General features: G+C 42.5%; 1 protein-coding gene across 5 annotated transcripts; it reads right to left on the bottom strand.

Annotated features, from left to right (window-relative positions):
* Positions 1-7,999: 7,999 nt before the first annotated feature.
* On the bottom strand, positions 8,000-49,188 carry LOC147436132 (uncharacterized). 5 transcript variants are annotated; one of them, XM_086489041.1, is made up of 9 exons: positions 48,882-49,188; positions 48,759-48,805; positions 48,630-48,672; positions 47,947-48,208; positions 10,850-10,979; positions 9,822-9,977; positions 9,690-9,732; positions 9,568-9,619; positions 8,000-8,425 (listed from the first exon to the last, which is right to left on the bottom strand). In XM_086489041.1, exons 1-9 carry the CDS (start codon positions 49,006-49,008, stop codon positions 8,380-8,382), a joined length of 906 nt encoding a protein of 301 aa, XP_086345167.1. In that variant the 5' UTR covers positions 49,009-49,188; the 3' UTR covers positions 8,000-8,379. The 5 variants fall into 5 exon arrangements, with proteins under 5 accessions (XP_086345167.1, XP_086345165.1, XP_086345164.1 ...); XM_086489039.1 differs by having other exon boundaries at positions 9,568-9,732; positions 48,582-48,672; positions 48,882-49,184; XM_086489038.1 differs by lacking the exon at positions 8,000-8,425 and adding an exon at positions 8,450-8,833 and having other exon boundaries at positions 9,568-9,732; positions 48,582-48,672; positions 48,882-49,184.
* Positions 49,189-72,089: the final 22,901 nt, after the last annotated feature.

The following is a 72,089-nucleotide window of genomic DNA, read 5'->3' on the forward strand; positions in this document are numbered from 1 at the left end:
ACCCGACACAACAGAGAAGCTTTAAAAAACGCTACTGAGTGTATAGAGAGAGAGAGAGAGAGAGAGATTCTATTTAATTTAAAGCAAGGTCAAGTCCAATAATACCAAGTCACATTATGCCTACCAACCAAAAAAAACCAATGCGGTCGATACCCGGTTCGAATCACCTTACGAGCTTTTTGTACCTGGCTCAGGTTGATCCCACACACCCCATTACCAATTCAAAAAAACCTTACAATCAGCTTAAGTCATGCAGCCATCCACTAGGGTATAGTATACAGCCATGATCTTAACGGTGTGCGATACACTACATAGCAACAACACTTTTTTGTGATTACTTATTACTTCCAATTCCGACTCAAAGTCAAAATGTGGGTCTATAAAAGCCAGATGAATAAACACGTCCAAGGTAACAGTAAGGAGTAACTGTACTCAAGTAATTTACATATCCGTATATTTGCTCCTTAGGTGTGTTAATCCAAAAAATGGCCTACAATCGAGAACTGGTTTTTTCCATAGCAACAGCACACCTTTATCAATCAGGTGACTCTACTCATAGAGCTACTTTACTCCGTTATGAACTTCATCTATTCTCGCAGTTAGGAACCTCTGTTTCCCAGACTAAATGGTGGTCATATCAGAATCGAGTGACTCGTGTAACCCTTTGGGGTCGCGAGCATGTTAGGAACAATATCAGATTGGCGATGGTAACTGAGGCTCTGGGCCTAGGGCCACATATTATTACATAGAACATTCATTGAAGCCAAGTTTTTACATAGAACATTCATTGAAGCCAAGTTTTTCTGAGCGGTTATACCTGCTAGCCCAATTCCTTCCACCTCATAAGATCTTTTGTATCGTAGTTATGGTCATCTATTAAGAGGATATTTTAACAGTACTCCACGCACCCAAGAGTATGGGTTAGTTTTGGCGACTCGTATCTTGCCTTTAGCAGAGCGTCCAAACACCTGCTTTTACTGCGATAACTGTTTGTGTGATCATGTAATGTGCGGTTTAATAGAGATGTAGATGAGGGGCTCCCAAAATACTTATCATCCCTGCTTCTTTTTGTCCCATTTAATAGAAGAGTCAGATGAAAGACCTCATGTTATTTTGTGTGTGTGTGTGTGTGTGTGTGTGTGTGTGTGTGTGTGTGTGTGTGTGTGTGTGTGTGTGTGTGTGTGTGTGTGTGTGTGTGTGTGTGTGTGTGTGTGTGTGAGAGAGAGAGAGAGAGAGAGAGAGAGAGAGAGAGAGAGAGAGAGAGAAGTAGCCATAGGTGGAATAGAAGAGAGAGAGAAGCATGCGACGTTGAGGAATTGTTAAGTAAAACATGATCAACATTTGAAAGAAAAGGACACATGGAGTAACACAAAAGAACTTCTTCTATTTCATTTTATGAGAATTGAGCTTCATAATCTTTGCTATGCAAATGAGTGGCGAGGAAGTCACATCCTTCTCTCCCAATAGTAGCATGTGCATGCCATTGGATTCGAGCATTAAGATGTTGTGCTCATAGCTACGCTTAAGCAATGGTCCTAGAATATGTAACCACTCTTGACCTAGTACCACATCTGTCTCCTCCATGTTCATAACCTCGAAGTTCAAGGACGTGTGATACCCTTGAATTTCTAGTGGCACATATTTCACTTGAGTGTCCCACATTGGCATCATGGGCGTTCATCATTGCGCTACGTTGTAACGTTGGGAACTCGGAGTCTAAGGCAACTTGAGCCATTTCACTAACTTATAGTTAATGAAATTGTGCAAAGCACCATCTTCCACCAAGATCCGCACCGTGTGCCCTTGGATGAACCCATGCATATGCACTAGCTCATGTGGACCGAAGGTCCTCGGCTGCCACATGGAAGCCATGATACAACATTCATGCACCACCTTGGTGTGTGTTACCTCCACACGGGAGAAACAAGAGGAAGACACAAGAGGCAACACCTACACCCTGTGCACGCCTCTCTGTTTTCCTTGGGTAGCAATTTTTCCCTTGGGACAATCCTTTTTTTCGTGCCCACTCTCTAAACATGTGAAAAAGAGTTGTTATGTTTAAGCTTTCTCAAAATCTTCAGTGGTGAAGAGAGGACCCCTTGGGCTTTTTAGAGGCCTCCGATGCAGCTACTATAAACTTTCTTTTATTGTGCTCATGTTGTGTGTGTGTATTTGCATGTATAGTGATAGACACGTGATTATTATGCAGTGGTCTCTCATTGGGATCGTCGTGAATATAAGCTTGCACTATAGTCTCCTCAAGCATCTTGCGATCCTGATTGTTGACATGCTTCTTAAGCTCTGGTGTCAGACCGCGGATAAACCCACACACCTGTGAAAGGTATCCAACCCCTCCATATTGAGAATGAAATCACAATAGTGCACAACGTTATTATGTTCCACTGTGGATATCTCGAAAGTGGTGGCTGATTCATGGGTCGTATGGTCCCTCTTTGACATAATTGCAATTGTAGTAGCACTCATTAGTTTCATAATTTTTCCACTTTTATTTGATCACCCACCATTTAGGTTGTTATGGCATATTTGGTGCTATAGGTTTTGGCACACTTGTCTAAAGACCTTATTTGTCCTTCTCACTAGCTCAGCCATGATTTTCCCCACATTGGCTACTTAAGTGTTAGTCTTCTTGGTTATAGTTTCATTCATTGTGGAACTTGTTTCATTGGTTAAGGCATCAGCTTCTTCAGCTATCTCGCCATAAGCTTCACAGTTTTCCACAAGATACAAGGCTTCTTTTGTCTCTCCCGCCAAAGAAGAAAATCCCTTCAAATGAAAAGAAATTTTGAGTTTTTTGTTCTTAAGACCCTTAATGAACATCACTATTAATCTATCTTGTTGCGGTACGTCTCTAGGTGGGCATCTCTCAAGATATTGCTTAAATCTTAGGAAAGATTCCTTTACCTTTTCGTTGTTTTTCTATTTAAAAGCATAGAATTACAAAACGGTATCATGGAAAAAGCTTCTCAATTCAGTGATTGGAACCATGTCAAAGTCGTTCCTTCCAAAGTCAATCCAAATCCTTTGTACTGGGTATGAAAATTGTGCACTTCCTCTACTCTTAAGACTTGCTTAAATAGCAATACATGTGCATGAGGATCTCTAGATCCACCATATTTTTTTCTCACACATTTGGCGACTTGTGATGGTCTCATCCTTCATGGTTCAACCATATACCTAATCATTCCTAGATCTCTCACAAAGGATTCTCTGCCTACCTTGTTTGCGCATGGAGGAAATCTTGGTGGAACTCTTTTAGTCACTCTTTCTAGGTCTCCATTTCCAAATTGTAATCCTCTTGACCTCATTATAGTGGTATGTCCCCATGTTTGGCTCATTGGATTGAGGTTTTGGCTCCCATGTATAGCAATTCTAGATGTTTGTGATCCCATTGACCCCATAGGGTGAGTCCTTGAAATGTATGTATGTTCTCTAGATTCTTTGAATCTTGTTCTCCTTACATCTGAATCTCATAGCCCTGTGGATTAATCTCAAATCTCCTTGGTGGGCTTGCACTCTGATTGTATGTAATATATAGAGATTGGATTTCCCATATAGGTGTACTTGTTCAGTTCAAACGGATCAACAATTATGTACTCTTAGCCATACGTGTCCACCAATAGGACTTGCACTTCCTTAAGCAGTTGTATGTGTAAATACGTAAAGGTTTTTATGATTAGTCACCTTTTTAACATTGGGTTCTACACACTTATAGAAGTTATATTGATCCCCATTTACAAACCTATAAAGTCCCATAGAGGCGTAATATGTAGGAACTCTTGTGGCTTGATTGGTCATAATGAACCTAGCACTCAATTTTTTTATTATAGGGGGTTTATCCTCTGGCTCCTCGTCTACCTTGTCTTTGTTACCAATACTTCATTTGTCATCTATGTATGGGTCAAATACAAACCGATACTCAACTCCATTATCATCAAAATATCTATCCCCATTGTGATCCAAATGATGCAACTCTTTTGTCGGGTTGCTGCCAACCATGGATTGCAATCCATATTCCTAAGCATTTGCCCCTAATCTCTAGGTAGCTGCTTACTCTTTATGTCTACAAGCTAAGCCCACAATTTTTCTCCAATTTGGATCTCGTTTGATGGGTCAAACCCAAGTTCCTTGGTCTACAATGTGGTTTTTGGCCTCCTTTTTCATTTTGGCACTTTTTCTTGACATTTTGATTGATGATCGAGCCCCCTATCTAAGCTTTTCTATGCTAGCTTTGTGCAAAGGTTACCTCTCTAGTTAGATTTGACTTTAGGGTACATGGACTCGATCGCAGGATCTGCCTTCCATATTTTTACCTCTTGTAGAGGAGGCCAAGGGCTGCAACTCCTAATGTATTTTTAGATTTGGATGTCAAGATTTAGTTTCCCCTTGTGATTTGTTTAGGTCTGGCAAATTTCAAACTATCTTCCCAAATTTACCAGTTTCACCTAACTTCTCTTTGAGCTACATACATCACCATCCATGTTCCCTCTTAGCTTGCATTCAAACTTTCCAGATTTTCTCTACAAGTATGTGAAAGCTATTCCCTTGTTTTTAGTCGATTGACCAAGCTAGCATTGGCTTTATTGTCTTCCATAGTGAGTTTGTAAATTGTCGTTTTAGACTTACCTTGGACTTTTTGGCTCTAGCCCCGAATTTCTTCTCTATGTTTCTCCAAACATCATGAGTACTAATGCACTCATCAATAAAATGCATGTAATTGTCATACATGTAAATTATGATAATTCGTAGGGCTTCCTTATCTTTAGCTAGATTTTGTGCACTCATGGAACAAGTTTGTATACCTCCACTAGTAAACAAGTCACTAATGGTTTTCTTTACAATCCCTCAAAGTCCCTTCTTGATTAGGCATCTCTTAAGACTAGTTTTCCACGTGTGGAAACCATCGTTGTTGATTCTCTCCATCCCTTTTTTCCACCATTGTGCTATTAGGTCTCCCCAATCTTGGAAAAATAAAAATCCTTTCAAAACATCTTAAGTGTGTGAGTAAAGGGTGAGTTTAGAAAATGAAAAAGATCCATGAAGGTGGAAAGTCAAAAAAAAAAAAATTGTGCCCGTATAAAGAGGTGGTTCACTTCACATTGGTACATTTTTGTTTTTTCTCCTCTTTATTTTCCCTTGAGTGTTTTCTTCTCTTTAAGTGCTAATGAAGGGGTCTTAGTGATTATTTCAAGGAGACTCTCAAAGAAGAATGCACCACCATCTAGATACAACAAGTTTGGTTGTGCTAAATACAAGAAGTTTCCAAATATAGCTCAATTTGATGTGAGAAAATGGAAAAATGACTCTTTGAATGCAAAAAAAATAGAGAGAAAATTTTTATGAGAAAACTTTGCCTTTGCCTCTGCCTCTGCCTCTGACTTGCTATTGGAAATACCGCTTGGATGTGTGTAGCTCTAGTTCTAGCACTGTGGAAACTACTTCTTGTTTGGAGATGGTACTATGTTACTGGTGAGAAAATTTATTGCTTAGGAGAATAGAACGATAACCACTATGTGAAGGCTCCCTTGCTAAGTGTGGCAGTTTGGCACCAATGGACAAAAATAGTGCAAGAATCAATCCTTGAGTACCTGACCTTTGATTCTAAGTCACATTTGATGGCTTGTGGAGTAAGCCCAACTCCCAAAAATAGGGTATGTGAGAACCGGTGGGAGTGATCCCTATCAGACCTGGATCTTGTGGTACTATAGTAAATCGACCTCTTGAAGTCTACCTAAAGATAGGGTCGAACCCATGACCAAGTCCACAAGGGTTTTACCCTTAGCAAGGTGCCCCGTGGGCCTTGAGATGCTATAGGAGCCCAAAAAGTTATATTTATACTTTATTTAGGCAAAATTCCTACACCCCCACACACACCTAAATTTGGTAAAAAGGTTTAAGGGAGCTAATGCCACTCTAAAGTTGTGATTAGGGACTCAACAAAAACCTAAAATTGGGAGCTTCAGCACACACATGCAACCATTAATCAAGATTCAAGAGATATTTATTTTTGACGATGGCAAATAGGGGAATAGTGACACTAGATGCAATGCATAATTCCATTAGCAGTGATTCCAATCATAGTATTCAGCCATCAACTATACCATTTGAAGGAATTTAGTCAAGGATAACTCAAATACACCAAAAAGTGAGTGTGAGAGGTGCCTAGGAGAGAGACTTATTGGAATGGCTATTTAGGGAATGGATGATGGGAAAACCTATGTACAAATGCTAATCAAGCATGTAGAGTAGAAGGACTTGTTGGAATGGCTTATAGAATGGATTATTCCTTGGTTGCTCACACATCAATTTGGCAATTGATATGTAGAAAAATGACTAACTAGGGAATTAAGAGGTTATTAACCCCTTCAAGCTCTAATACCACTCGTAGAATTAGGGAGGATAAAGCAAAGAAGGATTTCCATGTTGTAGAGTACACCATTAGACAAGAGATTGAACCAAAAGATGAACTAAACTTGATTAATGAACAAGAAAAATGAGTACAAGGTTGCACCCGATATAAGGCAGCAAGCGTGTAGAACATGAGCATGAGTCCAAAGTCATCCTCAATCATCTTACCTTTATGGTTCAACCCCTATTTGTACAAGCATATATGGCTCTTCCTCTATCTTATAGGATCAAGCACATCACTCACATTATTAGTTGCCAATTTGGACTCCATGTAGACCAACAAAGATTCACACCAAGCAACATAACCAAAGGCCAAAGTCCACAAAGCCCAACAATCTAGCCATTGAATGTGAGGGCATATTGGTTCTAAGTTTTTGCAGTTTAGCTAAACAAAAATCTAGATGAGGACCCAACACCAACAAAACAAATTTCCACATCTAGGAAGTATAACTCTTTGAAAACAACAACAAATTGGACGAATGCTTAGAAACTCTTTGTGTAGTGGGAACAGCACACTAAGGACTTCCAAAGTCCCCTATCCTAGTATGGTTTTTCAAAACTTTCAAGTAAAGTATCAACAATGACCATGTCAAATCTTCCATTGCGTGTTTCATTGCAAGGCATGCAGAATGCACTTTGGAAGACCACAATTTGAATTTATACACACAAACAAAAGGTAACCATCCCATTCACATACTTCTACGAATTGTACTTTCGAGGTGCACAATTAAGCCCCTTTGGAGGATGAACCCATTAAGGGCTTATTTCCAAGGAATGAGTCTTGAAGTTCCCTTTTTTGTATCAACTGTAATAGATTGCATGCCTTCATAATGTGGCTATTGACAACCTTCAATCTAATCAATATTCTCTCATGCTCTACTAACCCTTCACTTTTCTTCCTTTATGTGTTACATTCCATTGATTCAAGAGCAAAGGAGACTAAGAGACAATCTTTTACGGCAGTACATGTTGCAATGATAGTAAACTCGTATTAATTAGGTACCTAGACGACATCCTTTCTTTGCCAAAGGATGTCTAGGTGCTTACATGTCGATACTTAGCTCAACACCATACTCACTGATATCAATGCGGTATCAAGTTTTGCTTTAATGATTGCCCAAGATTTCAAAACAAGAGCCTGTTTTCATGCTTGCCCTTTAACCTCACATGCATGAAATAGCCATAGCATGATTGAAGCAACACTTTGTGGTCTTGCCCATATGACATACAGTCAGTGCCTTTGATCTAAAAAAAATGTGCAGTAGTTTGGATACTCCAAGATGTTGGTCCCCACCTCGTTTATGACCAAGAGGTTAAAGACCCAACTTTCATGTTGCGTGGCCGACCATGGCACATCTGCACTTTTCAATAATTAAATGGTTCAATAAGATATCTGGCATTACCACAAATCGATTTGGAAAACGAGCATACGGACATCTCCACAGGTTTCCAATAATACAAATCATCTTGAGAGAGAGAGAGAGAGAGAGAGAGAGAGAGAGAGAGAGAGAGAGAGAGAGAGAGAGGTATGCACATACATTGCACACTTGCATGCATGTGCAAGAAAATGCAGTGCAAAGAAAACATATTCCATTACAATTGCTCAAAGAAGCAGTTATAGCTCCATGTACATTGAAGCTCAGGAGACCAAAGTTAGGATGCTGGAAAGGATCAACATAAAAGACATTACGTAGTCAATATTGAATGCTTGCACTAAAAGAGTGATGCAGTTTTACTCAATGCAAGCTCAATATTGGCGATACAACCATCACTTGTGGGAAGCCTTGTTAAACCTGGCATTCAAGATGCACTGTATGGCATTTGCTTTTTGAAGGCTGTCGTCACATGACAACATTCCCCTCTTGAGGCTTTCTTTGCCGATCCATTCATGAATTACAAGTTGAATGGACTGCAACATCCCATCAAACCGTCCAATTTCTCTGCCATTCTATATCATCGTGCAACGAAGACAATGCCAACCTCTCTGTCCCTCACTCTCCTATAAGAAAAAGAGAAGAAAAACAAGCAAAACAGATCACATCCTTTGTAGCTTGACATAATTTCAACCAGCCCATTGGGCTAATACTACAAAATTAGTTATTGGGGATCTGGAACTAATTCTAACACATATGTGCGTCAAGGTCAATTGATGGGGATTTTTAGGCAAATTTTTGACTATTTTTGGCATTTCTCTGCATTCCCAGGGTATTTTTAAGTTTCTGGCGCAACTTTGGGCCCAAAATAACAATACAAATTGTATGAAAAACACACACATGCACACACCCCCTTCATGCTTTCTCTCACGTGCATTCTCGAACCCATAACACACAACACCCATACACCACTTCTCAACACCGGCCCGAGCATTCACTGCCTTGCTCTTCCCTGCACTCACATGTAGGGTCCTCTGCACACAAAAAAGCAAAACAGAAAACCACCACACACCATAAGATGCACAGTCAAGCTTCTTTGGCTTCCACAACTCGGGGACTGAATACAACATCCCAGGAGAGAAGACTTCCAATAGCAGACATGACGTACATACCAATTGTGCCTTTTGACGATTCAATGATACAAAAAACCAATTGTGCCTTTTGACGATTCAATGATACAAAAAACCAATCGTGCCTTTTGACGATTCAATGATACAAAAAGGCACACATGCTAAATTACACACCTTAAAAAGAAAAACCCTTGTGCCAATTTTGGATGGATCGCCCCAATTTTTGTATGGTTTACTCCTTTGGACACTAAAGATCTATCTTCAAGTGTCTTAAGCAAAATTTATCACCGATAAGATCACAGATAGAGGCAGTTGTGTCTACAAATAATGAACCATTTCATCTAGAGAGACCACAAAATGATCTACAATTCTAGTTCTATCATCTTCTATTGAGAGAGAACCAATCTTCCTACGAAGAGATACACAAAGACTTGTCTTTAGAGATGTTTGGGAGATTGACAAAGGGGTAATTTGGGGATTTTGGACAAAAAATAAGGACATTTGGGAACTTTTGGTACTGTATGCAGGTCATTTTGGATATATAAGGGGTATTTTGGGGGGAATTTTGGCAATTTTCCCTTGATCTTCTTAACTGCTAACTTCTTATGCTGCTTGCTGGTATTAAAATCTGTACTTACTTTCTAAATTCCAAATTAGTGTCTTGATGGTTTTTTGGCAGGGACAAGTGGCCTAACGGACAATCTGTTCTTGGTGTTCATCAAGCTTCCAGAAAGAACTGCCACGCCACAAATAGGAGAACTTTGTACTCCTGCAAAGGGAATGACTTCTACAATCACCACCATCTGCTTTCAACAAAAGTGGTTCTTGAGTGCAAGCTTAAACAAATGCAGATGATGATTGCTGCATAGAAAACTGCTGGAAAGAATCGAACCTGAGGTGTTAGAAGGTCAACAACTGTGTGAGGGGCTGCATTCGCCATGGCTGCTGTCACCAGGTGAATACAGCTCATTCTATCGAGCCGTTCATCATTTGTTGATTTATCAACTTCTTTAGCCTCAAAGCCATGTCTGTTGAAACTAACCGCGTACTGCAAAATCTCCATAAACACAATCACCATTAATGAGCTATCTGAAAATTCAACATCTCTCACTCAATTATGGATGGATATAATCCAACATCTCTGACTCAAGACCTGCATAGCATTCATACTTTAGAGATACCGAGTAACTTTCTGAGAACTTGAAGAAGACAAGTGATGCTTTGCAGTGAAAGCAATCAAATCATCAATTTTAATACTTGAATATGGTGTGCACAAGAAATTACAGGCTCCATTGATAAGGCTAAGAACGCTTTGATGTTTTCTTCATCTACTTTAATTAATCCATTTGCTTTGACATTTTCTTCATCTATTTTAATTAATCCATTTACATTGGCCAACCTATTCAGATTATCATACAAGCAAGCTTATCAACTAATTATTTCAAATTTATGCACCCAATTCAGTCAGAATTGCTCTTATACAACCAGAATTCAATACATCAGACTATAAGTATGACCATAACAAGGAGGGTAGTCACAGACAATCAACAGAAGCAAACGCATTTGATCGAAAGAATTGCACCATTGAGCCTTTGAGGAAATGATCTTCCATAAAACTAACCACTCAACAAATTACTGTAGCCTCTATTTGAGACATTAAAGTTCAAACCTTGGGCTTTCTTAAAATCGAATTCAGATGCATGAAGCTCGCGAGTACCAGCCAGAGTTTAGAAAAGAGGGGCTTAACTAATCCGTATTGCTTTGCTTTATCAAACACTTTTCCACCATTGTAAACTTAAACGTGCTCAAAGATCTTACTGCGAGATACAGAATCTGCTGCCCCATGGTTTTGGTCTTGCGCTCAAAGTAGTGTGTGAAAACGCAAACTCAGATAAGCTAGATCAAAAGAAGAGACTAAACCTTTAGTGGCTGCTTCTCTGTCGGAAGAGAGTTTCCAAGGTACTCCATGACAAGTTTAGTCACCAGTGCACTCAAGTTCTCCCTTGAATAGACACAACTAGCTTGGACAGGTATCATCCGCTCACACCATCTGCAAGCAGCAATCAGATTCCAACCCATCTTCTAGGGGAACAAATCCGGCAAACAAACAAAACACCCACTGTCATCTATGCTATATAGAAAACTATACCTCTGATTGATAGCGCCTGTAAATGAGAGAAAGATGCAAATGAATGCAACAGCGAAACAATTACTTCAAGTGACACAGTACGATCGCATACAGGGCACATCATATCAAGCTGGGAGATGCCATCAGGCCTTCATCAGCCTTTGGAATCAGGTCTCTTCTAGAAATACCAGCCACTTATCAGGCCCTCCCCCCCCCCCCTTCTTGGTTTTATTTTGAAAGAGTCTCCCTTGATCATCCACTTCCGTATCATTATTATTATACGTTACAAAACCACAAAACTTTTGGTTTTGCAGAGAGAGAGAGAGAGAGAGGTAGCGCAATTAAAGGGCTACCCCATAGAGGGCCTTCCAATTGGGCTTACCTGATTCACTGGCCCAATCAATAGTAATGGCCATTTCCAAGTCTCCATTCCCCGTTTCCCTTCCAACTATCCATACCAAATCCCCGTTCCGTGTTTCGGACGTGAGTACCTGTAACAAGGAATGGCATTACATGCCCGTTGCCGTTCCATGTTCCGATTTCCCGTTCTGGATGACTATAATGGGTGCCCCTTACTCCACCAGCAGCCGGTTAACAATCTCAAGTTTTCAACAGTCAGCCCCCTATCTATCTATCTATCTATCTATCTATCTATCTATCTATCTATATATATATATATATATATATATATATATATATATATATATATATATATATATATATGAAAAGAGGCTGATTCTATTACTTGAAAATCCCCCAAAACTCCCAAATGGTGCCTATTCTGAGGGTAAGTACATCATTGTTTACAAAGCAAGCCCATGGGCATCAAACGGGAAACTGAAAAACGAGATACAACTAGGCACATGGCCAAACAATAAAGACGGGAGGCCAGGGTTAAAAACCTCTCCTAAAGAGAGTAAAAAGTGCCCTGGAAAGCTAAGTGGAGAGAGGATGACAGTAGCCTCTCGAAGATAGGCACTTCGACCAAAAGTCTTTTCACAACCGTAGATCAAGAACCGAAGCCACCCAAAGCCACCAGCGGTGAAGATGATAATGAGCAACTTACTAGAAGCTCCGCGTCCGGCAAAAGCCTGTAGCGGAAGGGCACCACGTGCCAGTACAATTGGAGGTTTTGTAAAGCGTTTCTCTCAGTAACCTCCTACAGGTTTGTACCACTGACAGAGCAGATTGAGAAGTATTGTTGTGGGCTGCCTAAAGGGCTTCGAGATTACTGTACAAAGAACAGAGTGGCTACCCTCACTCAGCTTATGGAAGTTGCCAACATTGGCCTTGCCTTGTTGAAGGGAGAGGACAATGGGTTTCCGGGTAACGTGAAAGGGGGGCAGCAAAAGAAAAATTCAACAAAGAAGCCCTTTGTGAAAACGGCTCTTGAAGCGTCAGACGGGTCAGAAAAGGTCACCAAGGATAATGACTCACCCGGAACTTTTGGAGCGCAGGCAAAGAAACAGAAAAGGAAGCCTTTTGTGCGTAAGTTGCTCGAGGAAAAGAAGGCCTTGATGGCTGAGAATAAATTCTTTATATGCGAGCAGCCTGGTCACTTTGCTGCAGATTGTTCACAAAGGAAAAGACCAGCTGACTCAGATGATAAAGAGGACAAGAAAGGAAAGAAGCCCAAACCCACGGCAAGTTTAGTGCCAGACATGGTGGGTGACAAGCCAAGCACGGATGCCAGCGAGTTATGCTGAGCATGGGGTAAAGTCAGAGACCAGACGGCACTTATTTTCTTCAATCCCAGGTGCCAAAGCGAACTTTATCTCACTAGAATTAGCTACGAAGTTGGGCATCAAAGCTGAAGAGATGGGGTACACGACAGAGGCAGGGTTGGCATGTCCTGGCCACTAAGAGTGTGTTACTCCCATCATTGGAAAGTTGTGTCTGCATATTCAATTGTATGTGGACACATAAGAGTTTTATATCATGCCATTGGAAGGGTGTGATGTGCTACTGGGAATCCCGTGGATGTTTAGGATACATGGCGAGCTCGATGTCTTCAGCGAAACGATCATCCTTCAGCATTGGGGCAAAACTTATGTTTTGGATGTAAAGCTCAAAGGAGAGTCTGTCACTATTGTATCTGCTTCGGCTATCACTTCTGTAATTAAACATCATCTTTCTGCGTACTTGGTTTTTGCACGTGATGTTTCAGATAGTTGTCAGTCAAATTTATATGTGTTAGATAAAGAAAGGTCAGCATGTTCGCGAGAGTTTAATGACTGTTTTTCTGATTCATTACCGTCACAATTGCCACTGGAGAGACCTGAGGACCATGCAGTAGATTTGGTGCCAGGGTGTAGACTACCAAACAGACCTCCCTACAGGGTTAGTACGGCTCAACACAAAGAGATTATGGGCCAAGTTGAGGAGCTTTTAGAGAAGGGGCTGATTCAGCCTAGTTCTTCACCTTTTTGCTCCCCAGTGCTCCTAGTGCAGAAGAAGGCTAGCTCTTGGCGCATGTGTATTGACTACCATGCGTTCAATAAGAATACCATCAAGAACAGGTTTCCTATCCCAAGGATGGTTGATATTCTTGACCGTTTAGAGGGTGCTGCAATTTTCAGCAGGATAGACCTTAAGAGTGGGTACCATCAGATCCGCACAAGACTGCGTTTAGGACGACGCTTGGTCTCTATGAGTTTTTAGAGATGCCATTTGGTCTTACAAATGCTCTTGCTGTTACGAGGACGTGGCAATTGTTAGCTATGTCACGAGGACGTGGCAACTGCTAACCTTAGTTGTTGGTTTCTTTCCAATGAGTTTTGTTTTATTTTTGAGACCCTCTTTTTGAAGTTGCAAATGGTCGAACATTGTATGGCCAATGTGAACGGTAGTTTCACCCGCAGACGGGAAGTTGGTTGGCACTGGAATTCGTATAGTAAGAGGATGTCTAGGCTCAGTGCAAGATCATGTAGGTCCCCCCGTATCACTTAGCAAGTTGGTGGATACTAGGAAGTGAACTCAATAAAGGTATAAAGTCAAGGTGGGATCACCAACGGAAAGTATCCGACAGTTGGGCCACATTGCACTTTTGGATGCGGTCCCAATGAGGATAGATGGTCAGATGACCAATGGGAGCCCAACGGAAGCATCTCCTAAAAATTAGGGAACTGCTATTTTGGGCCGTGAAATGTGTTTGCGTCATTACCTTCGGTATGACAAGGGGAACATTTTACAACTCTGCTCGGAAGTCAACTGGGCAACAAGTCGGGAGATTTTTAGGCGGCAACCCCGAAACGGGAAAATGCTTGTAATTGCGCCAAGTGGCACATTCCTGTGCGCTTTCCTCTTGCATCAAGAAGTGGCGCTGATTTTTAAGCTGGGAGAGGCCTCATTTTGCATTTGTCACAGGTTACGAGCTATGGAGTGCTTTCTTTCACTCAATGTAGAGTGTGGTGCTAGGAGTGATGCCCTGCACACTACACGCTGCTCTCTCTCTCCCCTATGTGCAGTTTATGTGATGCCCCATAAGAGGGCTCTTCATTTAATTGATGTACAGTTGTGTGGTTTGATGTTTTTGTGCTGAAGCAAGAGCCTCCTTGAGCAAGAACAGGGGTAGCTAATTGCTACCCCAAAGCAGGCATCGCTGAGGGTCATAACCTCACCGTACAAGTGCGTTTTCAGCACCCGAGCCGTGTGTGTGCTTAAGTGTTGATTCCCGTCGTAGGTTTCCTTTGTACGTTCTCTCTGTGTGTGTCTAAAGTAAAGAATTTCGGGTGAAAGCCAAAGCCTACCGCCCCACGGGCCGGTTTCAAGGTTCCGTTGCCGGGACATCAATCACTTTTCCTCAAAGAGTGAGCCTCGGTTGTTTTGGGTAAAGACACAGAGTACAGGAATGTGGGATTACATTATGGCCAACAAAGGGAAGGGCATTATGGAAGAGGGTTCCTCTTCAAAGGACAGACAGGAAACTGCTATGGTGTTGGAGATTGGCAAGAGCTCACGGCCACGTCAGTTTGTAGCTCCTGTTGATGTGAATGTTCCTCCAATAGTACAGGGCTTTATGACGGGGCAACTTAAGGATGATGCCTTCAGGACTCAGTTAGTTGCCGCAGTGAATGTCTTTTCGCAACTGGTGCAGAACCCAAGGTTTATGGAGTTCTTGCAAGCGCCACCAGTGCAACAACAAAATAGGCAACCTACACCGCATACAGAGCTTGTTGAGGCTCAAGTCCAAGTACTTCATGCGACTCAGCAGGATAGGGAACACTCGCATGTTGCGGAGTCAAGGGCTCCAAAACAGGTTCCTCCCGTGCTTGAGCAGGTGGTTAGGACGCCTATTCCACAGGTTATGCCAGTTCAGTCCGCCACCTTCAGAGCCTGCATGCTGTCTTGAATGGACAGGGAACTAGTTACCAGGCAATGCACCCAGTTTTTCCACCACCCACGGTACATCCTGGGTATTTCGGGGGTGGATCAGTGTTCCAAAGTATGGCTGATTATGCGCCTGGAAGTCAGCCGTACATGCCAGGAACAGTGTTGGGGGGTATGCAAGGCATGATGCCAAACCCCATGTATGGTAGCATTGGCATGCAACAGGGTTTTCAGTGCAACCAAGGCCAGTTTGGGGTGCCACAGGGTCATTTTGGCATGGCTGGTTTTTTTGGACAGCAGCCAGATATCGCACCCACGACACAAAATGTTAATGGCCAAGATGTGTCGATCATGCCTACTACAGTGCCCATGTTGCAGACTATTCCTTATGACAATTTGGGGGCACTGGAGAAGCCGAAAGCTTACAAAGAAGGTGGTGCAGCTGTAAAGTTCAACACTTTCAATGGCTTCGAGGATAAAGCAAAGGCTCTTACTTTCCTCCAACAATTTGATACAGCTTATGCAGGAGGGAATTTTACAGAGGCCTCTAAGGTCAGGAAAGTTGCCCCTTTCTTAAAGGACAATGCGCTTACATGGTGGATGACACTGTTAATGCAAGGACAGGCACCCGCCACTGGGGTTTACTTCAAGCAAATGTTTGCATCTGCTCGGCCGTCAAATGAATTTGAAGCCGACGTCATGACAGATTGGCACCAGCTTACTTCGACTACATGCAATAGCTTGCTGGAGTACAGTCGGAGGTTTTGTGAAGCGTTACTCTCAGTGACCTCCTACAGATTTGTGCCATTGACAAAGCAGATAGAGAAGTACTGTCGTGGGCTGCCTAAAGGGCTTCGCGATTACTGTACCGAGAACAAAGTGGCTACCCTCACTCAGCTTATGGAAGTTGCTAACACTGTTCTTGCCTTGTTGAAAGGAGAGGACAGTGGGTTTCCAAGCAACAGGAAAGGAGGGAAGCAAAAGAAAAATTCAGCGAAGAAGCCCTTTGTGAAAACGGCTCCTAAAGCGTCACAGGGGTCAGAAAAGGCCACCAAAGACAAGGATTCAGCCGGGACTTCTAGAGCGCAAGCAAAGAAACAGAAAAGGAAGCCTTTTGTGCGCAAGTCGTTGTCACGTGCGCATCTAACCCTATGTGTACGTGGACAAGCTACTTCATGACATGGGTTCAGTTCAGTTAGATTAGGAAGTGTTCTGGCACTTTTGTGAGTCTGTTCGCAGACCGTGCATGTCCAGACACTTAGAGTAGATGCATATCCTCTAGTTGCACACATCATGATCATCAGATTTCCATAAGAACCCATCAAGAGCATTTTTACAGTGCATAGATCTATTTTCCCTATTTTTGACATTTTTCACTTATTATTTTTAAGTGACTTTTGGGTAGGGCAAATTCAGTAAGGAAATATATAAGAAACCTAGCGCTAGCATTCCACAGCAGAAGAGGCAACGAGAACCAAGGGTTCAACAGGCACCTTCTCAGCAAGACCACCCCCGGTAGCAATGCAAATCAGCCACAAGAAACCGGCATTTTTCAGCAATGCAAATCAGCCAGCGTTTTGCAATTGCAGATCTCCTGGCGACAGCAAGCCAAGCAGAAGCCATGGCGTTTTTGTAGCAGATTTCCACAGCAACAACAGATCAGCCCTAGCGTAAGCAGATTTTCCACAGACCCCGGATCCAGCCTAGCGTTTTTGCATGAAGACAACCTGGCGGTTGCAGATCAGCCCCGTGGCAGTGCAACAGCGGCAGAACAATAGAATGCCTAGCGTTTTTGCATCAAGGACCCAGATCAGCCCCTAGCATTTTTGGATCAGCAGTCAACATAGCGTTTTTGCAGATTCTCCGTGACAAGATCATCCCTTGCACTAGCGTTTTCAAATTTCAGCAGTCAGATCCTACAGAACAAGTCCCAAACCTCGCAGATCTCACCTTCCCACAGCAAATCCTCGCCGCGCTGTCAGATCAACGAGCGTTTGCAGATTCAGCCCGAAAAACGCAGATTTCAGCATCTGCGTTTTCAGCGCGTCGTCGTCACATCATCGTCATCGGCATCGTCACAAACAGAGTCAGAATTCAGCAGATAAAGATTTGCAGATTTCAGCCATTAGCGTTTTCAGATTTCAGCCCGTCTCGTCATCGTCCTCATTGTCGTCGACATCGTCGGCAAGTCCAAAGCATTGTAGAGATTTGTGCAATCAATAGTAGACCGCTCTCGCCATAGACAGTGGGGCCTTCGGAGGAGGTTTGAGAACATTCTGGTGTTCGTATTCTTCTCTCTCTATCTCTCCGTCTTAGTACTTTCATTCACAGTGTTCACCACTTTGTTTGTGTGCATTGCACTCTCTCACTAAAGGAACAGAAAGTTCTCCCTTCCGTAAGTAAAAGAAACCTTGAGCCCAGTTCGGAGCACTCATCTTGAGCAAAGTTCAACATTCACTTCCGCTGCACCTTACAGTCGCTCGAGCAAAAGAAGGTCCTAATGGTTGAAAACAAATGCTTTATATGCGAGCAGCTTGGTCACTTTGCTACCAATTGTCCACAAAGGAAAAGACCAGCTGACTCACATGATAAAGAGGACCAGAAAGGCAAGAAGCCTAAACCCACGGCAGGTTTGGTGCCAAATATGGTGGGTGATAGGCCCAGTACAGATGCCAGTGAGTTATGCAGGGCATGGGATAAAGTTAGGGATCAGACGACACTCATCTTCTTTGATCCTGGTGCCAAAGCCAACTTTATCTCACCAGAGTTAGCTATGAAGCTGGGCATCATAGCTGAAGAGATGGGGTACACAGCACAAGCAAGGTTGGCATGTCCTAGCCACTCAGAGTGTGTTACTCCCATTATTGGAAAGCTACGTCTGCATATTCAGTCGTATGTGAACACAGAAGAGTTCTATATCATGCCATTGGAAGGGTACGATGCGCTACTTGGAATTCCGTGGATGTTCAGAGTGCATGGCGTGCTGGAAGCCTTTGACAAGACGATCACCCTTCAGCATAGGGGCAAAACTCATGTTTTGGATGTAAAGCTCAAAGGGGAGTCTATCCCTATTTTATTTGCTTCTGCTATCACTTCTGTAATAAAGAATCATCTTTCTATTTACTTGATTTTTGCATGTGATGTCTCAGATAATTGTCAGTCAAATTTATCTTTGTTAGATAAAGAAAGGTCAACATTTTTGGGAGAGTTTAGTGATTGTTTCTCTGATTCATTACCTTCGCAATTGCCGCCAGAAAGACCTGAGGACCATCGGATAGATTTGGTGCCAGGGTGTAGCCCACCAAATAGACCTCCCTACAGGGTTAGCACGGCGCAACAGAAAGAGATTATGGGCGAGGTTGAGGAGTTATTAGAGAAGGGGCTGATTCAGCCTAGTTCTTCACCCTTTTGCTCCCCAGTGCTCCTAGTGCAGAAGAAGGATGGCTCATGGCGCATGTGTATTGATTACCGTGCGTTGAATAAGAATACCATCAAGAATAGGTTTCCTATTCCTAGAATTGATGATATTCTCGATCGTTTAGAGGGTGCTGCAATTTTCAGCAGGATAGACCTTAAGAGTGGGTACCATCAGATTCGTGTAAGGCCAAAGGATATGCACAAGACTGCGTTCAGAACGACATTTGGTCTTTATAAGTTTCTAGTGATGCAGTTTGGGCTAACAAATGCTCCTGCCACATTCAACAGAATGGTGGACCGGATTTTCCACTCGCATCAACAGTTTGTTGGGACGTTCTTTGATGACATGATAGTCTATTTGAAGAATGAAGAGGAGCATAGGCGTCACTTGACCATTGGGTTCGGAGAGCTACGCAGTCATAGGTTACTTGTCAATCCTAAGAAAAGTGAATTCTTCCTCGAAGAGATGCACTTTCTCGGCCACATAGTCTCAAAGGATGGTGTCAGAATGGATCCTGCAAAGGTTGAAGCTATTAAGACATGGGCAGACTTGAAGATTGTGCACGATGTCAGAAGCTTCTTGGGATTGTGTTCCTACTATAGAACGTTTATCAGGAATTTTGCAGAGATAGCATCACCTCTTCACACATTGCAAAAGAAAGAGGTCACTTTCAGATGGACCCAAAAAGAGATTTCAGCTTTTAGTCTCTTAAAGGAAAAGTTGACTTCAAATCCAGTAATTGTTTTGCCAGATCTCAGGAAGTCATTTGTGGTCGAGTGTGACGCGTGAGGCAGTAGCATCGGAGCAGTGCTAATGCAAGATGGACGGGTAGTAGCTTATGAAAGCCGAATTTTGCAAGGGCCAGAGAATATGCAAGTCTATGAGAAAGAGCTCTTGGTCGTGATTCATGCGCTTTCTAGCTGGAAGCACTACCTCTTAGGTGCTGATTTTGTTTGTCCAAACAGACCATCAGACCTTGCGATACTTCTTGACACAGTCAAAGTTATCCGAAAAGCATATGCGATGGGCAAACATTCTATCTATGTTCCACTTCCAGATTATGCATGTGGAAGGCAAGAAGAATGTTGTTGGCTGATGCGTTATCAAGGAAGCCACAAATTTCAGCTGTGTCAATTCCTTATCATCATGAGTTGGATGACATGAAGGAACAGTATGCTACTGATGAAGATTTTTGCAAGGATCTTTGAACAATTGCAAGAGGGGCAACATCATGAGCACTACCTCCTCAGAGATGGTTTTATGATGATGCATGGCAGACTTTGTGTCACTAGGCCAGTGCGACATAAGGTCATGAAAGAGAGTCATGTCCCACCGTATGCAGGGCATCGTGGTATTGATGCGACAGTTAAAGCGATAGAGACATTCTTCTATTGGCCTACCTTGAGGAGAGATGTGGATGCCTTTGTGCGAGCATGCATGATTTGCCAAAAGGTCAAGTTTGACAGGCAAAAGGCACCAGGGCTGTTACAACCACTGCCGCTTCCGGATAAGCCATGGGAAAGCATTGCTATGGACTTTATCTTTGATCTTCCAAGAACGCCAACACAAAATGATGGTATAGACCATTATCTGCAGGTTGAGTAAGCAACCCATTTTATCCTTGTCAGGAAGAAGACAAAATCTCATCAGATGGCACGCTTGTTTATGTTCAATGTGTGTAAGTATCATGGTATGTCACAATCCATTGTCAGTGATCGTGATCCTCGCATGACCAGTTTGTTCTGGAGAGGATTTTTTGAGAACATGGGCACTACGCTCAAGTTCTCGTCTTCGTTTCATCCACAAATTGATGGACAATAAGAAGAGGCTAATTCTATTGTCTTAGATTTGCTGAAATGCTATGCAAGGTGGTACCAAACGTAATGTACGTTGTTCCGTACAGGAAAAAATTTTATGTACGCAAAAATACGTACTCTTGTAAAAAAACCGCAAAGTACTAGATTTTCTAGGACATTTCCAATAAAAAACCAGAGAGAAGTCAACAACTTATAGACATTCAAAGACACGTTTTACAAGACAACCATATATTGTATAACTACTGCAAGAGACTTAGATTTTTTTTTTAAATCAGCACCGTACGGCTCCACACCCCCCTCCCTCCCAAACAAAAACAAAAAAAAAAACCGGCGTACAGATTGTTCCGTACGGTACGGATCCGTACAGAACATCCGTACGGTACGGAAACGATCCGTACGTACGCGTTGATCCAACCTTGATGCTATGTGTCAGATAATAAGGGCAAGTGGGAACAGTGTTTGCCTATGGTTGAGTACACGTACAATAATACGGTGCATTCCTCAACTGGCAAAGCACCTTTCAAGATTGTTGAAGGCGGCAAAAAAGTTCCTCCCATTTTGCATACAAAGGACAAAATCTTTGAGGCAGCTCGATATGTTGAGAACATGGATGAAATGTATAAGAAAAATAAAGTTGCCTTGGAGAAGACTCAAGCAAAGCAGAAAAAGGCTGATGATCATCACCGTCGTGAATTGTTGTTATCACCTGGTACTGTTAAGGTTCGAAAAGGCAAGGTTAAAGAAGATGAAGGGCAAGGCAAGGAACGGTTGTTTCCTAAGCTCAGTATGCGTTAATTTGGGCCTTTTTAAGTGCTTGACAAGATCAACGATGTGGGTTACAAGTTGAAATTGCATGATGCATGGAAGATTTATAATGCGTTTCAAGTGAGTCTTCTAAGACCCTTCGTGGGTGATGTGCCAGAAGATATGCCAGATAAGGATCAGCCAGAAGTTGAGGAACTTGATGAGATCCTGGTACTTGAGCAAGTTTTGGCACATAAGGCTAGAAAAGTTACAGGATAGGTTGCAAGACGCTATTTGGTGAAGTTCAAGAACTATCCGCCTATGGATGCAAAGTGGATGGAAGAGCATGAACTGTCAGAGTCACCAAATGTATTGCAACTTTACCTTGAAGCCTTTGGGTTACAGACTAGCTATGCCCCAACCCAACGTGTGCAAAGGAGGGGTAATGATAGAGCTAGTAGATCAAATGTACATATGAATTCAGTGTAATGGATGGAAATGACAAAAGTATGAAGGTCTCATTAAGTCATTTGTATTTATGTATAACAACCTTTCTTGCGAATACATGCGATGATAAAAGAGTGCTAACAACACAAGATCGTCAGTGGCGTGTATTTATGGTATGCAATCGAGGACGTTTGCGATTTCAAGAGGGGGGTATGTCACGAGGACGTAGCAATTGTTAACTATGTCACGAGGACGTGGCAATTGCTAACCTTAGTTGGTGGTTTCTTTCCAATGATTTTTGTTTTATTTCTGAGACCCTCTTTTTGAGGTTGCAAATGGTCGAACATTGTATGGCCAATGTGAATGGTAGTTTCACCCGCAGACCGGAAGTTGGTCGGCACTGAAATTCATATAGTAAGAGGATGTCTAGGTTAAGTGCAAGATCATGTAGGTCCCCCCGTCGTACTTAGCAAGTTGGTGGATACTAGGAAGTGAACTCAATAAAGGCATAAAGTCAAGGTGGGATCGCCAACGGAAAGTATCCGACAGTTGGGCCACATTGCACTTTTGGATGCGGTCCCAATGAGGATAGATAGTGTCACCAGCGTGTGACTACTATCTATCCTTTTTGTTGATTTCTTTCTTATTATTTATTCATTTTCACTTTTTGGAAACACCCCTCGGGAAATCTAACTGCCTTGCATTGCATAGCTAGTGTGGAACTGTTCAGAGGGAGTCCAGGCTTGAGGGCAAGAGAGCACTAAGGTTGGACAAGGTCTATGGTTAGCCAAAGTGGAGTCATTGACTAGCCAAAGTGGAATCCTTTGCTACAAAAGCTACATTTCAGTTCTGGGTGTGGCTGCACTGTACAAAGAGGGTCAGATGACTTAGAAAGATACAATGGCAGCATCTCCTAAAATTTAGGGAACTACTATTTTGGGACCTGAAAATGTATTCACGTCATTACCTCCGGAATGACAAGGGGAACATTTTATTACTCATCCGTGAAATCATCTGGGCAACCGGTCAGGATATTTTTAAGCGGCGAACCCGAAACGGGAAAATGCTTGTAAATGCGCCAAGTGGCACATTTCTGTGCACTTGCCTCTTCAAGAAGAAAGGGCGCTGAATTTTAAGTTGGGAGAGGCCTTCACTTGCATTCTATCACACAGGTTGAGAGCTATTGAGTGCTTCCTTTCCCTCTTATGTACAGTGCGGTGCCAGGAGTGATGGCCCTCTCTCTCCCCTATGGCAGTATGTTATGTCCCTCTAGTGGGCTTTTCATTTGACCAATGTACAGTTGTGTAGGTTCATGCACGATTGCCGAGGCAAGAGCCCCTTGCACAGGTACTGGATTAGCTAGCCGCTAATCCCCCACAGGTACAGGTGATTCGGAGAGGTTTCACGTGCGAAATCTCGTCCGATTCAAAGGGCAAGTAGCCCTACAAGTGCAGGAGCTCGAGGACTTGCTACGGATGCGACCGGCACGCAAAACGGAGCCCGAAACATTGAATTACAGCCTGCTGTGTATTCTTGCAGATTTAGGGTTTTGGCCCTAAACGAACCCTAATACCCCCAGGACGTTCGGGGACGCGAGGGGACCGTTGTACAAGTGATCTGGCGCATTTTCGGGGCAGAAAACAGAGAATTCAGCGTGCTGCAGATTCTCGCCAGGTTTTACAAAGTGTCCGCATGCGTCGGGAAAGCCATCCAATGCGTGGAATACTGACTGTGAAGGGTCCTAGTACAGTTATGTTGCCGAAATCAGGCCAGAACAGTTGAAATTCAGCCAAGATTGTGTCGGGCAGCTTGTAGGGAACCACAACTTTTATTCCCTCTGTTAAAGAATAAAGAAATACCGAAAGGGGCGCCTAATTTAGGGGCCAGTCTAGTGTCAGTCTTCTCATACAGGTGCAATCTAGCAGCCTGTATCCCTTTCCCCTTTGTTGTGTCTTGAAAGTACAGGTAACGTGGGCGACAAATTAAATGGGTGAAAGCAAATAAGGTTTAAGTCTAAGGTCTACCGCCCTTTTAAGGTTTAAGTCTAAGTCCAAGGTTTCCTCCCGACGCATTGGCCTACCCAAAGGGTTGAGAAAGTACTGCACGAAGACCAAAGTCACTACTTTGACGCAGCTCATCGAGGTAGCAAACACTGGTAATGGTTTGCTCAAGGGAGAAGATTGTGAATTTAATACTGGCGTCAAGGAAGGATCGGCCAAGAAAAATTCAGCGAAGAAGTACGTTCCCAATGAGGTTCCTAAAGGGACTTAGGAGCCAGCTAACGCAGGGAAAGGCAAAGCTACGGCTGAATCAGAAAAGGGACCAGCAAAGAAATGGAAAATACGTTTTCCTCGCAAGTCGGAAGAGCAAAAGAAGGTCCTGAGGTCAGAGAACAAATGCTTTATCTGTGAGCAGCCTGGCCACATTGCTTACAATTGTCCTCAAAAGAAAAGGCCAGCTGATTCGGAAGACAAGGAGGACAGGAAAGAAAAGAGGCCCATGGCTGGTCTAGTGCCAGATATGGTGGGCGACAAGCCAAATTCAGATGCAAGTGAGCTTTGCAGAGCATGGGGAAAGGTTAGGGATCAAACAGTGCTTATCTTCTTTGATCCAGGTGCCAAAGCCAACTTCATTTCCCCAGAATTGGCTTCAAAGTTGGGAATCAGACCTGAAGAGATGGGGTATACAACAGAGGCAGGTTTGGCATGTCCTGGCCATACAGAGGCTGTGACACCTATCATCGGAAAGTTGCGCCTACATATCGAGTCCTATGTAGATGCTGAAGAATTTTACATCATGCCACTGGACGGATGTGATGTGTTGCTAGGTATTCCTTGGTTGTTTCGTGTACAGGGAATCATGGATGCCTACAACAAAAAGATCACTGTACAAAGCAAGGGAAAGACTCACATTCTGGATGTAAAGCTTAAAGGGGAGTCTATTCCCACTGTATCAGCTTCTGCTATTACTTCGGTAATGAAAAAGCATCTTTCTGCGTACTTGGTTTTTGCACGTGAAGTGTCAGATTGAGATGAATCAAATTTATCTGTGTTAGATAAAGAAAGGTCAATGTTTTTACAACAGTATAGTGACTATTTTTTCGATTCATTACCGTCTCAATTACCGCCAGAGAGACTCGAGGACCATGCGATAGATTTGGTGCCAGGCAGTAGCCCACCAAATAAGCCTCCGTACAGGGTTAGTGCAGCTCAGCAGAAAGAGATAATGAGCCAAGTACGGGAGCTGTTAGAAAAGGGGCTGATTCAGCCCAATTCATCTCCATTCTGTTCTCCAGTGTTGTTGGTGCAGAAAAAGGATGGCTCATGGCGTATGTGCATCGACTACCGTGCACTCAACAAGAATACCATCAAGAATAGGTTCCCTATACCTAGAATTGATGATATTCTGGGCAAATTAGAAGGAGCAACTATGTTTAGCAGGATAGATCTAAAGAGTGGGTACCATCAGATCCGCATTAGATCAGAGGATGTGCACAAGACTGCTTTTAGAACAACGTTTGGCCTTTACGAATTTTTAGTGATGCTCTTTGGTCTCACAAATGCTCCTGCTACGTTAAATAGGATGATGGACGGAATTTTCCATCCACACCAGCAGTTTGTTGGTACATTCTTTGATGACATGATAGTCTACTCAAAGAATGAAGAGGAGCATAGGCATCACTTGGCCATTGTGTTCAAAGAGCTACGCAGCCATAGGTTGCTCATCAATGCAAAGAAAAGTGAATTTTTTCTGGAAGAGATTCACTTTCTGGGACACATTGTCTCAAAGGATGGTGTCAGAATGGATCCTGCAAAAGTTAAAGCGATCAAGTCATGGCCAGATTTGAAGACGATGCACGATGTCCGAAGCTTCTTGGGACTATGCTCCTATTACAGAAGGTTTATCCGAAATTTCGCTGAGATTGCTTCACCTTTACATGCTCTTCAAAAGAAGGCAGTCACCTTTAGATGGACACAGAAAGAGATTTCAGCTTTTAATCTCTTAAAGAAAAGATGACTTCAGATCCAGTCATAGTGTTGCCAGATCTTAGGAAGTCATTTGTGGTCCAGTGTGACGCCTGTGGTAGTAGCATTGGTGCAGTGTTAATGCAAGATGGTAGGGTAGTAGCCTATGAGAGTAGAATCTTGCAAGGGCCAGAAAAGACTAAGCAAGTCTATGAAAAAGAACTGCAGGCCGTCATTCATGCGCTCTTAAGTTGGAAACACTACTTGCTAGGTGCAGATTTCGTTGTCCAGACGGATCATCAGACCTTGCGATACTTCTTGACACAGGCAAAGTTATCTGAGAAGCATATGCGATGGACAAATATCTTGTCCATGTTCCATTTTCAGATTGTGCATGTGGAAGGCAAGAAGCACGTTGTGGCTGATGCCTTGTCAAGGAAGCCACAAATTTCAGCTGTGTCAATTCCTTATCATCATGAACTTGATGATATGAGGGAACAATATGCAAATGATGAAGATTTTGCAAGGGTCCTCGAGCAGCTAATGGATGGACAACGTCATGAACACTATCTTCTCAAAGATGGGTTCATGATGATGCATGGCAGATTGTGTGTCACAAAGCCATTACGACGCAAAGTTATGGAAGAGAGTCATGTCCCACCGTAAGCAGGGCATCGTGGTATCGATGCTACAGTTAAAGCGGTTGAGACATTCTTCTACTGGCCTACATTGAGAAGAGATGTGGATGCCTTTGTGCGAGAATGCCTAATATGCTAGAAGGTCAAGTTTGACAGGCAAAAGGCACCAAGGTTATTGCAACCACTACCTATTCCAGATAAACCATGGGAAAGTATTGCTATGGATTTATCCTTGATCTTCCGAGAACGCAGACAGGAAACGATGGTATTTGGACCATCATTTGCAGATTCAACAAGCAGGCTCATTTTATTCCTGTCAGGAAGAAGATAAAACCAGATCAGATGGCACGCTTGTTTATGAGCAATATTTTCAAGTATCATGGCATGCCACAGTCGATTGTTAGCGACCGTGATCCACGCATGACAAGTTGTTCTGGAGAGGCTTGTTTGAGAATATGGGCACAACACTCAAATTCTCTTTGTCATTTCATCCTCAAACAGATGGGCAGTCAGAAGAGGCAGATTCTACTCTCCTAGATCTGCTGAAGTGCTACGTGTCAGAGCATAAAGGAAAGTGGGAGCAGTATTTGCCATTGGTGGAGTATGCATACAATAATACAGTGCATTCATCAACTGGCAAGGCACCTTTTGAGATAGTTGAAGGTGGCAAGAAAGTTCCTCCCATAATGCATACAAAGGACAAGATATTTGAAGCAGACAAGTATGTTCAGGACATGGATGAAATGTACAAGAAGGTCAAAGTGGCCTTAGAAAAGAGTCGGGCAAAGCAAAAGAAAGCAGCTGATCGTCACCGTCGTGAAGTGGTGTTTTCACTTGGTGATTGGGTCCTTCTACGCTTTGAAAAGGCAAGGTTAAAGAAGATGACGGGCAAGGAAAGACTGTTTCCAAAGCTCAGCATGCGTTACTATGGGCCTTTTTAAGTATGCGACATAATCAATGATGTTGCATATATGCTGAAATTGCCTAAGAGTTGGAAGATTCACAATGCGTTTCATGTGAGTCTTCTCAGACCCTATGTGGGTGATGTGCCAGAGGATATGCCAGCTGAAGATCAGCCGGAAGTCGAGGAACTTGACGAGATCTTGGTCCCGGAACAGATTTTGGCACATAAAGAAAGAAAAGTGAAAGGCAAGGTTGCTAGGCGTTACTTGGTGAAGTTCAGAAACTATCCACCAATGGATGCTAAGTGGATGGAAGAATGTGAACTTGCAGAGTCACCAACTGTGTTATTACTTTACCTTGAAGCCTTCGATTTGCAACCTACCTTGACCCCTTGAGTTTCAAAGCTACATGGATTGTCAGTGTGACAATGGCTTCTGAAAGAAATGATGTACATGGTATTTAAAGTGAGCTCAAATCAAGCACATGTTACATGAATGTTAGAGCTGTACAAATTGTCAGTTTCGCAATTGCTCTTATGGAAAGTCCAAAAGTTTGGTTAGTGCTATAGAAGTGAGTATTTCTTGTCAGTTTGTCAAGGATACACTAATTGCTTCTATTAAAGGGTACATGTGTAACTGCATTCTTAAACTGTCGGTTTGGGTATGCTCGAAAGTGTTACTGGATCCAACGTGTACTAAAAGACAGTGGCAAAATGCGTAGCTACCATTTTGTCATTGGAAAGTTAATGACTCAAAGCAATGGCAGAGTGCGAAGCTACCACTATGTCATTGAGACAGGGTTCACACGCAGGCAATACATGTGTCGACGAGGTGTTCTATACACGAGGGTTGACAATGAGCATGTATGTGTCGTACATGTGTCGACAGGTGTTGAATACACCAGTGTTGACTGTGAGCATGTACGACATAGATGCAAACGAGGACGTTTGAGATTTCAAGAGGGGGGTATGTCACCAGCGTGTGACTACTATCTATCCTTTTTGTTGATTTCTTTCTTATTATTTATTCATTTTCACTTTTTGGAAACACCCTTCGGGAAATCTAACTGCCCTGCATTGCATAGCTAGTGTGAAACTGTCCAAAGGGAGTCCAAGCCTGAGGGCAAGAGAGCACTAAGGTTGGACAAGGACTATGGTTAGCCAAAGTGGGGTCATTGACTAGCCAAAGTGGGATCCTTTGCTACAGAAGCTACATTTCAGTTCTGGGTGTGGCTGCAGTGTACAAAGAGGGTCAGATGACCTAGAAAGATACGATGGTAGCATCTCCTAAAATTTAGGGAACTGCTATTTTGGGACCTGAAAATGTATTCGCGTCATTACCTCCGGAATGACAAGGGGAACACTTTATTACTCTGCCGTGAAGTCAACTGGGCAACCGGTCTGGATATTTTTAAGGGGCGAACCCGAAACGGGAAAATGCTTGTAAATGCGCCAAGTGGCACATTTCTGTGCACTTGCCTCTTAAAGAAGAAAGGGCGCTGAATTTTAAGCTAGGAGAGGCCTTCACTTGCATTCTGTCACAGGTTGAGAGCTATGGAGTGCTTCCTTTCCCTCTTATGTACAGTGCGGTGCCAAGAGTGATGCCCTGCACGCTACACACTGCCCTCTCTCTCCCCTATGGCAGTATGTTATGCCCCTCTAGTGGGCTTTTCATTTGACCAATGTACAATTGTGTGGTTTCATGCGCGATCGCTGAGGCAAGAGCCTCTTGCATAGGTATTGGATTAGCTAGCGGCTAATCCCCCGCAGGTACAGGTGATTCGGAGAGGTTTCACGTGCGAAATCTCGTTCGATTCAAAGGGCAAGTAGCCCTACAGGTGCGGGAGCTTGAGGACTTGCTACGGATGCGACCGGCACGCAAAACGGAGCCCGAAACAGTGAATTACAGCCTGCTGTGTATTCTTGCAGGTTTAGGGTTTTGGCCCTAAACGAACCCTAATACCCCCAAGAAGTTTGGGGACGCGAAGGGACCGCTGTACAGGTGATCTGGCGCATTTTCGGGGCAGAAAACAGAGAATTCAGCGTGCTACAGATTCTCGCCACGTTTTACAAAGTGTCCGCATGCGTCGAGAAAGTCATCCAATGCGTGGGAATACTAATAGTGAAGGGTCCAAATACAGTTATGCTGCCGAAATCAGGCCAGAACATTTACAATTCAGCCAAGATTGTGCGGGGCAGCTTGTAGGGAACCACAACTTTTATTCCCTCTATTAAAGAATAAAGAAATACCGAAAGGGGTGCCTAATTTAGGGACCAGTCTGGTGTCGGTCTTCTCATACATGTGCAATCTAGCAACCTGTATCCCTTTCCTCTTTGTTGTGTCTTGAAAGTACAAGTAACGTGGGCCACAAATTAAATGGGTAAAAGCAAATAAGGTTTAAGTCTAAGGTCTACCGCCCTTTTTGGATTAAACAAGCCGGTTTCAAATGGTCAGATGACCAGTGGAAGCCCAACGGAAGCATCTCCTAAAAATTAGGGAACTGCTATTTTGGGCCGTGAAATGTGTTTGCGTCATTACCTTCGGTATGACAAGGGGAACATTTTACAACTCTGCAGCGAAGTCAACTGGGCAACCAATCGGGAGATTTTTAGGCGGCAACCCCGAAACGGGAGAATGCTTGTAAATGCGCCAAGTGGCACATTCCTGTGCACTTTCCTCTTGCATCAAGAAGTGGCGCTGATTTTTAAGCTGGGAGAGGCCTCATTTTGCATCTGTCACAAGTTAAGAGCTGTGGAGTGCTTTCTTTTCACTCAATGCACATTGTGGTGCTAGGAGTGATGCCCTGCACACTACACACTGCTCTCTCTCCCCCCTACATGCAGTTATGTGATGCCCCACAAGAGGGCTCTTCATTTGACTGATGTACAACTGTGTGGTTTCATGTTTTTGTGCTGAGGCAAGAGCCTCCTTGAGCAGGAACAGGGGTAGCTAATTGCTACCCCAAAGCAGGCACTGGTGAGGGTCATAACCTCACCGTACATGTGCGTTTTCAGCGTTGTGTATGCGTTGTAAATTGACCCCAAACTCGGGCGGCCGGCGGACCAAGAGCAACCTATACTATGGGTGGCCAGCCCGGAGACATACTAGTTGTACAAGTATGCCCTACACCTGTGAAGAACCAGAGTGGTGTAAGTTTAACAGTCGACCGTTTCACACTGGCTACGCAATGTCCAACCATTTGTGACTTCAAATAGAGGATCCCAAAAATTAAATAAAAATCATCGGAAAGAAACCAACAACTAAGGTTAGCACTTGCCACGTCCTCATGACACTAATTGCTAATCCCCCACAGGTACGCACAGTTCCATCGCGGAGGATTACGAAAACGGAGAGTTTTCTCGAGTGAAAACTCACCCGTTTCAAAGGGGAACTCTTCCATTGCATGCGGGAGCATCTGAGACACGCGTAGACGTGTTCGCTCCGCTCGAAACGGTTAAAAAACAGAGAATTACAGCCTGCTGTGTTTTTCTGCAGGTTTAGGGTTTCGCACCTAAACTGCAGGGAATCGCCAAGGGAGCCTCGGAAAGGCCTTGGGATGCATGTACAAGGCTCTAGCACCTGACAGTGGGAACACAAAAAATTACAGCACGCTGAAATTGACCTGCAGTTCACCGTAAGGCTTCTAGAATGTGGGGAAAAGCGTCTAGCCGTGTACTTTTGACCTACAAGGATTTTGCGCCATTATGCCGGCAAAATTGGGTCAAAAACCTGCGATTACAACCATGGACAGGTCCGGACAGCTTGGTGGGAGGTGAAAGTGATCGGATCGTTTCTTTGCATTAAGAATACAGAAATACCGAAAGGGGCGCCAGTCTTTGGGGCCAGCAAGTGTCGGCGTCCGCTTGGTAGCGCTCTAGCTTCCAAGCCGTGTGTGTTTAAAGTGTCAATTCCCGTTACAGGTTTTTATTTGCGAAGTTTCTCTATGTCCTAAAGTCTAAAGTAAAGTTTCGGGTGAAAGCCTACGTCTACCGCCCTACGGGCCGGTTTCAAGGACCCATTTCAGATCCTCCTCCATCTCCATCTACGCCACGGATTACACCAAATTCTATGAAGGCTTTGGTAAAGTCTATGATGGAGATGATGCTATAACAAGAGGCTCAGCAGGCCGCCGTGGAAAGGGAACGTGAAGAACGGAGGGTAGCTATGAAGCTAGAGCGTGCACAGGCACGCGAAGCTCAATGCATAGCATGTTGAAGAGAAGCGGAGCTAGAGCGTGAGCAAGCACGCGAAGCTCAATGCATAGCGGCTGAAGAAAAGAGAGCAGCTATGGAGCTAGAGCGTGAGGCATAGCGAGACCAACACATGAAAGAGTTGGTCCTACAAATGCTCTCCTCGAAGAGCGAGCCACTCGAGGAGGGCGGCAAGTCATCCCATAGCCTAGGTAAAGACAACGACTCCCACAACCCAGTCACTGAGAAGTTGACTTTCAGTAAGTAAAATGGTAAGATGGATGCTTCTGTGATTCGTTCTTGGTTGCATCAATTTAATGCTTACTTTGTGAGTAGCAAGAAAAACAATAACAGTAAAGTTTTGACTGCTACCATGTATTTGTCGCATGATGCGATTAATTGGTATCAGGCCTGGCAAGAGGCACATATGGCCGAGCACCTTGACGTGCCGGGATGGCGAGCCATTGTCTTTCAATTGGGTCGACTTCCAAGACAAGCTCAAGGCTCGTTTTATGCCACCGCAATAACTGCATCTGCATGAAACGCGTTTTTATGTCACACTGGTAGCGTGCAGGGCATCACTCCCACGTTGGGTTGGGGCATAGGTAGGTTGTAACCCAAAGGCTTCAAGGTAAAGCTGCAATACATTTGGTGACTCTGACATTTCATGCTCTTCCATCCACTTTGCATCCATAGGCGGATAGTTCTTGAACTTCACCAAATAACGTCTTGCAACCTGTCCTTTAACTTTTCTGTCCTTATGTGCCAATACTTGCTCAGGTACCAGGATCTCATCAAGTTCCTCAACTTCTATTGGCTGATCCTCATCTGGCATATCTTCTGGCACATCACCCACGAAGGGTCTTAGAAGACTCACGTGAAACACATTATGAATCTTCCACGCATCAAGCAACTTCTGGCTGATCCTCATCTGGCATAACTTCTGGCACATCACCCACGAAGGGTCTTAGAAGACTCACGTGAAACGCATTATGAATCTTCCACGTATCAGGCAATTTCAGCCTGTAAGCCACATCGTTGATCTTGTCAAGCACTTGAAAAGGCCCATAGTAACGCATACTGAGCTTAGGAAACAGCCGTTCCTTGCCCTTCATCTTCTTTAACCTTGCCTTTTCGAACCTTAACAGAACCCAATCACCAGGTGATAACAGCAAGCCTTTTTCTCTTTTGCCCAAGTCTTCTCCAAGGCAACTTTAATTTTCTTGTACATTTCATCCATGTTCTCAACATATCGATCTGCCTCAAAGATCTTGTCCTTTGTATGCAAAATGGAAGGAACCTTCTTGCTGCCTTCAACGATCTCAAAAGGTGCTTTGCCAGTAGACGAATGCACCGTATTATTGTACGCATATTCAAGCATAGGCAAATACTGTTCCCACTTGCCTTTCTTATCTGACACATAGCATTTTAGCAGATCTAAGACAGTAGAATTAGCCTCTTCTAACTGTCCAATCAGTTTGTGGATGAAACGAAGACGAGAACTTGAGCGTAGTCCCCATGTTCTCAAACAATCCTCTCCATAACAAGCTGGTCATGCGAGGATCACGATCACTGAGAATCGATTGTGGCATACCATGGTACTTAAACACATTGCACATGAACAAGCGAGCCATCTGATCAGATTTTGTCTTCTTCCTGACAGGGATAAAATGGGCCTGCTTGTTGAACCTATAGATAATGGTCCATATACCATCATTCCCTATTGGCGTTCTTGGAAGATCAAAGATAAAGTCCATAGCAAGGCTTTCCCATGGCTTATCTGGAATCGGCAGTGGTTGTAACAACCCTGGTGCCTTTTGCCTGTCAAACTTGACCTTTTGGCAAATTATGCATGCTCGCACAAAGTCATCCACATCTCTCCTCAAGGTAGCCCAATAGAAGAATGTCTCTACCGCTTTAACTGTCGCATCAATACCACGATGCCGTGCATACGGTGGGACATGACTCTCTTTCATGACCTTATGTCGCAGTGGCCTAGTTAGTAGTGACACAAAGTCTGCCATGCATCATCATAAAACCATCTCTGAGGAGGTAGTGCTCGTGATGTTGCCCCTCTTGTAACTATTCAAAGATCCTTGCAAAATCTTCATCAGCAGTATATTGTTACTTCATGTCATCTAGCTCATGATGATAAGGAATTGACACACTTGAAATTTGTGGCTTTCTTGATAATGCATCAGTCACAACATTCTTCTTGCCCTCCACATGCATAATCTGAAAGTGGAACATGGAAAGAATGTTTGCCCAGCGCATATGCTTTTCGGATAACTTTGACTATGTCAAGAAGTATCGTAAGGTCTGATGGTCTGTTTGGACAACAAAATCAGCACCTAAGAGGTAGTGCTTCTAGCTAGAAAGTGCATGAATCACGGCCAAGAGCTCTTTCTCATAGACTTGCATAGTCCTCTCTGGCCCTTGAAAAATTTGTCTTTCATAAGCTACTACCCATCCATCTTGCATTAGCACTACTACGATGCTACTGCCACACGCGTCACACTCGACCACAAATGACTTCCTGAGATGTGGCAAAACAATTACTGGATTTGAAGTCAACTTTTCCTTTAAGAGACTAAAAGCTGAAATGTCTTTTTGGGTCCATCTGAAAGTGACCTCTTTCTTTTGCAAAGCGTGAAGAGGCGATGTTATCTCTGCAAAATTTCTAATAAACCTTCTATAGTAGGAACACAATCCCAAGAAGCTTCTGACATCATGCACAGTCTTCAAGTCTGGCCATGTCTTGATAGCTTCGACCTTTGCGGGATCAATTCTAACACCATCCTTTGAGACTATGTGGCCAAGAAAGTGGATCTCTTCCAAGAAGAATCCACTTTTCTTAGGATTGACAAGTAGGCTGTGACTGCAGAGCTCTTCAAACACAATGGTCAAGTGACGCCTATGCTCCTCTTCATTCTTCAAATAGACTATCATGTCATCAAAGAACGTCCCAACAAACTGTTGATGCGAGCAGAAAATCCGGTCTATCATTCTGTTGAACGTGGCGAGAGCATTAGTTAGCCCAAACGGCATCACTAGAAACTCATAAAGACCAAATGTCGTTCTAAACGCAGTCTTGTGCACATCCTCTGGCCTTATACAAATATGATGGTACCCACTCTTAAGGTCTATCCTACTGAAAATTGCAACACCCTCTAAACAATCGAGAATATCATCAATTCGAGGAATAGGAAACCTATTCTTGATGGTATTCTTATTCAATGCACGGTAATCAATACACATGCGCCATGAGCCATCCTTCTTCTGCACTAGGAGCACTGGGGAGGGTGAAGAACTAGGCTGATTCAGCTCCTTCTCTAATAACTCCTCAACCTGGCCCATATCTCTTCCTGCTGCGCCGCGCTAACCCTGTAGGGAGGTCTATTTGGTGGGCTAGGCGGCAATTGTGACGGTAATGAATCAAAAAAAACAGTCACTAAACTTTTGCGAAAATGCTGACCTTTCTTTATCTAACACAGATAAATTTGATTGATCACTATCTGAGACATCACATGCAAAAATCAAGTACACAGAAAGATGATTCTTTATTACAGAAGTGATAGTAGAAGCAGATACAATAGGGACTGACTCTCCTTTAAGCTTTACATCCAAGATGTGAGTTTTGTCCCTATGCTGTAAAGTGATCTTTTTGTTGTAGGCATCCAAGACTCCATGCACTCGGAACATCCACGGGATCCCCAACAAGGCATCACATCCTTCCAACGACATGATGTAGAACTCTTCTGTGTCCACATACGACTGAATATGCAAACGCAGCTTTCCAATGATGGGAGTAACACACTCTGAGCAGCGAGGACATGCAAACCTTGCATGTGTTGTGTACCCCATCTCTTCAGCTCTGATGCCCAGCTTCATAGCTAACTCTGGTGAGATAAAGTTGGCTTTGGCACCTGGATCAAAGAAGATGAGTGCCGTCTGATCCCTAACTTTACCCCATGTCCTGTATAACTCACTGGCATCTGTGCTGGGCCTATCACCCACCATGTCTGGCACCAAACCTGCCGTGGGTTTAGGCTTCTTGCCTTTCTGGTCTTCTTTATCATAAGTCAGCTGGTCTTTTCCTTTGTGGACAATTGGTAGCAAAGTGACCAGGCCTACTCGCATATAAAGCATTTATTTTCAGCCATTAGGACATTCTTTTCCTTGAGCGACTTGCGCACAAAAGGCTTCCTTTTCTGTTTCTTTGCCTGCGCTCCAGAAGTCACGGCTGAATCCTTGTCCTTGGTGGCCTTTTCTGACCCCTGTGACGCATCAAGAGCCGTTTTCACAAAGGGCTTCTTCGCTGAATTTTTCTTTCGCTGCCCTCCTTTGTCGTTGCTCGGAAACCCACTATCCTCTCCTTTCAACAAGGCAAGACCAGTGTTAGCAACTTCCATTAGCTGAGTGAGCGCAACCACTCTATTCTTGGTACACTAATCGCCAAGCCCTTTAGGCAGCCCACAACAATACTTCTCTATCTGCTCTGTCAATGGCACAAATCTGTAGGAGGTCACTGAGAGTAACGCTTTACAAAACCTCCTATTGTACTCCAGCAAGCTCTTGCATGAAGCTGAAGTATGTTGGTGCCAATCTGTCATGACGTCAGCTTCAAATTCATTTGACAGCCAAGCAAATGTTTGCATTTGCTTGAAGTAGCCCCAAGTGGCGGGTGCCTGTCCTTGCATTAACAATGTCGTCCACCATGTGAGCACATTTTCCTTTAAGAAAGTGGCAGCTTTCCTGACTTTCGAGACCTCTGTAAAATTCCCTCCTACATAAGCTGTATCAAACTGCTGGAGGAAAGTGAGAGCCTTTGCTTTATCCTCAAAACCACTAAAAGAACTTTACAGCTGCACCACCTTCTTTGTAAGCTTTCGGCTTCTCCAGTGCCCCCAGGTTGTCATAAGGAATAGTTTGCAACATGGGCACTGTAGTAGGCATGATCAGCACATTTTGGCCATTCACATTTTGCGTCAGAGGTGCAATATCTGGCTGCTGTCCAGAAAAACCAGCCATGCCAAAATGACCCTGTGGCACCCCAAACTGACCCTGGTTGCACTGAAAACCTTGTTGCATGCCGATACTACCATACATGCGGTTTGGCATAATGCCTTGCATACCCCCAAACATTGTTCCTGGCATGTACGGCTGACTTCCAGGCGCATAACCAGCCATACTTTGGAACACAGATCCACCCCCGAAATACCCAGGATGTACTGTGGGTGGTGGAAAAACTGGGTGTATAGCCTGGTATCCAGTTCCCTGTCCATTCAAGACAGCATGCTGGCTCTGAAAGGTGGCGGGCTGAATTGGCATAACCTGTGGAACAGCCACCTGTTCAAGCATGGGAGGAACCTGTTGCTAAATTGGCTTTATCTGACATAAAAATAATTCTAAATGAATTATTGGATTTATACGTGAGAGGGTTTTCTCGCTTGGAACACAAGGAAAAATAGTTCTAAATGAATTATTGGAAGTTTAAGTGAGAGGGTTTTCTCGCTGGACACATCTGAGTACAGAGTATCCCTAGTGCGTCATTCGAAGTAATGACAGGAGCACTGTGAAAGGGAATATCTGTAAGGCCACCAGGAACGGGTACTTCTGATGCGTCACAACGGATGGGTGACAGGGAGCATCAGTAAAGAAGTATCCGACCATCCGGGAACGGACATCTCTGATGCGTCATAGGATGGGTGACATAGAGCGTCGTGAAGGAGATTGTACCGTAAGTTCGGTAGGAAAGGACTAGGTGATGGGTATTCCTGATGCGTCACAAGGTGGGTGACGGGTGCATCGGAAAGGGGATATCCATAGTCGAGAGGAAATCCGAACTGGAAAAGAGGAATACGCGTAAAAACGCAAGCACAAGAATAAAGATGGGTTCTGAGAAGCTTTTCTTAAAAAGCGGAATATTTTAACGAGTTTTCCGGAAAGAGCAAACGCTTTCCCGCGAGGAATCTATGTATGCATTGCATTTGTGCATATGGTTGCATCCAAGGACGCCTGGGAAGTGTTGTGAAAAGCATTGTTTTAAACTTATGAGGTTTTATTGAGTTTGTGGGCAGGTTCAGACCAATTTTAAAATATGTCGGCCGTCCACTTAATAAGTGGGCAGCCACTTAGAAAATAAACCAACAAAACCAGCCAGCGAATTCTCTCTCCCTATTTCGGGTACGACAAAAAAAAAAAAAAAAACGGCCGCAATCTCTACGTGAGCAGCTATTCGTGCCGTGGTCAAGGAACTATAAAAGCATCAGATGCCCTCACTGAAAAGGAGGTTACCAACGTCAGCAAGGGAAGACTCTACCGCCAGAAAACGCAAGAGATCGCGAGATTACGAAGCACAGAAATTGCTTTTCCCGTGCAAGAGCGACAGGTATCTATTGAGGATTCGCCATACGAATTGTTGTCGCGTGTTTGCGTGTGTGTTTGCAGGTACTTCATCGCGAAGGAGAAGCGAGAAGGCTTCGGCCTACGCTTGGGAATTCCGGGAACTGAATTCGGAAATTGTCTGTGGAGTCTCGACTCTGAGTACAAACGGAAAAAGGATTGAGAGCTCGTCTCTCGGATTTCCCTTACGGGAAGGAACGACCATCAAGTCATAGAATTAGAACGGAGGGGTTTTCTCCGGTTCTTGTGCTTGTAAAAAGATTCTCCCTAATAAAGGATTCTCTTTAAGGGGGGGGACCAACCCATCTTCTGGTCCCAGTACTGTGTCGATCTTCTCACTCTCTCTCTCTCTCTCTATTTATTTCTCTCTATGTCCTTTGGCTTCAATATTAAGTGATAAATTCTATTTATCCAAGTATATTTTATATTGTTATGCGCTCCCGTTTGTGACAGTGGTATCAGAGCATGGTATCCTCTCTTTCTCTGTAAAGGAGGACGACTCTGGGAAGATACGGGAAGAAGCCATGACAAGCCAAGAGAGAAGTAAGCAGGCGGAAACCTAAGTCCTGCAGGAAAAAGCTCGCAGAGTTGGAATTTTTTTCTCTCTGCAAGAAGTCGACACAAGACTTGGGATTCTCTGAGAAGGCAACAAGAGCATGATGCTCAAGAACCTAGAGAATCCAAGGAGCGGAATGCTCGAGATCCTTTAGAATCCAGAAAATATCCATGAACATCAATCCATAACCATAGCCAAGAAATCCCGTCATTCCGGGAAGGATATGAAGAAGGTCTTTAGACCTCAGAACCCTCCGGTCAAGTTTGATACTTTTAACGGAAGGGAAGATGTCCCGAAAGCTACCGCTTTCATTCGGGTAGCTTTCATTCGGTAGCTTTCATTCGACAGTATGAAGTTGCCTTTGCAAACGGCAATTTCTGAGAAGCATCGAAGATGAGGCATGTGACCAAACACCTCAAAGGGAATTGCAAGTACTTGGTGGTATACCAAAGCTCTGCAAGGAACTTACAACAAGACTTGGATTCAATTCAAGGCTAAATTTTTCAACAAGTTTTTTCCTCTACGCTTTGAGGAAGGCATCCAAGAAGATTGGAATCGGTTTGCTCAATAGGAACACGAGCAAGTCAAAGCAAGTAGTGGTTCACTCTTGCCAAGGTAGCTCCATTCTTTCTGAGGAAGGAAAGATAAACAAATTTAACTAAGGACTTTTGCCCGAATTTTGTAAACCCATCTGCAAGATACTTTGCAGCAGATGGTGGAGTCAGCAATAAAAGCTGAAAGTGTACACTTTGATGTACATAGAATACAATCCCCGCAGTCGGACGAGAACCATTGAACACAAAAACAACGAATTTTTGTTACCTCTCCTCGAAGGATACATTGCTATCCGGAGAAAGTTTGGAGTAAGGGAATTCAATCTAACTCCTGAGTTTTTGACCCTTAAACTTTTAAGTGAGAGGGATCAAAGTTAAATCTTTGAGGAACTCATAAAATGCATTTTGCTTTTATGCACAAGATATGCATGTGTCTAACCAGGACAATCACTCTCGAGTGTTTATGACAGTAAGGTTGAGTCAGAACATTGTTTTATACGATGAACTGCTTTGCTTAACCATCAGGAAGGTCCATGATTGATCTGGTATCCAGTAATTCTCGAATAGATTACCTGCTACTGTGGATAGGAAAATTATGAAGGAACCATTCTGAGCTTTTCAGCAGAGAAAAGCTTTCATTAAGCTTGAATACTCTTTAAGCCCACACCCTCTACCCGGTAAGGGAAGATATGGCAGTGCTTTTCGCACAAGTAAATGAACACTCTCTTTACGAGGGAAGGAACAAGCGATGACTACTGCCTATGCTCGAGGAATCCAAGGATTGAAATCCTAGATTATTTGATGAGCGGGTTTTGCTCTAAGTTCGAGCCAAGGGATCGTCAAATTGAGCATCTTCGCTCTAAGGATCTTACGAAGGGAAGGTAATTTCCCAGGTTCACCAAAACTTTCAGCTTAAGAATTATGTATACTTTTGAGTACATGGATAACACACGAAGATGCAGACCTATGCCAAGGAACTGGATGAGAGTGTGTTATACTCTCTTGAGCGCCTTTTTGCGCGCAAGGATATTCCGACACAAGAATCTCTATTTGAGATGTGTTCGATAGAAGGAATTTGAGTTTCTCTACGGAGAAGAGGTTTTCTTATGGTCGTTGATCATTGAGTACACTATGTGCCTTTACCATTACAGTAGCAACTTTTGGTTGCGGTATATGTTTCTCCATGAGCAGGTCAAGTAGCATTTACACGCTGCTGGAATAAATTCGAACTAATGTTCGTAAGAATATAGTTCGCCAACCGTTTCAAAATGCTAAGAATTACATATGGGAGAACATCCCTGAGAATCAAAGAGGGTTCGCCCTATTGTGAACCGGGTTTGAACGTACGTTCAGAAAATGCTATGGCTAGAATCCTATCTGCCTGAGATTTTGCAAGGCGTCATTGATGCTCGCAAGGTGAATCATTTTTTTTATGATTCTGTAAGAAAGAGACTCTAATGGGCGTCAGGAAGACACTACTGGTGGTAATAACTCGTAGGAGGAAAAGATTGGAAGGAAGTGCCGCCGTGCACAAGGAATCTTCGGATTGGAACCGTCCGCCTACGTTGAGCGACGGCCCGGAACAAGAACCTTCTTTAAGGTGATCGCAAATTGTGAAAGAAAGACATCGAGCTTAATCCTCTATGACTTGGGCATTCCCTATGTGGGAGGACACAAGAGGTTTAATACTCTCTGGACTAACAGCGCAGGATTATGCGCAAGGACAGATACCTAGATTGATTTCTAGGAAGATTATTCTTCTCGAATTTGAGAAGACAGAATCAAGTTAACAGAGTCTCGAATAAGGAAACTTTGGATCATAACAATTGGCCTACCCAAAGCAAAGGCTCTAGAATAAGAACTTACTTTGGTAAGATGGCAAACTTTGTCTGCCACAGGAAGATTCACATGAGCTTAATACTCTCGACATGCCCTATGCGAGAGGACACAAGAGGTTTAATATCCTCAGGACTAATAGCGCAAGGTTATGCGCAAGGACATAGACCTAAATTGATTTTTAGGAGGATGATTCTTCTCCGGATTGAGAAGGTGGAATTGAGTTAACAGATTCTCGGAAAGACGTGAATGACGAGTTCTTACATGGCTCATAAGTTTAATGAATGGTGAAGGATATCCTCAAGGTACTAGAGGAAGGACATGAACCAGTAAGGTAAGTATTGAATTATTGATTTTTTGAATTTCTATTTAATTTAATCTTAAAGTTCTCTTTTGAGAAAGGACCAGCTCAACTCACCATTGAGCAAGATTTGGAATCTTTCCGATTTCTCCTTGGCAGCTCAGTTGGACCTCTACAGTTGAGCACAGCTGTTTATAGGTGAGAGGGATGTTGCTCAATTGGCTTTATCTGACATAAAAATAATTCTAAATGAATTATTAGATTTATACGTGAGAGGGTTTTCTCGCTTGGAACACCAGGAAAAATAGTTCTAAATGAATTATTGGAAGTTTAAGTGAGAGGGTTTTCTCGTTGGAGACATCCGAGTACAGAGTATCCCTAGTGCGTAATTCAAAGTAATGACAGGAGCACTGTGAAAGGGAATATCTGTAAGGCCACCAGGAACGGGTACTTCTGATGCGTCACAACGGATGGGTGACAGGGAGCATCAGTAAAGAAGTATCCGACCATCCGGGAACGGACATCTCTGATGCGTCATAGGATGGGTGACATAGAGCATCGTGAAGGAGATTGTACCGTAAGTTCGGTAGGAAAGGACTAGGTGATGGGTATTCCTGATGCGTCACAAGGTGGGTGACGAGTGCATCGGAAAGGGGATATCCATAGTCGAGAGGAAATCCGAACTGGAAAAGAGGAATACGCGTAAAGACGCAAGCACAAGAATAAAGATGGGTTTTGAGAAGCTTTTCTTTAAAAGCGGAATATTTTAACGAGTTTTCCGGAAAGAGCAAACGCTTTCCCGTGAGGAATCTATGTATGCATTGCATTTGTACATATGGTTGCATCCAGGGACGCCTGGGAAGTGTTGTGAAAAGCATTGTTTTAAACTTATGAGGTTTTATTGAGTTTGTGGGCAGGTTCAGACCAATTTTAAAATATGTCGGCCGTCCACTTAATAAGTGGGCAGCCACTTAGAAAATAAACCAACAAAACCAGCCAGCGAATTCTCTCTCCCTATTTCGGGTACGACAAAAAAAAAAAAAACGGCCGCAATCTCTACGTGAGCAGCTATTCGTGCCGTGGTCAAGGAACTATAAAAGCATCAGATGCCCTCACTGAAAAGGAGGTTACCAACGTCAGCAAGAGAAGACTCTACCGCCAGAAAATGCAAGAGATCGCGAGATTACGAAGCACGGAAATTGCTTTTCCCGTGCAAGAGCGACAGGTATCTATTGAGGATTCGCCATACGAATTGTTGTCGCGTGTTTGCGTGTGTGTTTGCAGGTACTTCATCGCGAAGGAGAAGCGAGAAGGCTTCGGCCTACGCTTGGGAATTCCGGGAACTGAATTCGGAAATTGTCTGTGGAGTCTCGACTCTGAGTACAAACGGAAAAAGGATTGAGAGCTCGTCTCTCGGATTTCCCTTACGGGAAGGAATGACCATCAAGTCATAGAATTAGAACGAAGGGGTTTTCTCCGGTTCTTGTGCTTGTAAAAAGATTCTCCCTAATAAAGGATTCTCTTTAAAGGGGGGGACCAGCCCATCTTCTGATCCCCACTACTGTGTCGATCTTCTCTCTCTCTCTCTCTCTCTCTCTCTCTCTCTCTCTCTCTCTATGTCCTTTGGCTTCAATATTAAGTGATAAATTCTATTTATCCGAGTATATTTTATATTGTTATGCGCTCCCGTTTGTGACAGAACCTGTTTTGGAGCCCCTAACTCCGCAACATGCGAGTGTTCCCTTTCCTGATGAGTCACATGAAGTACTTGGGCTTGAGCCTCAACAAGCTATGTACGCGATGTAGGTTGCCTTTTTTTGTTGTTGCACTGGTGGCGCTTGCAAGAACTACATAAACCTTGGATTCTGCACGAGTTGCGAAAAGACATTCACCGCGGCAACTAACTGAGTCCTGAACGCATCATCCTCAAGTTGCCCAGTCATAAAGCCCTGTACTACTAGAGGGACATTCACATTAACAGGAGGTACAGACTGACTTGGCCGTGAGCTCTCGCTAGTCTCGAAAACCATAGGGATTTCTTGTCTGTCCTTTGAAGAGGAACCCTCTTCCATAATGCCCTTCCCTTTGTCGGCCATAGTGTAATCCCGCGTTCCTGCACTCTGTCTTTACCCAAAACAACCGAAACTCACTCTTTGAGGAAAAAGTGATTGATATCCCGGCAATGGAACCTTGAAACCGGCCCATGGGGTGGTAGGCGTTGGCTTTCAAAATTCACCCAAAATTCTTTACTCTAGACACACACACAAAGCACTTTGCAAAAAGAACCTGCGACGGGAATTAACACTTGAATACACACACGGCTCGGAAGCTAGAATGCCCCGAGCATACGCCGACAACCTGTAGGCCCCAAAATTGGCGCCCCTTTCGGTATTTCTTTATTCTTTGAGAGGGTAAATTACAAAGTAGAATCCTGGGAATCCTTTACCTGTATCCCTCTAGATACTACATGATTTGGCCAAATTTCGGCAGCATAACAACCCCAAAACTTGCGCGAAACCAATTCCCTTGCTAGAACTCACTTTCACTGGCGTATACCCTCTGATTCCAGCTCAAAAACAGTAAATTCAGCTCGCTGTATTTACTGGTTTTTGCCCTGTTTTCAGCCCCAAACAGTCCCCTAGCTGTCCTCTGCCAGTGGGGCACGATTCCCAAGAGTTTTGGCGTCCGTATGGCTGAAAAACAGTCAATTTTCTGTGCATACACAGCGCTGAATTTGCACCTGTACGGTGAGGTTATGACCCTCACCGGTGCCTGCTTTTGAGTAGCAGCTAGCTACCCCTGTTCCTGCTCAAGGAGGCTCTTGCCTCAACACAAAAGCATGAACCCACACAGTTGTACATCAGTCAAATGAAGATCCCTCTTGTGGGGCATCACATAACTGCACGTAGGGGAGAGAGAGAGCAGTGTGTAGCGTGCAGGGCATCACTCCTAGCACTACACTGTACATTGGAGGGAAAGAAAGCACTCCATAGCTCTTAACCTGTCAGAAAAACCAAATGAAGCCTCCTCCCAGCTTAAAATTCAGCGCCCAATTTTCTGCATGAGGCAAGTGCATGAAAATTTGCCACTTGGCGCATTTACAAGCATTTTCCCGTTTCGGGTGTGCCGACTAAAAATCTCTTGACTGGTTGCTCAGTTGACTTCGCGGCAGAGTTGTAAAATGTTCCCCTAGTTATACTGGAGGTAATGACGCAAACACATTTCACGGCCCAAAATAGCAGTTCCCTAAATTTTAGGAAATGATTCCGTTGGGCTCCCACTGGTCATCTGACCATCTATCCTCATTGGGACCGCATCCAAAAGTGCAATGTGGCCCAATTGTCGGATACTTTCTGTTGGTAGTCCCACCTTGACTTTGTGCCTTTATTGAGTTCACTTCCTAGTATCCACCAACTTGCTAAGTGCGACGAGGGGACCTACATGATCTTGCTCTGAGCCTAGATATCCTCTTACTATACGAATTCCAGTGCCGACCACTTTCCATCTGTGGGTGAAACTACCGTTCACATTGGCCATACAATGTCCGACCGTTTGCTACTTCAAAAAGAGGGTCTCAAAAATAAAACAAAAATCATTGGAAAGAAACCAACAACTAAAGTCAGCAGTTGCCACGTCCTCGTGACATAGTTAACAACTGCCACGTCCCCGTGACAGTAGAAGTTGAAGTTCCCACCAACTTATGGGACCCCGTCTGATGGGTCCCAAGTGACATAGACATTAAAATAAAGAAAGCCCACACACACACATGCAGAGAAGATGACGTGACAGCTGTACGGATTCTCGGAATTCACGCTGACAGCCTGTACGGATTTTCGGATTTTACGCTGACATCTTGACGTGGCAGAGTTGTATGGATTTCCGTGTTTATGCTAACTACTGACTTGGCAGAGCTGTACGGAATTCTACTTTTGCCATGGCAGCTTGTGGGCATCTACTTTTGAGCTAGTTGCTTTTAAGTTTGAAGGCTTTTCATGTAAACTGCTTTTCATAGGCCAAGGGCCTTTAAATAAGTGCAGAGGGTCTGGCACGCTTCAGTGAGAAGGTGCAGAGCGCGAGTACCGGCATTGTACTAAGTTCAAGTAATATGAAGAAATACCGAAAGGGGCACCAGGACTTGGGGCCAATACTCTCTAGGGTGGAATTCCGCCAGTTCGTGTCGCGTTTGCTCTCTCTCTTTCAGATCAGTTGTTATTGAAGTGCTAAAAGTTTGTTCAATCTGTTCTTTTCTGTTCGCACGTGGTGCCCGTCTTGTGACAGGCTACGAAATATAAGCCGCGTTAGCCACCGATCAGACCGAGAAGGTGGTACCTCTCATTGGTGCTCTTCCTGTGACCATCCAAGAATTATCACGGAAAAGTCAATTTTCACATTATGAAGTTGGGCAATTGTGACATTCTCTTGGGCATGCTGCACATGACAAGCATGACGCGACACTCCAAATCCGGAACCGTACAATTACCGTGATGCAAAAGAAAGTACTGTTTGAAATTTGTTTGAAATGGATAGTATCTATTTTAAACCTGTCTTGGTGCCCATTTGAATTGTTTGACTTTGGCTTTAATACTGGTTTCAACGATTAGTGATTTTACTCCCGGGTGTAGTAGTGATAAATGATGTTTGAGAATGCTTGCTCATACTCATGGCCCAGACCCTTGTAGTTATTTGTGGGGGGAGTATTGAATGTTTGTGTTATTTGACTCATGACACGGACCCTTGTGGTTATTTATGGGGGGAGTATTGTTGTTGTTACTCATGGCCCGGACCTAGATGGTTATTTACGGGGGGGTATTAAGAAGTCTGAGCAATGGTTACTCTCAGCACCTCCAAACAGCACAGGCTACGGTCTGGGGGGCGTTTGGTTGTAAAAGGCCTCTGTATCTCGATTCTCATGGTCCGGACCCTTTTAGCTTATTTGCGGGAGGAGTGATGAGGGAGTCGTTGAACAGCTCATGGCCCGGACCAAGATGGTTATTTGCGGAGGGAGTGCTCATCGGCAACTTTATGTTTCTATGTTTTGTAGCATGCATATGTGAGCATTTGTGTTACATTGTGATGTGCCAACCACTGAATATTCCTTATTAGATGAGATTTTTTTGGGAAACCAACGACCCAGGATATCAAGAGCTCCAATATGGAATGAGAATCCTTATTGGATGAGATTCTTCTAGGAAGCCAACGACCCACGAAATCAAGAGCTCCGATTTGGAATGAGAAAACTAATTATCCCTTGGAATGACCCTTGAAAAGTTTTGAACTAACTTGAACTGTTTTGCAAATATACGATAATCACGGACAATTATTTTCTTTCAAGAAGGGGAGATGTCACAAACTGCTGACGCGTCAAGCCACTGAAGAATGGAGCCAACCTGCACATCTTGACCGAGAGGCCTATACCCTAAGAAGAAGAAACAGAAGAAGGTCACATCAACTTGCAAAGTCTCCTCGAGAGGCCTATTTTTAAAGAGTTCCCACCGACTTCGGGACCCCGTCCGATGGTGCCCAAGTGCCCAAAAGAGATTAAATAAAGTGGGACCTCCACACACACACACACACACACACACACACACACACACAAAATGTGGAGAATGATGACGTGGCAGCAATTGTACGGATTTCCAGATTTCGCGCTGACAAAATACCTGGCAACAGTACGGATTTCCGTATTTGACACTCACTGTGTTGACATGGCAACTGTACGGATTTCCTAAAGTTGCACTGGCTGATTTTCAGCCCCAGCTTCGTGGACCAGAAGCTTTTGTGTTTGAAGCGTTTCATGTAACTGCTTTTCATAGGCCAAAGGCCTTTAAATATGTGCAGAGGGCTCATTCTCTGGCACTCCTCCGGGTGAAGGTACAAAGCGCAAGTACCGGCATTGTACTGAGTTCAAGCAATATAAGGAAATACCGAAAGGGGCGCCAAGGTTTGGGGCCAATGCTCTCTTGGGGTACTCCGCCACTCCCAATCTCATGTGCCATGCGGCGTGCAATCTCTCTCTCTTTCAGTTCAGTGTTATTGAAGTGCTAAAAGTGTTCAGTCTGTTCTTTTTCCGTTGGCACGTGCCCGTCCTGTTACACCCTCCACATGGTCCAAAGCGTGATGCTGCATATCGTGGTGAAAACTCTCTCGCTGGCAGAAATCCAACTCGTGACCTGCATCTGGGATCACCTATAGAGTGCCCCGTCTATAACCCAAGGGAGTAAGCAAGAAGACCGGATCTATCGGCAAGCCCTGAAAAAAGGGGTGTGACCCTGGAAATTGCAAAAGCCATGCAACTGCCCCCCACGCCACGAACCTGTCATGGATGCCCACTCTAATCAACAAACAACAAACTACCATCCACAGTAGCTGCGCATAAGGACAAACCCAGAAACAGTGCCTCAGTTGGCATCGCTATCTTGAAGGGATTTTATGCTTGCACTCTCTGTTGATGTACGGCTTTAACTTCTTACCTCATGGTTGCATCTACTGGGAGAGTCTATATCAGTCATGTGCAGTGGTTGTGGGCCTTTAATCATATTGGCTAGCTCTGCTTCAACTTTTGCGGGCAGTGTTGGCACTGCAAATAATGAAGCTTTGCTTTTCCCCTTTCTGTTTCAAAGATACCTTTCATAGACATGCACAGATTCTTTCTTTTTGAATATGTGTATTTACGTACACAACATGATAGCACGAGGTATACAAAATTACAAGATATAGTTACTTTTACCCTAGTATATTAGACATGAACACAACTGTCAAAAGATTGGTCTAGATGGCATAAACTCACCGTAAAGATGACCTTGAGCCCTTATCTGCAAAGATGTTTGACAGCACGGTAACAGGATCATGGGTTTTGCTGCTGTCCCAAAAAATTGAGACAATGCCTTTCCGAGCCAATTTTGAAATATAAACACCCTTGTCATCATCAGCCTCAGGGATTTCAAATTCTGCGCGACTCCTCTTCAAGTTCAATGCATCTTTGTTTGAACCATTCTCGGCACTCTTGTTTGATTGTAAGGTAGATGAATCACTACCTGTGCTCTCATCTCCTGCATTTTTACATACAGTGTCAGGGCTATTACTGCTTTTTTGTTCACTCTTGTCATCCTAATGATTTAACAGTGCATCAAAATCTAGAACGCCCAATTAAATTGATGGCCAATGCTCCCAGACTATATGGAAGCAAAAGTGCAAGCAACTCGTTTTGTTCTCTACATATATTATAGCAATTCCAAGTTATCTGCATCACTCCAGAGGGAAAAAAACGGTTGACAGCTCAAATCTTTCGCTCTCAAATGTGCAATGGGTGAGGCTATATAAACTTTCAAGTGCAACACAGGACAGCATATTCTTGTCTGTCAGAGATATCGACCATTGTGTTCAGGCTACAATGTTCCAGAATGCAAGGAAAAAAAGAGATACCAACAACAGGATCAAAGGCCTGCTTTACAAAGTTATTGGCACCCCCACCTGAAGCTCCAAGGGACTTGAGCAGATTTGGGCTCTTCAATTGCTATCAAAGAAGAAAGAGCAGGCGCGTGTAAGCAACGGGAGCTTGTGAACGAAGAGGAGCAGCTAAAACAGGGAGGAGACCATTACCTTCGTGATGAGTGGCATGGCTTCCATGGTAGCGCTCTTCTCTCGGTCTGCTTGCAGTAAAATAAGAATGTAAATCGTCGGACATGCACGCCTACACACCAGGAGAACTGAGAGTAGATATACCGAGTGGACAGGTGATGAGAAAGCCCTTTAGAGAGTCAGTTGAAGAGGGCGCCTTGTAGTTGAACCGAGGGAGTCCAGATGCAGAGGCATGATGCTCCCATGGTGTCTTCTCCCTGAGGTAGCTCATTTCAACCTCAGATGAGCTAATGCTGCAGAATTTATGGAGTATTTATACCCAAATTTTTGAATAAATTTATGAGGATCCTTTGGAATTCCCTCCTTGCTTAACCATTACAAGGGTCATCAAGCTACTCCACAAATAGGAGCCCAAGGAGGACCTCGGCAATTGGCGACCTCTGACCATGCTCAAACATCGTATACAAAGTACTTGCTCGGACAGTAGGCAACAAATTTGATGAAATGGATCTCAACAAAACAAAAAGAATTTTGTAGGCTTGTCAAGGTAGTCATTTCAATCAAAGAAGGCTTGCCTAGAATGGTCTTTATTTATTGACAATTGGGGGAAAAAATGGCTTCTGGCCCTGAACTAAGGATTTATGTATTAACTCTTTTTGGCAAAGCTCGAGCAAGAATTGCCATCAAAATCCTCTTATTAGAGCGATTTACACTTCAGAGGTAAGTAAGGCAACGTTGCCCCTTTGCCCTCCTTCTCTTTGCGATAGCACTGGATGGTCTCAATTGTTTGATAAAGGCGAAGGAACCATAAAAGGCGTCACTCTTCCTAGCTTGGATAAGTCTCATTGTCTCTCCCAATTTGTAGATGATACTAATGCTCTGTTAACCACTTATAAGGCCTCATTAAGGGTGTTTTGGTAAGCATTAGACATTGTGCTTCGGGGTCGAAGATCAACCATCCCCAATGTCTACTCAAGCAACAACAACATTCTGAGAAGGCTCTACAAAGCTAGATGCCCTTTGATCAAAGAAGGATGAGTCTTCACACTATTTGGCACACCAACGGGGTTTGGAATCTCCTTAAAGCGGAGATCGCATTGGGTGTACACTAATTTTAAAACTAAACTCAATAGACGGATTCGCTTTCAAGGATCGGTTGTAGGGAGACTTATGGTGATTAACAACTTTTAGTGGCCTACGTGGTGTGTTTCCTTGCATGTTGGAGACCCCCCCGATTCCCACTTAGAACAAGTCACTAAGGTTTGTCGGAATTTTCTTTAGGCAGTTGACACCTTCGCTCACAAGTCACCAAAAGTTATATGGCCCATATGTTGTCTTCCCAAGGAAAAAGGCAGTCGAAGGATCATAGATGTTAAGATCTTGGTAAACACAATGGCCATCAAAACCATTGTTTCTCCTTTTCTTGGCCCGCCAGCTGAATGGGTTGTCCTACTGATGAGAAGCACAATGAGAAGGACAAAGGTGGTCGAAGGATCATATATGTTAAGATCTTGGTAGACACAATGGCCATCAAAACCATTGTTGCTTCTTTTCTTGGCCCGCCAGCTAAATGGGTTGTTCAGGAAGTATAGTGTCTAGACCTCAAGTTATGATATGCTAAGATCCCTCTGGCAAGCATGGAACAAACAAAAAGACAAATTTGAGATTAATTGGGCTACCTACGAGAGCATGATTGTCCCCATAAAAGCCTTTCCCTGGTATCCAGCTACGGACATCCTAGAGGTTGGGGAGGTCTCTGAGAGGTCTTCCCTTGAGTTGTTTAACAAAGGGCTTAAAATGTCAAGCCTAAGGTAGGACTGGGCAGAATGGCCAGGAGATGCACATGCGGTACAAGGGGTAATATTTAGCAAGCCAAGGGCCTATATATGGCATGGTTGGGTGGAGATGTGCATGACTTAGTCCCCAATCTCTTACAATGGTATTAGAGCTAAAAAGGAGGAGAGGCAGGAAGCAGGGAGCTCCAAGGCGAAGGATGCTTGGTCTCTTTCCTTCTCCCTTCCATGATCTCTCTTTCTCAATCTCTTCCTCTCGCACGCAAGGCTATGGCCATGATGGATAGGAAGGTCGTAGAGTTTTTGAGATGCATGAACATGCAGGAATCCTCTCTCACGTGAGCTGGCTACAACGGAAGTGATAGGGGCAAGGGCCGTGGGAAAGCCCCCTTTTACACATAAGGGTGGGTCCAACGACCTGCAAAGGATCGGCAAGGTGTTGGGCTTGTTGCAAGTGCAAGGGGCATGAGGTCCATCTTTGTTTCTGTAATGACTTGATTCGAGGGTTGCATGTGACCCCATCTCTCCTACTCTCTCTTGTAAGTTCTACGCGATGTCGCCATGGCTTGTTATTTCCTCAAAGTTCATTGAACACCCTAATTTGGCACTCTCCCCAATAACCAATGGCCAAAGTTTGGCAAGCTTCGACAACCCACGGTAGGCTTGGCAAGCTCCAGCAACCCAAGGTTCAACACATGTTTGGAGGGGCACGACTTCCAGTACATCATAACCAATTTGGGCTTCAAGTTCGACAAGAGATACATCTATGTTGGACTTGCAATCTAGTGGCCAAAGTTTATAGACAAATAGCTTATCAAGATGCTCCCCTGGAGCCTCGATCCAAGAATCATCGACATTGCACCTCATCCAAGGGATGTGCTCGTGGTTTGCATTGAGCAAGGATTTCAACGATGGGCTCAAATCTTTTTCACAGATTGTGTACGACACAATCTGTTGGGATTCTTTTCACCTACATACAAGGTATCTCTCGGGGGTTTTTTGTTGTATTAGGAGGTATATTGCTGCATTCGACAAGATCCGATGTACTCACTTTTAAAGTTTCAATTTCAATTTTGAATTGGTTATGCAATCACTTGCATTTCATAAATCTGAATTCAAACATGCGCAATGATTATCGCCCAAGGAGTATATATGAGTGTAACAAACCTGGTTTGATTGTTGTTATAACAAGGCTATTATCTGACTCTTCATGGATTTACAAGTATGAATGATCGTTAATTTAAAGGGCACATGCATATGAGTTATGCATTTGCAGTATGCGTTGAAATTTTCAAAACACTTCAGGTTAGCATGGCTTGCGTTGAGTCACCGTAAGGTTGTGAGTACATTGGGACATTCCTAATTTGTTGTTCTCTGCATAAATGCTATGCAATTGTTGAAGTGTCTCGACATAAGGTGATAAATTTGATAGGTTTCATATGTTTTTCTCACCTATTTCAAGCACTGCTTGCATTTGTAAAACAGTAGTAGGGCTGTAAATTGCTTACAAAACATATTTTCTAGATGGAGGAGGAGCCAGATATAGTGTTCGACTTTGAGGGTGCTTGCACGTACTACCCAGTGTCGGACTATGCGATCATGTTAATGTATCATGTGATTTTAAGAGGACGAGTTTTTTCATGCAATTTTTTTGGGAAATTAATAGAGATACATTAACAAAAGGATTTTTATATTCCATATATATATAAAACCTAAAATAAGGGGTCATTTTATTCATTCAAACATGTTAAAGAAGGGGTTTTTGAGTACCCCCTTAATGCACCTTATACAGGGGGGTTCTCAAAAGTGCACCCCCCGAGCATGAAGCACATGTCTCACAAAGGCATCAATAAAGGTAGGACAAACAAGAAACGGTTTGATATGAAATGTAAAGAATCACAAAATTACTTGATGATTCTAAATGTACACAAAGATAAGGAAGACCATCACAGGCATTTTCACGAAGACAAAACACATAGAAGAAGGTGGGAAATCAATTGAAAACTTTTCCAAACTCAACAGATGGCAGAAGAATGTAGTAAATTTTGGAGAAACATAAAGGGCAAGCTCATTGAGATTTTTTGTGACTTTAGTCATATGGACATACATATGCATTTCAAGAATCTATATAAGCAATCAAACTTAGGAAAGATGATGTGTCATGGTGCTCTTTCATGTATACCTACTTCTTTGCCACATAGAAGATATATGCAGATGGATTAAGAAACTTGCCACCCGCAAGGCAAGGCATTTCAAGGTATCAAGCTTGAAATGCTAAAATGGACAAGCAAGGAAACCCATTGTTGGACACATGATCTATTTATTATTGCACTTCAACATGGCATGGTGCATGATCAACCCGCAGGCATTTGGTATGTATGATGATGGGATTGATTTCGATGCTCAAGCAATAGGACATACACTATTGTAGACATTGTCAAGCCAAAGAATGTTGTGGAGCTATTGGATGATCCATCCAATGCTAGATCGCCAAAGTTTTGCGGAAGTGAGAGCAACATGCCTTCACTTTGCAGTTGAATGTCGCCCAAAAAGTTGATGTAATTAGTCATTGTATTGAAGCTTGTAAGTTATTTAGTAAGTATAAAAAACAATTGCCAAAGAGTTTTTTGTGTTTTTTACTACATTTTTCTCATAGTAAGAACCCGGTTTGATCCCAGCTCACCAATTGCACATAATATCCCAATATCTTTGGTGAGCCCGACACAAAGCGAGCCGAGTGGGAAAATTGTGCCTGAGAAGGTGGCTATGCCGCAAGTAGCTTGAAATTTCAAATTCTACGCATCTAGCTATATCAATGGACGATCTAATGAATTACAAGGTCTAGGAATATATGATGATCTGCATGGCTTGGTTGTACCAGAGCATATGTTTGATGAAGCTCCATAAAGAGACGAGTATACCACAAAGAAGGTGAAGGAGAGAAGTCTAGCACTACTGTTAGACAAGCCAGCTATATCTATAGAGAAAAGCATGCACGTATATATAACTACATATGGCTGAGGGTAAGATTAATTTTGATGATTCTGATGCTGATTTGGATTCTAGCTTTGCTCTACAAGAACTATTTGTAGATACGAATGCAGAGTCTTTCCTTTATCAAAGGTTAGATTCTTCACTTGATGTAGATATATTTTGTGATCTTGACTGTCAACCACTAGTAAATTATCATGAAGCCTTAAGGTATGCAAATTAATCAGAGCTTAGTGTTATCAGTTCAGAGGGGGTGCATGAAGCTGTGTAGCCATGCAATGCTCTTGTTGGCCAAATCTATTATACGATGATGCTCTGACCAGGGAGATTAATGCTATCTTTTAGATGCATTCTAGATCTTTGTGCTCATGCAATCAAATGATATATGATGGAGAGTGAAAAGGATGGGGAGTGTTTTACCAAACCAATGATCCCTATGCATGCTATAGGTGATGATACTTGTTTTGATCAGTGTACAGGGAATTCGTAGATTTCTTTGCACCAAGATAAAGGAACTTTATAGGGATCTTTGCCAATTAAGGAAGATTTAGAGCTCGCTGCCCTTTTGGATGATGCTTTAAGTGGGTTTTGTGTTCCATATGAGGAGGGTATCCAAGGTTTGTTTGACTTTCATAGGTAGCTTAAAGCAACGAGAAGACACAGATGATGGAGAGCTTATGTAGATACTAGATGAAGATCGAGAGGATTTCAAGCTTACCAGAGATGACGTGCGTAGGGATTTTTAGGTACTAAACAGTGATGTGGATGCTATAGATAGAGATGGTTTCTTGTTGCATGCTCAAACCTCTTGTGCTAGAGGGGGTGATGTCGATTTAGTAACATTTATGCAAGGGACGAAGATGTCTACCTATTTGCTTTAGTTTTATGATCTCCTATTTGAGCAGTGATGGGTTCCATTTGATGTTTAATCAGGATGGGAATCTTAATGCATGTGACTATAGGGGATGTTGCAAAGATATGTGATCAACATGTTTTTAAAGTACTTGATGCCATTTGATCCAGGAAAATAGGGTTATGTGCATGGTCTGTGGCAGTTGATCTACATGCTGTATGATCCTGGTGGTGTATATGATGCTTATAGGTTTTTGCAAAATATTTACATGCTTTACGATATACTAGCGAGATTATGGATTATTGGATGGTTATACTCTATTGATGGGAAATTTTTGAGTTTTCCCTATGATTGTGAAGGTTTATGTTTACATGAAGTCACTTTTTGGGAGGTTACTGATAGCATTCTTATGGTGGGACAATAGTTTGATAAGGATAAATGTTAAACTTGTAGTCTTTGAAGATGCTTGGCACATGCCGGAGGATGTGCAGGTTTAGAGGGGGCGGGTGGATGTCGTGATGCTTCGCATCCACAAGGAGAAATGCACAAAAATAATAAGATTTTCTTTGAAGGCTTTTGGCAAAAGAATGTTGTTTTTCATGTTGTGTTTTGCAGTGTTTTGGATGATATGTATGCCGAATGTTGTGCTTGGCAGTGCGCAAATTGATATGTAAGCAAAATCTGGTGCTCTCACAAAAGCACACAAAGTTCTTGAGGAGCTTCTTATTTGGGGTCTTGTTTCTTATAGCATTGAAAGCGGTATATGCCCAACATTTGAGCTACCGGATGTGAAGGGAAGGTCTTTCTTCAATGTATTTACCCATCCATGCACCTTGAAGGTTGTGCTTGGTATTGCTTTGGCCGACATGTAAGCCAAATGTGGTGCTCTCACAAAAGCAAAAAAAGTTTTTGGTCATCATTCAAATGTGAAGTGAAGGGCCGTTCCTCTTGCTTTCGCTCTTGACCAGCAGAAAGTCAACATAAGATTTAACCTTGGATGTAATTAGTCATTGTATTTGAACTTTAAGGTTGTTAGCAAGTATAAAAAACAATTTTCAAAGCATCATTTGTGTCTTTTGCTACATTTTTCCCACAGCAAGCAACTTGGGGTGTTGATCCTGGCTCACTGACTGCACATAAATACCCCAACATCTTCATTACAAGCACGTCCAATGTGAATGACTATCTAAGTAAAAATGATTAAAATAGAACAAAGCTAATTTTGAAGCGAAGTCAATGAGTTGGCTAAAAAGACAAAATGAGAAGATGAGCATTGTTTTTTTGGGCAGGAGTCGATGGGGAAGCAATTGAGAAAACAGTGGCTTGACATGCAGTATATAAGTGGGGGATAGCATCGCTAGAGGGGGGACAGTGCTGGTTGGCCTTCATAGAGACGAGCAAATTAAAAAATGGCCGATGAGTAGTGAGCTAAAGAGGATCATGAGACGGTAGGGGTTGTCGAGTTGCAGTGTAGAGGGGATGAGCTGCGAGATGGAGATCAAACTCCACAAGCATCATGCACATATTGAACATCATGGAGCACAAGCATACTCCCGCTGGTGAAGTGCAAATGAATGTCACCCATACCATGAACATCATCATGTCTTAGAGCAAAGAACGTGCTAAAGCACTCCATGCGAGGAGTAACATGGCGTAAAGCACTGATGTCTAGTTGCCAATAATGAGACAAAGTCCACGCATCTCTAGGTGAACCTGTGGAAGTAGGAGTGTCTACCGACACTCTCAGAAAAAACCAATGGAATCCTCCGCTGTCTCCAATGCTTGAAACAACATCTCCTCATGTGCCTTGGTCTCTGCCACAATGCCAACAAACCACATGTATGCGCCTCTGAAATCTACTTGATACACCAATATGTGTATCCAATGACAAATTGGCACTACAAGATGATAACTGAGCACAAAATGAGTCTATGGATTAGCCTACACAAAGTGTAAATGCATTGCCCACAAGAGCGTAACCACTCAACACAATGCAGAAGAAAAAACAGATGATCAAACACCTGCCACCAAAACTATGGCAAAAATTGCATAAAGCGCTAACATTCTACCAAAAACCAAGAACCAGTCATGATAAATAGTGACCATACACAATGAGAGTGCAAGCGAAATGAACGTCCGCATAGGCACAAGTCAAAGCTTGGCTAAAATAGCTCTCTAGTACTGGAGTCCATCACCCTCACAAAACCACCATTGCAAGTGGCATCTACCATGGATAACCCCCCCCCCAACACCCATCCCACTCGAGGGCAACATTGGGCATGCTCTCAATCATATGAAGTGTCGTTTTTGCCAATGCACAATAGTATGTTATGGATGGTATGATTTCAAAGGATGGCATTGTGTTTGATCCTTCCAAATCAGCTACGATCATTCAAGATCCACCTCTTGATTTTCCAAAGGCCACATTGAGGTTCTTGGGACAAGTGCAATGACATGGTTATTAGTACCCTTGATCTTAGTATCATGCCAATCCTACTCAAAAAGACATCTAGACTAAGCAAAATAAATCAAGTACTTGAGAATATGCTATAAGTGCATGTCAATAAGAAGCAAATAGATTGGAAGGACTAATTTGCAATCTTAGAGTTCTCCTACAATAGTTCTTTCTAAGCATGTTAAAACCTAGATTTAGCCCCTTTATGTTCATGCATGTGTATCAACGTAAATCACTGCTTATTGTGGGGTTGAGTCTTGATGACCAATGAAAGAGTTTAATTGGAAAATAATTTTCTCCAAGATCATTGGAACATTCTATGCTTTGCTATTAGTAATGCACAATAAGGACAAGATTGCTACAAGAAGTTTGTGGATGAGAAATGACATTAGGTTTCCTTCATGAAAGCGACACATGTTTTTGAAGGTTCCAAAGCATTCAATTTTTTTGAAGACTGGGCCTACACCTAAGCTCTCACCACATTATTGAGGACCGTTCAAGATTCTTAAAGTGATTAATGAGCAAGATTACATGCTATTTACCAAAAATAAATACATTCTAAGTAAAATATGAATTGTTTGGACTTTTACAAGGAATTTGGCATCTTCCAACACATCATCATTTCCCAATCATCCTATACCTTTCTAGTAGGAATCATATATGGTAAAGATATACTCTATGTCCAGGCACATGAAGCATTGTTGATAAATCTATCATCCAATTTTAAAAGGTACAACTAAGAAAGCGTGAAAACCTATATACAACATTTGTAGGACATCACCCTCTATAAATTTAGTACTAGATAAACTGATTTCTTTTTATATTTAATACTAGATATATTGATTTTCTTTAATCTTTATGAGAGGAAATTCTCTCCCTCATATTTTTTTGTAGTTTGGTTCTTGTACATTCAAATGTCTTGGGGATATTATTATGTCATGTGATGCAAGAAAACTAATACAATTGTGTGGGCATGCAATCACCCTTGCCCAAGAAGCAGCCAGGTCCAAGAACATGGATAATAAATGGGTATAGACCCCAGCCAAGACTTAGACTAGTAGTAGGAATTGGTAATTACCGAGCCCAGTTACTTTGATAACTAAACAATCAATGAGAGGCCCAACCCAACACCTATAAATAGGGCCCATTACTCATTTGGTAGAGTCTATTGTCACCTTTGGAGCTAGTTGTACTCTTATACTCTTTTGGCATTGGCTCAGAGCATTCCTTGGCTCTCACAATTGTCCTTGATATCAATTTTACTTTCCTTATTTGAATATACATTTGAGCTCCACTCTCAGTCTCTTGTTCCATTTCAATTATTTGAAGTTTGCTTGCTTGATCTGATTTGAATAACTCTAATAATCCAACCTAGAATAGTGGTCAAAAGTGACCAACTCATTCCGTTTGGCAATCACGATGGTGAGCTGAATACCTCTTGATAGAGAATTTATCTCCTTGTCTCTTAGACGAACGTGGTCAAAGGTCAACAACCAAATTCATGGAGGAACCAGAACATGTCATCACCATTCAAGAGGAGTTGGAGCGAGACTCTGACACTGACATTGAGCCTAGAAATGAAACGGATGCGAGCTTGAATCATCAAAAAGTTGAGGAGATGGAGGATTCCCAACATTATCACCAATCTAGGTGAATGTATTCGTGGATCTCAAAAGAAAGATAAAGGCAAGTACTAAATGCATACAGAGGACAGTGCATGTAGCAATAAAACTCACTAATCAACACATAGGATGTCAGAAATAAATCCAAAACCAGATATTGTGACTCAAACACATGACAACGACAAAAGGGAAGCTAATATAGATCATTATAGTAAAAGACAAAACAAAGAGTGAAAATCAATTTTAAAGGAGAAAACTAGACATCATGAATGATCTACCGATTTGAGAATTACATTCCCACTATTCAAAGGGGGTAAGAAGGATGATCCAGATGAGCATATTCAAGTGTTGAACAATATGCTGAGCTGAAAGATATCGATGAAGATGAGTGGGGGGAGTACTTTCCCTAGACGTTGAAAAAGGCAACTAGGAAATTGTATTATCATTACTTAGCATGGCACCTCAAAACTTAGCTTTTTGCCTAGAATATTCTGATAATAGGGGTGACGAGGACATCCTCTATGAATTGGACAAAATAAAGCAACTATCAGCTTGAAGCTATGTTGAAAAAGATTAAGGAACTAACTAGACAGTTGCATGAACCCCCATTAGAGAAAAGAATGAGGGCTTGGATTTAGTTGAGGGAACAGGAGGTTCTGGCCCCAACCAAGAAGTTTAATGATTTGGTTCAAAGAGCATTAAAACTTGAGCAGCAAGCAAAGAAGGAAAAGCGTCATATGAGTAGAAGAGATTCCAGTGATAATAACACAACCACTGAGGAGTCAGAATGAAGCTCCAGTTCTAGCTCATCTGAAAGTGATTCAGATGATAAGGCTAAAGGGGAAAATAAAGGATCATGGACAAGGAAACTTGAGGAGATGTCGAAGCAAATCACTGAAATGTCTAAAGCTAGACCCTCAATTGGGAAGTTGAAGACGTGGTGTTCAAAATGTAGATCCAAGAACCATAGGTCAGATGAGTGTAGCCAGTGTACATACTGTAAAGAATATGGTCATGTTTGGAACAAATATGGAAACCAAATTCACCATTTCAAGAAGGGTAAAGATTTATCAATGATTGCACTAACCAATCTAGAGGTGGTGAAATCAAATGGAGCAATTGCTTTCAAAGAAAATGAAGTCAGTACAAGGACTGGAACTGGTAGAAATAGATATTGAGAGGACATTGGCAGCGAAAGGGGTAGAGCTGATTTTGGCAAGAGGGTTTTCAATTGCTATACCTGTGGAAGTATGATCATTTTGTAGCCTAATGTCCTGATAATGCGAAACCAAAAGTAACTAAGCAAAAGCCAATGGAATTGGTACCAATTCATGTGATCACCAGAAGTAGAGGTGTGGTGATGAAAGATCTCCCAGATGAACCTGAAAAAGAAGTGAAGCAAGTAGAACAAACAAATAAATGGGAACAACAAAGAGCTACTTAGAAGGCAAAAGGCAGAGCAAAGGTGGTTGACAAATGACAAGAGTAGAGGGATCTGACAACAAAGATTATAGAAACAGGCTGTAAATTTTTCCAATCAGATTTCTTCTTGTTAGAATCAACATTTCAAGGGGAACAACAAAGAGCTACTTAGAAGGCAAAAGGCAGGGCAAAGGTGGTTGACAAATGACAAGAGTAGAGGCATGTGATAGCAAAGATTATAGAAACAGGCTATAAATTTTGCCAATCAAATTTCTTCTTGTTGGAATCAGCATTTCAAGTTGATTCACAATTTTTTGACCATTTTTGTGTGCTCTACAACTTTGTAGAAGATAATTTCTGCAAATTTCTCACGGTTTGGAAGTTATCTACTTTAGACAGTAGGGTGGTCTACTTTTGCAGGTTCTTTTGCATACAATATTTTTGTGTTGCAGGAGTTTTTGGCATGTGTATATGTACACATACATAGACATACACTTGTAGATCGATATGCAGATCAGGTATGCATACCATGGTGATGTGGAGTGCTTTTGGAGCTAATCTGCAACATCCAGAGAGCTCGAATTGAGCTTGGCTATTCTCTTGTTTTGTGCATTTATGGTTTTCTCTTAGTGAAGAGAGTGTAGGCTAAAAATTTCAGCAATTTTACATGCATAAGTTGAGAACATTTGGTGGATGTATGCACTCTTGTGGACTCTCACGATTAAAGAGCAGAATCATCATAGGTTATGCACATTAACTTGTGTGATTGAGCCAATTTCAAGAGTGTGGTGCACGGATTTGCAGAGAGTTTTGCAAGAATTTATGACATGATTGTGAGCTGAGATTTTAGATAATTTAAATGCTTATTTGATGCACAATTGGTGCATGCTTTGATGCTCGTTTGTATTGCCATGTGGATGCACATGATGTGTGCTTTTTGACGATGATATTCTCCATGTTGCAATGGCATAGGTGGGCTGATTTTCAACTATTTTTGAGCATCAATTTGTGCCATAGTTGGGCTGGTTTGCATGCACATTTTTGCGATTAATTTCTTTGCTTGTAGAGTGCGGTTGATGTGCTTGCTATTTTGAATTATAAGATTGTTTTCTAGGTTCAGAGAGTTGAGACTTTTGGGTAGCTCATGTATGCTTCAGTGCAAATTTTGCACATGATTTGCTCACGGTTTTGAGCATGTTTATGGCATGTATGGTTATTACGGTGAGATAGCCAAAATACTATCAAAACTTTGTCGGATTTTTCTATGATTTTGTGTTTTCATGCGCATGGTTTGCAATCATGCTGTGATTACATTTAGGCACTCAATGGTTGCTTTGCCATAGTGTTTTTGCATCACATTGTGAAATTGTTTGCTCTTGTGGGGTTGCGGGTTTGCTCATCGGATTATGTCATTTGACATGTATGGAGTACTCTCTTCAGGATGGAGGTTGTTGATGATAAATTCATCGATTACTGCATAGTGCTCTTGGATTAGAGTGGTTTTGGCATCATTTGAGTGGCTTTGCTCACTTGTCTCATTACATTGGTCGCTATATTTTTTGACAGTTCTCTTGGATAGATTATGCCTAAATGTATGCTATATTTTGAAAGTATTTTGTGTCTGAGTTAGCCAGGCTTTGGCTATTGTTAGCATATCAATTTGTGCTTGATCTTGTTCATAGGTTACTGCCGTAGATTTGGCAAGTACATCATTGTCAGACTTTATGCTTTTCCATAGGAGATTCGATGGTTCAAACTTTGAGCATTGGAAAGCAGGTATGCATGATGCACTGACTCAGTTCGGTGAGGTGTTGCCACTACAAGGCATGGATGCTAGTCCAAAGTATATGATTGACAATGAGTGGGACTTGGATGAGCTTGCACGTTCGATGATCATGTTGCACCTTGGTGAGTTTGTATATCGCATCGGTTTGGATGCATGTACAACTAGAGATTTATGGCAAAGATTGTGCAATGCTTTGGCACAAGTGAGTCTAGAGGGATGCCTACATTTAGAGAGCGATCTTGCAGACATAGAGATGTTGTGTGTTGGCATTGTGGTCATACACGACATGTGTGTAGGAATTGTACAAACAAGCAATTGTGCAATAGGGCTTTTCATTCATGGATGCAATGATGGATATGGATGACTTCAACACTGAGGATTCAATCGTGATTTAGTCATTCATGGATATGCTTAGGCCAGAGGCTAATGCGTGCGTGTTGGAGCTAGACATTGCTCTTGACACATAGGGTTCTGGACAAAAATATGATTTTGGTACGCATGTGATATGTGATGGACATGAGGATGGATTCTGGGGATTGGAGTTTGGGTGTTAGGATGATTTCCATGAGTGGAGTTTTGAGCTAGATTTGACTGAGATGGTTAGATTGGCGGAGATCACCAAGATTTCATCAACATTTGGGAGTCTCATGTATGAGATACTGATATTGAGACCTAAGATTGCATTTGTGGTAGGTGCATTTGCAAAGGGAGTAGCCAACCGTGCAGTGGTTGATACTGACCTTGAGCATAGGAGGACTTTGTAGTGTATTGTGAGATACATGCAAGATGTGTGCAGATTTGGTGAGGAGGAGTATGTAATTGATTGCTCTATACTTCCTCTACAATTCACACTAGTTGCACACAGGTTCAGTGAGCTAGTGGGTGTTGGCTGAGTTCATTGTGAATGATGGCCTTATACATGTTTTGTATAGTTTTCTTTGCTCCCTCATGGCTACATTGGCCTTTACTGGGAGGTTTTTGGGGTAAAGTCCCATGTGGCCGGTTAGGCCAGGCGCTTGCCCACTACACTTAGTCTTTTATGTATATAATAGAATAAGGGGCTCAGAGAAGCTACCAAAATTAGTTTTGATGCATAGATTATTTAGTAGGTTGTAGATACTTTCAATCCAGACACAAGCACTACTAAAGTTAATGGTAGAACAGTATAGGCCACAACAGAAACACTTTCCCATGTTTTGCATTTGCCTTTTTCAACTAAGGCAAACCATGCTTAGCTGATGAAGTCAACAGTTTTCTGAAAGAGGATAATCAAGTAAAGAAAAAGAGAAAGACTAGAGGCCAAGGGATTCTAGTGGTAGCTCTAGAATTCAAGCTAGCATACAAGTTCATGGCATAAGCTATGAGCTTGAAGAAAAACCCAACTTATGTGTCTGAGAAACTCTTTATTATGCTATTAACTAGAATTAAGAAACCTAAGGTTGATATAAGTTTGAATACTTTTTTGAATGATAACTTGATGCAGCAGATAACCAAAGTGAAAACCCAAAATTTATTAAGGCATGGTATGCATGGAAGTTCCTATATGGGATGACCTGCATTCCACCTCACATCAATGCCAAAACTATTTGGAAGAAAGTTCTGGGTGAAAGAATTGAAGGTACTTAGAACAGTCAACAAGAGACCACAAAGGGTTAGGGGATAGAACATATCACAATTGGAAAAGTGAAGGAAATGAATTTAGTGTGATCTGGTTCAAAAAGAACAATAGCTCAATTGAAAGTAGGCATGTTAGAGCCAGTAAGAAAGAAATAGAAGGCAATAGATTTGCTGGCACAACTTTAAGCCAACAAGCTAAAGACAACAACATCAACCCCTCAACAGAATACATCTACTAGTAACGATTAGACAAAGAGAACCTTAGTAGTAGAGAAGGCAATCAAATTGCCCAATATGACTCCAGTGGACATGAGGGACAAGGGAGAAGAAGCAACCCAGATCAGTGCTTCTAAGAAAGCATTGGTGGTCAATATTTTGGTTCAATGACTCGAATCAAATTGGTTGCAACAACTACAAAATAAGTCTATGTAGCGAAATCTGGTACTAAAAATATATGAGAAGGTTCTCGTGCCATATTAGACTCCCCTATTAGTGTATGAGACATATCAACCATGACACAAAAACATGACAACAAGATGAACCTTCTATGGAGGGTGGATTAACGACAATCAACTGTCAAGAACATCACCAACATGACGACTACGATGAACGAAGGTCACATTACTCTAAGGATGATCCATTAATCCCTACACACTAAAACTCCCTTGTACACTTGCATGACGTATCCGAATGTGAGCAAAACATGATGTATCCAGTATGAGAACCATGTTTATGCATCCAAATGTGAACCCATGCACCTACCTAAGGACGCCTTGTATGAAGCATGACCTATTGCATCCAATTTGAGATCTAGGCATGATGTATCTTAGGCGGTCTTAGGATGAAATTAGGTTTAAGGGGGTGATTGTTAAGATTTAAACCTACTTCCATCCTATGCCTATGTGAACAACCCCTTATGATGTTGCGCTCACATCATTGTGGGAAACATGCCTACACTTAGCATGTCACATGTCACATGGAGCAGGCACTCATTCTAAAGCTCCTCGTGCATATTACACCTAGCTACCTATGTGGATGCATTAGCATCTTCCACCTCCACTGATTGCACGTATTACTCCATCTATAAATGGAGAAGCATTGTACAAATAATTATACTATCAATCAACCTACCTACTTTGTATTATTTTGGCCTTGCTTGCTTACGTTATTTGTCATTAGTACATTAATGTATTAATTATGAATGCAACTAACTATTTTTTGCCTTAATTAGAGCCTTACATATATATATGAATAGACATGTTGACTAGCTAGGATATGGTTTCAATTGTATGCTTGTCCAATGACCTTCTAATTTTGAAAATCCACCCTATATTAAATTTTTCAAGAATTATATCCATGACCCATATCAAAATCTTCAACACTCACAATGATTATGACGGTTTTACTAGAATAGACTTTCAAAAATAACCTAAAAAGAACCATACAATGTCCAATTATTGTACCAAACTACTCATATCTTGTTACTATAAATTTTGATGTCTTTCAAGCTTTTAATAATTGTGCTTTACATGATCTATATTGTAGCGATGAAAGGATTTGATGTCCTTGGATGTAGCTCTTGAAATAGCATTAGTGTCATGTAATTTATAGCATTGGGCCATGGAGCACACGTGGCATGCATAGATTGTTGGGAGAAGAGGGGGAGATCAACCGCTTAAACTATTCAACACAAGCTTCCAAGCAATCACCATCAACCTATCCACCTCTTCTTTCAATTTCCAAGCACACACACTCACCTAGACTATGACACACACACACACACACACACACACACACACAGAGAGTAAACATAGAATTGACATAGACATGCTTGTAAGAGAGTGTAAGAGATGTGTAAGAGATGGAGACTAGATTAAAGGGTACACAACAAATAACCATAGCATAAGAGAGTAGAGAAGAGAATCTGCAAGAGAAAGGCTTAAATCTAGCCCCAAACTCCACGGCACCTCTCTTGTGGAGTTGGTATTTAATATATTATTTTGAGTTTAAGGTGCCAAAAATTGAGGCCCCTCTTTTTACAACCACTTTACTTTTGCAAATGAGTGAAGCTCATTAGTTCTTGCATGACCCATAAGGGGAGTTCCCACTACAACTATTTACAGAGCCATAGTGGCTTATTGCAATGATGTTCTACGATACTGTGCAAATATAAAGTGGCCAAGAGTAATTGCCGGCGTCTCTTCATCAACTCCCCGCACTCCACTCTACAAAATCATCATCAACTCAATTAGTAAAATAAATAGACAACACATAATTAACCATTATGCCAGCTATCCCAATTGCAGCTAACCACTACAACAGGAGGGTGCCCAGTCTTGTAACATCCCTCGCACCAGGGATAGCAACTGTCCTCAATTGATCAATAGATAAATCAACTGGACCGTGAGTGATGGAAAGTGTGGAGAAGGTTGAGAAAGTTGCGGAAAAACTTTTTAGGCATCCATTTGGCATCCTCTCTAGGGTGGCCCTTGAAAGCAAAAGGTAACGGTTATAAACCATTCCAGTGCGTGTAGTGGTGGTCTCATGGTCAACTATTTTATCAGGGCTGAGTTGTTCTTCTTGGTCTACAAGTGAAGGTGGGTCTTCATAAATGTGGTGTGTAGGTAGGGGTCCTCGGAATGGGCGTAAAAGACTAATGTGGAAGGCATTGTGAATGTGCCAATGTGCAGGTAGTTCTAAAAGAAAAGAAACATCATTAATGACAGCTGAAATTAATGACAGTTGAAATTTTGAAAGGTCCATAAAAACGAGGAGCAAGCTTAACAAAGACATTAGTGTCAACACTTTTGATCCTCGTTTTTCGATGCGAAGTAAAACATGATCACCTTCTTTGAATTGGTGTGCCTTGCGGTGCTTGTTAGCATGCTTGGTGTAAAGTTCTTGTGAGTGTTTAATGGCAGAATGCGCACTTGCATAAATATCATGAAAGTCAGTAGTGAAATCATCAGCGGGGCAGGCACAACATTAGAAAGACGTGAAGCAGGAGTAGGAAGAGAGTGACCATATACAATTTCAAATGGAGACTTACCCGTGGCAGTGTGAGTGGTGTTGTTGTATGCAAATTGCAAAATATGTAGGTAATCATCCCATTTCTTAGGTTGAGAAGAAACATAAGCCTTTAACAAATTAATAATAGTGCGGTTGGTGACTTCTGTTTGACCATTAGATTCAGGATGAAATGCAGAAGCGAAGTCAAGTGTAGTGCCAAGATTGTCAAACACAGTAGTCCAAAAAGCACTACAAAATTTTGAGTCTCGATAAGAAATAATCACTTTAGGCAAACCATGATGTGGGAAAACAGTCTTAAGAAACAAAAGTGCAGCTTGATGTGCTGTGAGTGTTTTCTTACACGGAACAAAATACGCTTCTTTAGAGAAACGGTCAATAATAGTCCAGATCATGTCATGTTTGTGCATTGTGAGTGGGAAACCAGTAACAAAATCCATTGAAATATGTTCCCAAGGTCGTTCAGGAATGGGGAGAGGGTGTAAAAGTCCCAATTTCTTACCTGTAGCTGCTTTGATTTTTTGACAAATCAAACAAGTTGAAACATACTGTTTAACATCCATTCTCATAGTAGGCCAATAGAAATCACGACATAAATTTTGAAAAGTAGCAGCAAATCCTCGATGTCCAGCATAAGGTGGTTTGTGCAATTCTTCAATAATTAATGTACGGAAAGGTTTAGTCACACACAATTATTGTTTGAAATAAAGGAAGTTTTTTTGAATAGTGTATTCGAGCAATGTGTGTACATAATTATCAAGCATGTGCAACCATGTCGTTTTGAAGTCATCATCATGTGCATAAGTGTCAGGCATAGTGTCAAATGAAGTTCCCGTAATGGTTGATAGATGATTAAGTGAGGGTCTTCTACTCAAAGCATCGGCTACAATGTTTTCTTTACCAGGTTGGTATTGAATGTTGGGTTGAAAACTTTGAATAAAAGCGGCCCACTTAATATGTCTATCATCGATTAAGGGCTGAGAAAGTAAATATTTGATACTGTGTTGATCAGTTTTAATGATCAAGTCAGTACCCATTACATAGTGTTTTCAAATTTTCAATACATGTACCACAACAGTCAACTCTTTATTGAAGGAGTACGAGCAGAAGTGCGACGCGAGAGAGAGTGCGAGAAGAAGAGCATGACGATATGGTGAACTCGTTCTACTGTAATGTGTAGAGCATAGTGAGTTCTTATTAGGTTTTTACAAAAGAATATGTGTACATACTTGGCGGCCCGCCCACTTACCTGGGCGACCACATTGGGATTTATACCCCAACAACCTCCCACTTAAAGTCCAATGTGGTACTTTAAGTGTGAGAGAAGCTACTATACAAGCTAATATACAAGAGATGTAGAGAAGTGATGTACTACCCTACACCTAACTGCTTGCGAAAATGCGCAAAGCTCTCTGAGGGAAGTCCTTTTGTAAGTAGATCAGCAGGATTTTCTGTGGTGTGAACTTTGACAAGCTGAAGTTGCTTATCCTCGAGCATTTCCCTGATGAAATGATACTTCACATCCACATGCTTTGTCTTTGAGTGATAAACTGGATTGCGAGCCAATTGTATAGCACTTTGACTATCACAATATAACACAGGCATCTCTTCTTTGATTCCCAAATCTGTTACTAGTCGATTAAGCCAAATTGATTCTTTGCATGCCTCTGATGCTGCAACATATTCAGCCTCTGTAGTAGACTGAGTAACACAATCTTGTAATCTAGAACGCCATGATACTGCTCCACCAGCCAATGTAAAGACATACCCTGATGTAGACCTTCGGTTGTCTAAGTCACCTGCATAATCTGAGTCTGTAAAAACATTTACACTTAGCTCCTGACTCCCATAGCATATACGCATACTCTTTGTAGCTTTCAGGTATCTCAATATTCCTTTCACTGCCTCCCAATGTTTCTTGCCTGGGTTTGACATGTATCGACTTACTACTCCCACTGCAAATGCAATGTCTGGGCGAGTAGCAATCATTGCATACATCAAACTACCCACTGCAGACGCATATGGAATCTTATCCATTTCAGCCCGTTCTTCCTCAGACACAGGACAATCTTGTTTGCTAAGTTTCACATATGGTGGAAATGGAACACTCAGTGCCTTTCCCTTCTCCATATTGAAACGTTGCAAAACCTTGTCAATATACTCTGTTTGAGATAACCAAATAAACTTCTTTGATCTGTCTCTCTCAATGTGCATACCAAGTATATGACTTGCCTCACCCATGTCTTTCATGTCAAACGATTTTGCCATCTTTGACTTCAAAGCTGAAATTTCTTCTAAGTGCTTGCCAGCAATCAACATGTCATCCACATACAAAATAAGGATCAGCCAACTACCATCCTTAGCCTTCTTTGTATATAGACAGTGATCGAACTCACTACGTTTGTAGCCTTGAGAAAGCATAAACTTGGGGAATTTATGGTACCATGCCCTCGGTGATTGTTTTAAGCCATAAAGACTCTTTAACAACTGGCATACCCAATCTTCCTTGCCTTTCTCAACAAACCCTTCTGGCTGCTGCATGTAAATTTCCACATCTAAATCACCATGCAAGAACGCTGTCTTGACATCCATTGGTGCAACACCAAATCTAATATGGCAACCAATGCAAGAAAGCATCTCAATGTAGTCATCTTGACCACCGGAGAGAAGACTTCATCAAAGTCAATGCCTTGCTCTTGATTAAAGCCCTTGGCAACAAGCCTTGCTTTGTACTTTGGCTGACTATCATGAGCGGTGATCTTATACCTGTAAACCCATTTACAAGGTAGAGCCTTTTTGCCCTGTGGTAATTTAACTAGCTTCCATGTCTTGTTTTTATGCAGAGCTGTCATCTCTGACTGCATGGCCAATTGCCAATTCCCGGAGTCCTTCATTTGCACTGCTTCCTTGTAACATGAAGGCTCATTGCAATCAGTCAACATGACATAGTTCATAGATGGAACAAACCTATCAGGAGGTCGCGTGACACGTCCAGATCTACGCACAATAGGTGGCTCAGGCTTAGCCACAACCTGTGGTTCCACTCTATCCTGTCCTTGCTCCTCTTGAGCCCTGACATTTTGTCTTGCACGTGTAGGTCCATCTTCTTGGAAGACAACTCTTCTAATCTCCTCAACCCTCTCTGGTTTAGAATGATATTTGGATTCATTAAAGTGAACATCATTGCTGCGGACAACCTTTCTGGATTCGAGATCCCAAAGTCTGTACCCCATCTCACCAGAATTACCGTAGCCTAGAAAGATGCACTTTCTACTCTTTGGCTCAAGTTTGTTCCTAAATTCCTTTGGAACGTGAGTATATGCCTCACAGCCAAAGACTCTGAGATGCTTGTATGAGGGCATTTTGCCTGACCATACCATCTCTGGCACTGAATCCTTCTGCAAAACCTTGCTAGGAGATCTATTTACAAGATGAACAGCTGTTGATACAGCTTCAGCCCAAAACCCATTTGGCAGCTGTGCATTAGACAACATACTTCTGACCTTCTCTTGTATGGTCCTATTCATCCTCTCAGCAACACCATTTTGAGGAGGATTGTAAGGAGCAGTAAGTTCACGTTTTATACGTTTTGACTCACAAAAGTCCTGAAAGGCCTTTGAAACATACTCTCCACCATTGTCAGTGTGTAAGCATTTAAGCTTCTTGCCACTCTGATTCTCCACAAGTGTCACAAACGTTTTGAAAACACTAAACGCTTCATCCTTGTGCTTGAGAAAGTAAACCCATACTTTCCTCGAGTAATCATCTATAAATGTCATAAAGTAAGAAGCTCCCCCTAGAGATAGGTTAGGCATAGGTCCGCACAAATCACTATGAACAAGTGCCAACTGTGTATCTCTTCTACTGCTTCTATGCTTATGTGGCTGTTGTGTTTGCTTACCATACATACAATGTTCATAGAATTCAAAATCATTAAATGAAAAGCCACGCAAATAACCAGAACGAGCCAAGATTTCCATTCCCTTCTTGGACATATGTCCTAACCGGCTATGCCACAAAGAAACGTTCGGCTGCTCGGTTACATTGATTACATTTTTAGAGACATTTGATACATAAATCATGTAAAGTCCTCCAGACTTTACTTCATGTGCTACTGTCATAGAACCCTTGGATATCTTCCACATGTTCTGTCCAAAAGTGGCGACGTAGCCAGCATCATCAAGTAAACCTGTGCTGATCAAGCTCTTTGTAATTGCGGGAACATGTCTCACATTCTTCAGCGTGAAAGAAGAGCCATTCTGAAACTTCAATTGAACATCTCCAACACCTAAGATCTCACATGTCTGCCCATTGGCTAGCCGAACATGATCTTTAGTGGTCACATAAGAGGTAAACCACTCCTTGTTTGGAGACACATGAAGTGATGCCCCTGAGTCTATAATCCAGTCACTCAGTGCATTTCCATCAGATGCTGTAATAAGAGCTGAGTCCATTAAATTCTTCAAGAAGTAGATGTCTCCTGACACTAGACTGTCATCCTTTGCAACAGTGTTTGTCACATTTATATCTTGAATCTTCACTGAGGACTTGTTCTTCTCACCATGGTCTTCAGCTTTCTCTTTGCCTTTTTCTGCTTTCCATTCTCTGCAGTCTCTTTTCATGTGACCCCTCTTGCCACAATGGTAGCATTCTATGTCACTCTTGCCTTTAGCACTGCGGGACTTGCTCCGAGACTGATTCCTCTTTCCACCTTTGTACTTTTCTTTGGTCCTTCCCCTGACAACTAAGGCTGTTCCTTTGCCTTTGTCCATTGTCTTTCTATTGGTTTCTTCAGTAAGCAGACTTCCTTCTACACCTGCTATGTTCAAACCATCTGGAGGTGCAGAATCACTCAAAGCTGTGCGAAAAGTGTCCCAACTTTCCGGCAATGTGATCAACAGGAACATAGCTCTAACAAGTTCATCAAACTTGACACCTTGAGCTGACAACTGACTATAGATTGTGTTGAATTCATTTAGATGATTGGACATAGGTGTCCCTTCTTTCATCCTCAAGTCAACAAGCTTCTTAAGCCAGTATACCTGTGAAGCTGCACTCTGCTTCTCATAAAGATCACTCAGCTTTAACCATGCTTGATAAGCCGACATCTGGTATGCTACATTGAAGTAAACTCTTTCTGCCAAAGTCAGCATAATGGTAGAAAGTGCCAATTCATCCATTTCGCTCCATTCATCTTCGTCCATATCTTCTCGATTTATCCCCTTGAGCTTTATAGGTTTTATCTGCTTCTTTTGTACCAACACGTGCCAAATCTGCTTCTTCCACAATGGGAAATCGGTTCCATCCAGCTTCTTGATATTGTAAAGAGCAGTGTCCTGTGATCCAGCCATAGCTACGCTTCACAGTGGTTTACTTTCCTGGGAAAAATTCGGCAGAGTTTCCCCTGTAAACTGACCTCTGAACCAATATCAACCTGTCAAGTGAACCAAGAAAGCTTCAGATTCTGCATAAATTTCGGCAGAGTCTCCTTTGTAAAATGGCTCTGGTGTACTCAAAAAACAGACCAAAAAACAACTCAAAAAACACTGTCTCTCTGACACTGTAAGCTGCGGGTAAACCTGTCCTGCACCTGTACTGTCTCTCACTGTCCTGTCACTGTCCTGTAAGCATAGACTGCGACAATGCCTCAACGGCAGTAAAGCAAAGATGCAATCCCAACTGTCTAACTCACAGTCAATACATCCTTAGCTGCCTATCTAAGGGTGCTCGAGGGATCGCTCCAAGACCTGTATCACCGAAAGGATCTCAACATTCGAGAATCCCCC

The sequence above is a fragment of the Adiantum capillus-veneris genome, chromosome 18, assembly GCF_014529385.1.
Source record: "Adiantum capillus-veneris isolate H3 chromosome 18, ASM1452938v2, whole genome shotgun sequence".
Lineage (NCBI taxonomy): Eukaryota > Viridiplantae > Streptophyta > Polypodiopsida > Polypodiales > Pteridaceae > Adiantum > Adiantum capillus-veneris.

Coding starts and splice junctions, on each gene's coding strand:
- LOC147436132 (XM_086489039.1), bottom strand. CDS start 49,008: ATGAGCTACCTCAGGGAGAAGACACCATGGGAGCATCATGCCTCTGCA. Junction 10,980..47,946: donor GGCTCAAGGTCATCTTTACG/GTGAGTTTATGC, acceptor TGCTGCTTGCAG/ATGGTGTGAGCGGATGATAC. Junction 9,733..9,821: donor TTGACCTTCTAACACCTCAG/GTTCGATTCTTT, acceptor TGTTGAAAGCAG/ATGGTGGTGATTGTAGAAGT.